Genomic DNA, 72,089 nt, shown 5'->3' with positions numbered 1-72,089 from the left:
GGACCGTGGTCCTTAAGCTTGCCAAGGACCGCCCCGCACTATTATAGGCCTATCACTCACAACGGATCATTGAGATAAGATTTAGAAAATTGACCTTTCCGCTTTCTATCCTTTAGAGAATCTTGATAACTCAGTGGTTGGTAGAGAGCTCACTTCACAAGCAAAGGGACTGGTGTCGATCCCAAGTCACCACCTACTCGTCAAGATTTTTTTTTCTGTCACCCCCGCCCCGCCCCTTCCCTGTCCACACAGTAGAAATGATTGGGTAGTCTAAATGCGCAAGCATGTTGTCTTATCTGTTCTGTAAAAGAAAAAGGACTGTGAACATGGCCCACTTTAGTTACGTCATGGCTGGGAGTCAAATATTTTCCCCCCGCTCAGCCCATGTTCAGCAGATGATAATTCTTTGTCAACAAGCACAAAATTACTGACAAATCTAAAAATTATAAAACATTTTTTTTTACAGATTGATATACAAGTAAATTGCAAACCTTTCTCGAATTAGGGGTATTTCTTTTGTCGTTGACTCAAATGATTATTTATAATATAAATAGGCAATTGCGTGGAATGCATTTACAAATTGCTAACACGCCTTGCGAGTTGTAGTGTGTCTGTATGTAACTGTGTGTTTGTGTGTGTATGTTATTGTCGTAAAGAGTAATTAATGAGAGAGCGGTAACAACACAAGGTCAGCCCATAGGAGACCGAAGTTTTACACCCTACCTATTATCACCGCAATGTTATCGTGTCGAGAGATTTATGGATACAATTGTATTATTACATCGTGACCGGCTATAGACAGTATGCGCTTGGCTAAGAAGCTCCTAACATTGCCATCCGGGAGTATAACGGACCAACACACAAAACTATGTGTAACCATGAACGTTTGTAGTCTGTTTAATACAGTTTAGTGAGAATTACTCATGAACGTGGATGGCAAAAAGCAATAACAAAGACCAGAGTGACGTCATCTTCGTTCTATCTATAGAGATAAGCTGTAAGATCTTACTATAGACCTAAATTATGCGGCTATGTGGTCTTGTGGTATGACACTCGCTTTCGGATCGGAAGGTGCTGGGTTCGAGCCTTGCTTGGCGCATAGTTGAGTCCTTGGAAAAGGCTCTTTACTCACATTATCTCACCGTACTCATGTGTAAAATGAATAAATGGCCGTTAACAACGTTGTCTCTGTCAGAAAAATTGTAATATCGCCTAACAGGCGTCATGTCTCTTCTACTTTTTACGTGTTGCTATTGGTCAGGGACCCTTTGTAATGCGCTTTTTGTACGTTGAGTGGATATTGCTCTATAAAAGCTCAATTTAATTTAATTTTAATTTAGATTCGACCAATCGTCTTACAACAATTAATATTATGTCGAGGTGAATCTAATTACTAAACATGAATTTTACACGCTTAACATATGAAATCTGCCTTACTATTGGAATGTAGCTGCTACATATGCAGATCTGACATCCGAACACACTTATGGGCCTAGTTTCACATTGTTGTACTGAACAATATTTTGCATCATTTTTTGAGATTACCATAAGAACAATAAGCCCACAAGGTTATCAGACTTGCAAATAAGTGTATGTCTGTTAAAATAGAGGGGTTTTGTTTCTTAAACTTAGATAAAATATAAAAAAATAAATCATAAAGAAATAGAAAAACCCCTGAAATTTCAAAATTTCGATCATTGAAGTTTTCAGTATAATAATATACCTATTAGTTAGACGTCGCGGGTTACATTTCATGTGGACACTGTTAATCTGGATGATACGTCTACTTTTAGACGTTACTATACATCATTACATCCTTTTAGAGTCATAGAACTCATAAAACCGGCGTTAAGCAGACAGCAAAAATTGCTTTTTATCATTTGGATAAGATGTTAGTTGTAACAGAGCCAGCTACCGAATATCTGCTCGATGGACAGAGTGGTCAGAAAAAAATAAATCTCGACTGCTCCTCAGATCGATAAGGTCACTTTGAGTCCGAGGCGTGTACTCTACTAGCTGAGTAATTGGGGGGTGTGTGTGTGTGTGCGTGGGGGGGGGGGGGGGGGGGGGGGGGGCAACATCATTAAGAATTGGATAAAAAATTTTATAGATCGAACGAAATAGACGTCATTCGGTTCTTTGTTGTTGTTTTTAGCCAGCCATTTTTAATTAGAAGTTCTAATTAAATTGTATTCATCAGACTTTAAACTTATAAAGGCTACACATAGTTTTGTGTGTTGGTACGTTATATCAGGCTGTGAGTTTGTTTTATTTACTAAACGAATTGCATCAATAGTCTTCTAGTCGGTTTTGATCTAAAGAAGGGGGAGAAAGGGAGAAAGAGTAGGAAAAGCCGGATGAAGAAGAAGAAGAAGAAGAAGAAGAAGAAGAAGAAGAAGAAGAAGAAGAAGAAGAAGAAGAAGAAGAAGAAGAAGAAGAAGAAGAAGGAGGAGAGAGAAGAGAGAAGAAGAAGAAGAAGAAGAAGAAGAAGAAGAAGAAGAAGAAGAAGAAGAAGAAGAAGAAGAAAAGAAGAAGAAGAAGAAGAAGAAGAAGAAAGAAAGAAGAAGAAGAAGAAGAAGAAGAAGAAGAAGAAGGAGAAGGAGAAGAAGAAGAAGAAGAAGGAGAAGAAGGAGAAGAAGGAGAAGAAGGAGAAGAAGAAGAAGAAGAAGAAGAAGAAGAAGAAGAAGAAGAAGAAGAGGAAGGATGGAAGAATATATTATTATTCTACTCGGTCCGCGCTTTCGCTCACAACTACTTTTACAGCCATCTTTGTCTGGATTTGTAAGCTGACCAGTGTTTTATCAGTAGTAATCGGTAGGTCTATTACAACTAGCACAACAGGATCGTATTCTGGCAAAACTTTCTTTTATATATAAATATTGGCCAGAAAACTGTTAAATTAAAAATCGATCAATCAGTTGATTCTCAACTAGTCTCACGTTTCAAATATGAGACGTTTGTAGAATCGGGTTTAAACGTTTTTGACAATTTAAAGGTCATTTAAATCATCGTTATTCGAAGTAAAAGTTTTCTGGCCAAAATGAAAATATGCGTTTAGTCATAGAAGGCAAAACATGTCATGACTTGGGCTATTCATTATCATTACACAGGTCATCTCGAGGGCAGAATGCGGCTTTTTCACAGTAAAGGCGTGTTTGTAACCATTTTGTGCTTTGAATCATAAACTTTCTCTATTGTGGTTTTCAAGCTAGATGCTGAGTATGAAGGCAGGAGAAAAATCATAATATTATTCTACAAACCTAAATAAAAAATCTGAAAGCTGAGCATACGACCCTAAAAAAAAGTATAAACTAACAACTTTGTGTTCGTGGATAGCTCACACGGTAGAGCCACGCTCTCACCTGCCAGGCGGAGTTGTCGTACCAATAAGGTCGCAGGTTCAAACCCCACCACCGCCGCGAAAAATTTTTATTCTCTATTGTCTTCTGGCACTTTTCTACTCACTTCATATCTTGTTGTTACCAACATAAGTGCCTGCTCCACTCACTTTTCTGAATTAAAAATTCACCCATACACCGGAGCATACTCAATGTCTCAATCGTTTCTATGTTATATGTTTGTGTTGAGAATATTGGCTATTAAGCTTAACTGCTGGTCAAAATACTTCGCGATGGTGGTGGGCGAACGAATCGGCGGTCCCAGAAGTGGGTGAGAGAGGGATCTAGAAATGACTTGGGTTTGAAACGAATATTTTTGTGTTCGTGGATAGCTCACACGGTAGAGCCACGCTCTCACCTGCCAGGCGGAGTTGTCGTACCAATAAGGTCGCAGGTTCAAACCCCACCACCGCCGCGAAAAATTTTTATTCTCTATTGTCTTCTGGCACTTTTCTACTCACTTCATATCTTGTTGTTACCAACATAAGTGCCTGCTCCACTCACTTTTCTGAATTAAAAATTCACCCCATACACCGGAGCATACTCAATGTCTCAATCGTTTCTATGTTATATGTTTGTGTTGAGAATATTGGCTATTAAGCTTAACTGCTGGTCAAAATACTTCGCGATGGTGGTGGGCGAACGAATCGGCGGTCCAGAAGTGGGTGAGAGAGGGATCTAGAAATGACTTGGGTTTGAAACGAATATTTTTGTGTTCGTGGATAGCTCACACGGTAGAGCCACGCTCTCACCTGCCAGGCGGAGTTGTCGTACCAATAAGGTCGCAGGTTCAAACCCCACCACCGCCGCGAAAAATTTTTATTCTCTATTGTCTTCTGGCACTTTTCTACTCACTTCATATCTTGTTGTATAAACTAACAGAACTGTAATACTTCATCGCCCTCAGGGTTGCCAGTTTGGCATTTTAAATGCCAGATTCCAAAAATCTGGCATTTTTGAAAACCGTTTGGCATTAGAAAAATCATTTGGCATTTGGCATTTTCATTTGGCATTTTCTTTTCTTGTATATTATACTTCAAATGACACCTTTTCTTAATTATTTCATTACCCCAACAGGAAATTTAGTATAATTCAAAAAAAAAAAAAAAAAGAAAAGAAAACACGCAAGCCACCAGGATATGACAGTAAATTGTCTATCAAAAGTGAGTAGTTTTCTTAGTGGGGGTGGGAGTCAACAGACTTTGGCATTTTTTTTGAGTGTTTTGGCATTTTTGAGTCTTCCCCTGGCATTTTGTTGAAAAATAATCTGGCAACCCTGATCGCCCTTGGTTTTCGAGATTGGTACCACTGACGACTGCTAACGACCGGTGAAAAGTCGAAAATTTATAAGATCTACTAGGGATTTTATTGATTAAGAATTTAGTATTTTATCAAGTGCCTACGTATATTTCAATCATAACCTACAAAATGGCAAATGCAGTTGTAAGTGATGCTTTCGGAAAGACAAAAGATGGACTTGATGTGACCAGGTAAGTAAACTAACCGGTAACAGTATCAGTGACAGTATGAGTAACATTGAAATTGAAATGTCGGCACACTGTACTACTGTGCCTGTAGCAGCAGCCTCTTCTTATGTTATGGTTCTCACACTACTATGTTATGACGATCGACCCAATCAGCAAAGTCCTGTCCGCATTCGTGCACCGTCGCGAACCCGCCCGGTAGATTCGTCACAAGACACCGTTCAACTAGATAGATGCTCTGCCGTTTCGGGTTCTTGCCCACATCGGGAACATGTGGGACAGGTGGAAAGTCCCCACTGATGAAGCGCACTTGCTGTGAGGCAGCTCCTCGACCGAAGCCGATGCGCAGCCACCCAGTGTCTCCTCTTACTGGTATCAAAGCCTAGCAACTTCTCACCAAGCTTAGAGGAGTGTACGTCCCCGCCCCCATGAGGGAGTGATTCATCCAAACCGACTTCCATCTGTAGCAGTTAGCAGGACACAGGTGTCTTCATTTACAAACAAAAGCGTATTAGTAAGGAGCTGTTCTTCTTAAAATTACTTTTCAAAAAGAAAACAACAAAAAAGTGAGATTTTATATAGCACGATACCCAACAAATGTGCTCATAGTGCTTTACAAACAAGGGGTCCTGACCAACAGCAACATGTAACAGTAACATGCAGAACGACACATGGCGCCTGTTAGTGTTAGGCGATATTACAATTTTTTTTCTGACAGATACTCATTTTACACCCGAGTACAACAGAGACAATGCTGTTGTCAGCAAGTTACTCATTTTACTCATTAATTCCCTGAGAAAATATGAGTATAATGAAGAGGCTTTTCCAATGACTCAACTTTATGACTCATTTAGTCGAAATTTTTCTATTTAAGAGCTCACTTTTAAAAATAAAAAACTCACATTTATTTCTTTATTCAGGTACACACTGAAGAATAGCAATGGCATGACAGTCAAATTGATAGATTTTGGAGCCATTATCACAGAGATCAACGTACCAGACAATGATGGAAAATTTGATGATGTAAACCTTGGTTTTGATACGGTGGGCGGTAAGAAAGCAGTTGTGTCAGATTGCTTGTCATAAATGTCTTATTGATATTTTTAAAATTAGTTAATTTAAAATATCAAAACAATGAATTTAGCGATATTCTGCCATACAAGGCAGACATTCATGATATTATTATTATTATTATTATTATTATTATTATTATTATTGTTATTATTATTCTCATTATCATTGTTATCATTATAATAATAATAATAATAATAATAATATTATATTATTATTATTATTATTATTATTATTATTATTATTATTATTATTATTATTATTATTATTATTATTGTTATTATTATTAATATTATAATAATAACAATATTAATAATAATAATGATAATGGATAAATATATAAATAAACGTGATTGTAGATAGATATATACATATGAATATTATTCCATTGCATAGGGATTGGGGTTTTCAAATGTGAATTACAAGAATAAATAAGTGTTGTGAATTATCATATTTACATACTTTTCTAAAGCAGTATAGTCAACGGGATAAAAATAAAAATTAAAATAATGATAGTAAACTTTCTGGGGTTTTGTGGACCAATTGTGTAGACCCTCCAATAAACAAGCATCAACCAAAGAGCTTTGATTCAATGCTTTAAAAAGTAGGTTAAGTCTGCCAACTCTCTTTTCGCCTTTCATTTCAACTCACTAGTAATTTCCTAAAATCTGGAAAGGTGTGTATGAAACAGTTACAGACAAGGCAGAAATAAATTCTTTATAACGCATAATGTTTATTTATTCATTCTTGTATATCTTGCACAGTTTTAACACACACCTTTTCCGGATTTTTATCTTACCCTAGTTAGTGCCTGTTTCCCAATTTATTGCAAGTAATTTAGTAACCGAGTCCATTTAAGATCTGATGTAATGCATTTAAAACAGGTTCTTTTTTTCTTCCAGAGAATAGTGAAATAATTCCTTAGTTTTTGAATAAATTAAAGACTTAATAAGTCTAATGGAGATCTTTTCATCAGTCAGATTATGAAACGAAGAGTACGATTTTGCTCGATGTATTCTATTAAGTGTTGACTTTTAAACAAGAAGAAAAATTAGAAGTAAAAATAAGATCTAATGTAATGCACTTTAGACAGGTTCTTATTTCATTCCAGAGAATAGCGAAATAATTCCTTAGTTTTTTAATAAATTAAAGGCTTAAAAAGTCTAATGGAGATCTTTTCATCTTTCAGATTATGAAACAAAGAGTCTGTTCTTTGGCGCAATCATTGGACGGGTGGCAAACAGAATAAACCTAGGGCAGTTTACTCTTGATGGAGAGAAGTACCAGCTTGCCATCAACAACGGACCCAATGCCTCTCACGGAGGGTTGATAGGATTTCATGAGGTCTCTTTCTTGATTAAAATAATTACCTAGTTTACATGCCCAATAAGTGAAAATTTCTAATTATTCATTTAGCCTACTCAGAAAAATAAATCTCAAATCTTCATTGGTTTGACCTGTCATCTCAGTCCGGTATTATGTCTGGATGTACCAGATGCCAAAAAGTCCATTTAAAGGTAAATTTATCAAAAATATGAAATCTTGACTCGTCACACTTTCAAATAATATATAATGAAAAATAATGATAATTCCCTTTATTCCTCCCATAGGGGAAATTTATCTTTAGGGTCTATTCCAAGGGAAGACTGGAATAACCCAAGCGTGACAGCCACTGTTCAGCGCCGCAAACTGAGCTAGTGCGAGATGACTTGCTCAAGACCACATAACGCAGCGGGTACTCGAACTCTGTACCTTTTGGGTATGAAGCAAAGACTGTACGGCTGAACCATCCTTCTCAATAGAACATTGATTTTTTTGGCTATAGATATAATTTTCAAATCTAAATCATCTCAACAGGGATCCTGATTGCTCAGTTGGTAGAGCACTTGCTTCACATGCAAAGGAACTGGCATTGATCACGGGTGAAGTTGAGATATTTTGGACCCCCCCCCCCTCCTGTCCACCCAGCAGTGATTTGGTAGCTGGGTCTGTTAGATCTGGTATAAAGTATTTTGTGATAGACTAGTGACCTATTCAAAGAGTAACAAGCAATTGCTGCTGTCCGGTTAACATTTGGAAACTGGAATTAACTCCGGCTCCTTGGACTTATTGGCTCTGGTTGACTACTTAAAAAAAAAATCATCCTAACATAATACTGTTTTGAGATGATGAATTACATTGATGTTATCTAAAAATGTTACAAAATATTATGGTTTATGAATTTCATGAAATAACTCTGTCCGTTATCAAGCTGTTTTAAACAGCTGATTGCAAATGTGTCAGATGCATCCAGATTGAACTCAGCGACACGGTGAGTTGTGTAGTCAGTGACCAGATGGATGACAATGATTCTAAAACTCTAGTGCTGGTATTGTGTCCTTATGCGATGCATTTTACACATACATTAACCTATTCGACTGAGTTGTGACATATTGTAAGAGTGCCAGTACAGAAAGGAATGTCTAACAGATGACTTGTACTTTATGAAATGGAAATTAAAAAAAAAAATTCCCTTTGAATTGCCAATGTCTGTATTTGTGTCTTTCTTCTTGTTCATAGTGTGGGCAGCCAATGCCATTGTGCTGGCGACAAACATTGTGCAATGTTGGGTGCACTCAGAACGGCCATGACATGGTGCTGACCCTATTTCTTTAGCCATTGGGCTCTAAAATGGTCTTAAAATGTTATCACTTTTTTCGATTTGAATAAATTTTTGGGTAGAAAACAAATTTAATTTCCAACATTCTATCATTTCAGAGAATGTGGAAGGCAGAAATAAAGGGGAATAGTGTTGCTATGACCTATGTCAGCCCAGACATGGAGGAAGGCTATCCAGGGGAACTTACTCTGACAGTCACATTCACCGTCGATGAGGATAACTCTTTACGATTTGATTATAATGCCTCGGTCACCAAGAAAGCAACACCTGTCAATTTTACCACCCACCCTTACTTCAATCTCGGAGGACATGTAAGTGTTGCTGTGTTTTAAAAAAACTTTAATTGTCAATTTATACATGGACAGTATCAAGGACCCCCACATTTCATTATGCTTGGCAACAACTATTTTTTTGCAACAGCCATAGTGGGCAGGGAGGCACTTAATGTGTCTTTTATCCTCCTATATCTGTGGAACAAGCTTTCTGTCTTTGTCTTGGGATGAGATTACTTGGTTTTGTCCTAGCCCTGGTCAGATACCCATGCTGGGAGGGAACGGTCAAATGTATAGAGTTTTGGGAGATGATACTTTTTGTCTTGTAAATCATCTCTCTGTTATGCACTGTATTATGTTTTGTTTACATATTATTTATGATTTGTATATATTTGAGTGTATTCCTCTTAGTGGGGACTGTGTGCTTGTGTCTGGATAAGACTTTTAGGTGATCTCAAGCTAAGTACTTTGATAGTGTGCTCTTGGAATCTTCATCTGTTTCCTATTTAAATCAATTCCCCTTTGTCTTACCTTTTCTTGGGTGCTTTAATTATAATTCTAGAACGTTTTACTATCCCATTTTCTTCCTTTTTACTGGCGCTGATATGACCTTAATGTGTTGCAGGCGCCGTAAATCCTTTAAAACAAAAACAAAAAAACAGTTTTTACAATAGAAAAGCTGCTTCCCTAATTTTTATCCAATTTTTATTGGAAATTTATAAACAAATTGTGCAGTAGATTCAGGCATCAATAGAGAATTTCTTTCCAACACCAGTATAAAAGTGAATCTTATTGAATGTTTTCCAGGGAACTGGCCATTTGGATGATCATGTTCTAACGCTACATGCAGATCGATATTTGCCACAAAATGAAATAGCCATTCCTACAGGTTAGTATCCATTTTTTTTTTTTTTTTTGGGGGGGGGGGGGGGGGGGGTGGTGCAATTTTTATACTCATTCATATATTTTCCCTAATGACCAGCTATTTTCCTGATTTGTATAAATTTATTATTCCAGAGAAATAATTATAATCATCATTAGTTATCATTATCATCATCATCATCATCATATTCATCATCATTATAATTGTATCACATCTTCATGTCCTAGATTTGTTGGATAAATTAACCTAATTTTGTCTCTGAACTGTTAACAAATGGCCCTCTCCCATGTATTTATTCTAACAGTTGTATTTTGATGATTTAGTGAAACCATCTAATATGATGTCAAAAAACGGGTTCCAATCTCTTTGGACGTGTAAAACCACTCTTCCAGAGGACTGGATACATACCTTGTGTAATTGATCTTTTGGTATCATAGAGATGACATCTTAATTTCTAGTCTAAAGATATGCTGGTTGTCAATAAAGATCATCCATCCTCACTTTTTTACGTCCCGTAATCTTAAGAATCTGCCTATACATAATGTTCTTAAAATTGTCATGCCACCTTATGATTATGTAACCTATTTATTATTAGTCCTCAAAAGGACTGGGTGCATAACATTTCCAAGGATTTTGGAACTAGAAGAATGAATGGTTTGACATCACGATTTCTCTGCCCTGTTGACTTACTTGACTTAGGAGCAGACCTGCTACGGTACTTGAAAATTTAAAAATTCGTAATTTTTCAGAGATATAAATTGTTGTCACTATAATTAACTTTTAGAATGAATAATTAACCCTCACAAGGATTAAATACCACTTCAAAATTCATAAAATGATGTAGTCTGGCATCAACTTTCGTTTTCAATAAATTTTCATGACTTATGCTTATGAAGTTCTGAAGTTGGAGCCACAATTTCGTAATTCTACGATTTTTTTGTACTAGTAGGCAAGTCTGCTTAGGAGCCTCTTGCTTCACAATCAGCCAAACTGATACAGCAGAGTTGCTTTAACTAATTCTGCAGTGAAGTCCGCTAAATGTAGATGATCTTTTGCCAATGTTCGTAAAAATTCCAGGTCATAGGTGGTTTTCAATTTTATGTACATATTTTCCAAGTATGGAAAATGTAATCGGCAGTTTTGTTAGTGGTCTTAGAAATGTTTCTCCATATTTAATAAAAGATATACTGATACGGCTTTCATTGCTGGAATATATTTGCTTCATCTTAATATATGCCTGAATAGGTGCCATCCATTTACAACAAATTTTATAGATAAAGGATTTTCATTACATTTTTGGTAAAGTGATTTTAGACTGATATTGGTTGTTGAGAATTGTTTCCATCTTATAATTAACCTGGTCCCGATAGCTCAGTTGGTAGAGCACTCGCTTCACATACAAAGGGACCGTGATCTGACCCTCCCCCCCCTGTGTCCACCCAGCATTGAATGAGTAGCTGAGTCTGTCAGATTTGGCGGAAAGTACTTTGTTATATACTAGCAATTGTTATTTTCCATTTCACGCTATAGAAACAGGGATAAACTCCAACTCCATGGGCTGAATGCCTCTGAAGGACGACTTTGTTTTGTTTTGTTTTTTTTGTTTTTTTGTTTTTTTTAATAAATAACCTGTTGTTGACATGGACATTCAACTCCAACTTAAAATCTATTTTACCAGGAGAATTAGCACCAGTTGATGGCACCCCTTATGATGTCAGACAGCCCAAGAATTTGAAGGAGCACATGCCACTGATTCCCGGAGGTGCTGGATTTGACAGCTGTTTCTGTTTGGAAGATAGTCCTAAGATGAAGCTTGCTGCCAGGTTGGTTATTAAAATCAGATGGCAGGTACTCCCGGAAAACAATCAAATTTAATTCTTTAAATACATATATATATATATATATATATATATATATATATATATATATATATATATATATATATATATATTTATTTTTTATTTTCATTAGATTTATTACTTTTAATTTTTTTATTATTTCCTTTTTAATTTAGATTTATTATTAATGTGTTACTTTTTCGAATTTATTATTATCATTATTATTATTATTATTATTATTATTATTATTATTATTATTATTATTATTGTTATTATTATTATTGTTATTATTATTATTTAGTATGTTAATTAACATGATAGAGCAGCCATGGCCTATCTAGGCAGATAAAAAAATTGATAAAAGCTAGAAACGGGCGCTTAAATGACCTAAATAGTGTTGAAAGTCGCCGTTAAACACCTAAAAACAAGACAAATAAAAGTTTAAATGACCAGAAATTGTGAAATGTTAGTTTTTATCAGTTTAAGAAATCGCATTCATTCTCCTCAATTAAACACAAATTACTTAATTCAATTCTTATATTTTGACCATGAATTCAATGTTTAACATCTAAACCATCCTGACATAATACCATTATGATGTTGTGGATCATATATGAGTTTTGAACAATTATGGGATAGCTCACTTGTCCTTGATACTACTCTTTCAGCGCCATTGGCCGCACTGTGCGGCCAGAGCAGAATCTGTTCTACTGGCCAATGGCCGCACAGTGCAGCCAGTCTTGAAAGGCAAAAATAATCATCTATCCAATCCAACTTTCTACAAAAGTACTATCGATTGAACCAATGGTATCATTTCTTACATCAGAACATTCATTTGGCCCGAAGAGGTATTTTAATTGAGATTTTGCACCGAATTCGAATATTGTTTTGTCTTAGCTTGTTATTCTCATGCTGCCTCAATCAGATGTCAGCAATTTTGTGACGGAAATGCAAATAAATATAACCTCAGAGCTCAAAGAGTTAATCTTCGATTCCTTTCGACAGGCTAGAACACCCTGTGAGCGGGCGCTTCTTGGAGTGCCACACAACTGAACCAGGTTTGAATGTGTATTCATCTAAGTATGTCACCCCTAGGACTGGCAAGGGTGGTGCCAACTACAAAGAGTATTGTGCTATCTGTTTGGAGGCACAGCACTACCCGGACAGTGTTAATCATGTAAGTCTTTAAAATGAAAATACTCAAATTTTTAAAAGTGTGAGCTTTTTATAGTGCATTATAATAGTAATAATAATAATAATGATAATAATAATAATAATTATAATAATAAATGTACATTTATATAGCGCTTATGCCAAAGCTTCGAAGCGCTTCACATTGATCATCAGTAAAAAAAAAAAATTTTTTTATTCCTCCCCTTTATCCACTTATTGTGCTAAAAAAAGAAATAGGTCCAGGGTTTGAGTCTCGCTCTGAGCGGGGCATAGTTGATTCCTTGGAAAAGGCTCTTTATCCACATTATTTCAACATACTCAGGGGTAAAATGAGTACCTTGCCATTAACACCGTTATTTCTTTCTGGAAAAATACTCTTAATAATATCGCCCAACAAGCGTCGTGTCTTGTCCTAAATGTTAAGTGTTGCTGTTGTCTAGCCACCCCTTGTAAAGCACTTTGAGCACTTTTTGCTTCATTTAAAAGCTCGCCCAAAATACTGCCATACTCTGAAAAAAAAAGAAAAAAAAACATTTAAAAAATTTGGTCAGAAAACTCATCCTTCAAATATGGATCAATTTGTATATGACCCTCATCTGCTCAGAAACGCTCAAACCTGGGGAGATGTTTTGACGAGATGAGGACCATTCTAATCAATCTGTATTTGAAGGAGTTTTCTGGTCAAAATTTAAGAAATATATATTTTTAGAGTACCCCGAGGTAGATAGACTTTTGTCTCTAAAATATGAAACTCAGCTTGTGACCTTTTGGTCCTGGGTTCGAGCTCTGTCATGCCAAACTTGAGTTCTTGAGAAAAGCTTTTTACTTGCATATTTTCTCAACATATTCCATTGTAAAATAAGTACTTGGTCTGTAATGTTGTCTTTGTCAAAAGCAAATGTAATAGTGCTTTTCAAAAAGCATGTTTTATTCTACATGTTAAGTGTTGCTGTTGGATTGGGGCCCCTTGTAAAGCACTTTGAGCATACTAAATGGATATTGCACTATGAAAGAGCTCAGGTTTTTATGTTCCTAATAGGGGTGCTCAATTAAGTACACTTTAGAAAAACATGGGAATAGTCCATATGTAAAAATTTGATTGATACATTACTTTTTATTTACACAGTCTTTTGGGTTGTTCATTTAATTAACCCTTGGAATGTATTGATTCATTTATTCTCCTTCATTCTGCAGTCTTGAGATAGTTCATTGAATGATTTATTCTCATTTATTCTACAGTCTTTAGATTGTTCATTGAATCATTTATTCCCCTTTATTCTATAATCTTTAGATTATTCATCGAATCATTAATTCCCCTTTATTCTAGTCTTTAGATTGTTCATCAAATAATTTATTTCCCTTTATTCTACACCCTTGAAATTATTCATTGAATCATTCATCCCCTTGTATTCTGAATTGTAGTCTTTACATTATTAATTATCTTCACCTATTCTGAATTGTAGTCTTTACATTATTAATTATATTCATCTATTTCCTTTTATTTTACAGCCTCATTTCCCCAACACCATTCTGCGTCCTGGAGAGACTTACACGCAGACCACAGTCTACAAATTTGGTCTTCTGTAATTATGAAATAAAAAAATTTTGGGAGCAGGCAGCGGTGCAAGATAAAAATATGTGAAATCTGTGAATGTTATATGCCAGACAAAAGTAAACAAGAAAATAAAACAAAAAAAACTCCAAGCCTCCCAATTGTGGTAATCAACAGGTCTGAGGTTCGATCCCAGGTTATGGGAAGTTGATTTTTTTTTTTTGGATGATTTTTCTCGTGTTTTCTTTTTTACTCCTTTGTCTAGCACCATACCGTACATCCTTTTCACATATATTTGGATAAGTAGACTTGCAACGACAGTGGTTTGCACTGAATGTGGAATTAAAGGGATTACTCTTAAATCGATGCGTATTTAGCATAGGATATTGCTTTTCAACAGAATAATACAAAATTTTACAAATATATGATTCTTACCCTGCATATTTGGAACAGTAATATGTGGTGTCCATGTTTTATTCTTTAGGCAAATCTATCTTCTCCAATTTTAATACGCATACTCGTTTTCATTAAAGTTCATTGCCATGGGCAACAGTTGTGCCTGAAATTTCAAATTTTTTACCCCCTATCTACCCCATCTGTCCCCCAATCCTATTCAGACAAGCTAGCTGTACCCATGACACATGGATTGATTCTCTTATTCTATTTCAGTCTCTTGGTTTGCACATCCCCTTCTGCCCAGTTTTCCCACCTGTCTACCTTTTCACTGTCCAAACTGTCCCTTTCTCATCTTCTCCAGCTCAAGTACACCCTCGCTTACAAAATTAATCAACAAATTACAAAACATGATGTATAGTTTAATGTTTCTATATCATACTGAATCTGCAGTTCTTGACACTGTACATCATAAATTGTTTTTTTATATGGATATATTTATCATACATTGTTTTGTTTTTTTAAGAAGAGATATTCCACAAATTTCTTAAAAAGTGACAATTATCATCAGCCCCAGGTGTCAAAAAGATCGTGATCCATAGAGATACAATGAAATGAATGAAAGATCATATTTTCATCTTTATAAAAACTTTATAATAAAGCTTGGCATGAGCAGGGTGTTCTCATTTGACCTTCACAAAAATCGGGGTGTCTATTATTTTTTCAATAATTTATACAAATGAAATAAACCTGCTATGAGGAAATCTATTATTTTTTTTTTTGGCTATTCCAAGGATAGGCTGAAATAACTCAACAGTTGCAATGCATAAATTGCTGCACATTGAGCAAGGGTTCGGTGACTCGCTCAAGGTCACACAATGTGGATGGGGAATGGAACTTGGCACCTTCTTACAAAATCAACAAAGACCATACTGCTCTTGCCACAGTGTTTTCCAGACATTTATTTCTGAAGTGTAACTTTCATTTTATAACATTTATTTTAAAGCTTTTTTCGTCTAAATGCTCAATTTTCCCCATCTCCTGTCTGTCTCTCTTTTAATTGATCACATTTCTTTTATTATTATTATTGTCATGTGCATTATTGTTGTTTATGTTCAACACAATCATTCAATTCATAATTTGTTTTACAAACTTGTACATCCAAATGTGACCCATTGTCACAAAAAGGTATTAGTATTATGTTGGGTGGTATCGGACCCTGAAAGACGAATTTACAACTAGAATTATCAGAATTAGTTAGGAATTTAAGATCGTTTGCAATGTAATAATAAATTGTATTTTTTCTCAACCGTAAAGTTCTTGAAAAATCATTTTATTATTTATTTATGGATTTTCAAAATTTAAAGTGTTTTATGACTATCAGAATACTTTATGAATATAGTAAGAAAAACCCATTTTAAATATATATAAATTGCCTCTTGTGGTACTTACTGTAAATTCAATTTCCGGCACCGAGTCCATCCCGACATAATACTATTTTGATATGGTGGGTCATAAATGGAAAAATGTTTTAATATGTCAGGATTTATGTATATTTATTGCAAATCTACAGTATTTAATTTGTATTTTATTTTACGATGTTTAACAATCACAGTGGACTTTGCATTCAGTGAGGACATCAAGACTGAACTCATTTTTGAATTCTATATATTACTATATATTACAAAATGAGTGGGATCTTTGAATGGGGATTTTGCTTCTTTTTTTTTTCCTCAGTGGGAAAGGAGTGAGATGGGAGGGTGGAAGGAGAAGTTTGACTATTGCATTACTCTACGATCGTAATCATGACATGCTATTTTGGAACAATGTACGGGCCGGGTAAGTGGGGTTCCTACCTCCCATAGTGGACAGGGAGGTGTCTTCTATCCCCCTATATCTGTTTTCCAACATGCTTTCTGTCTTTGTCTTGGAATGAGATTACTTGGTTATGTCCTGTCCCTGGCTGGGAGGGAAACAGTCAAATGCATAGTTATTGTTTTGGGAGATGATATTTTTTCCCTTGTAAAGCATCTCTCTGTCATGTATTATTATATTTGTTATTTTGAATATATAATGTAAGCATTTGAGTGTATTCCTCTTTGTTGGATTTTGTGCTTGTGTCCGGATGAGACTTGTAGGTGATCTCAAACTAAGTACATTGGTGGTATGCTCTTGGAATCTACATCTAATCCCTATTTGTTCCCAGTTCCCCTTTGTCTTACTTTCTCTTGGGTGATTTAATTGTTATTCTAGAACTTTTTACTATCCCATTTTCTTCCTTTTTACTGGTGCTGATATAACCTAAATGTGTTGCAAGCGCTGTAAAACCCTTAAAAACAAACAACAAACTGGCCGGGTGCACCTTGCTGATTTTTAATTTTTTTTTTTACAAAATAAATCCCTGCTTGTTTAATTCCAGTAGACTGTAACCATCTTGTCCTTGTGACGTTGGCTTACACATCAAGATTCCACCATTTATCATTTTTACTCATCGGATCAATGTGATTGTCAAGCAATGCCAAACCTCTTGCATTTTCATTATGAATGAAAATTAAATAAATATGTTTGATTGCCTATTAGTGTGAATACAAGGGAGTTGATATATTTGTGTTTTTTGTTTTGTCTTTGGTTTGTTGTTTTTTTTGCCGAATATGGTCAAATTCTGGTTGGGATTTTATGATTATTGCATGTGGCAGGATTGACTTTAATGTTCATCTGTAGCTTTCATTGATATTATATAGTTACTTTTTTTAAAAAACCAATTTTGGGTTTTTGAATTGATATTTAGATTCTATATGATCAAGCAGAACAATCAATTTATTGGAAATAACAACTTAAAACATTGTGTGCCTTGGAAAGTTTAATGGTTTTTTTTACAAGCCCTATAATCTTACTTTACTTTATTATACGTTTACCTTTAAAAAATTTACATAAGAAAAGACTGGGTGGGGATCCTGACCTCCCATAGCGGGCAGGGAGGTACATACTGTGTCTTCTATCCCCTTATATCTGTTTTCCAACATGCTTTCTGTCTTTGTCTCGGAATGAGATTACTTGGTTTTGTCCTGGCACTGGCCGGAATCCTAGCTGGGAGGGAAACAGTCAAATGCATAGTTATTGTTTTGGGAGATGATATTTTTTTCCTTGTAAATCATCTCTCTGTTATGTATTATTATTTTTATTTTGAATGTATTATGTAAGCATTTGAGTGTGTTCCTCTTTGTTGGATTTTGTGCTTGTGTCTGGATGAGACTTGTAGGTGATTTCAAACTAAGTACATTGGTGGTATGCTCTTGGAATCTACATCTGATCTCTATTTGTTCTCAGTTCCCTTTGTCTTACTTTTTCTTGGGTGCTTTAATTGTAATTCTAGAACTTTTTACTATCCCATTTTCTTCCTTTTTACTGGCGCTGATATAACCTAAATGTGTTGCAAGCGCCGTAAAACCCTTAAAAACAAAACAAAAACAAAACATAAGAAAAGAAATATTTTAAACGAAATAATTGGGAAGGGGGGGGGGGGGGGGGGGGGGGGGGGGGGGGAGAGATAATGAGGGGAAAACATAATGAAGATTTAAGGTTTTAAAAAAAAACAAATATGACCTTGGTTTTTTTTTTTTATTTTTTTTTTTTTTCAGCCAAAACAATTTGTTTTTTTAATCGAAAAAAAAAAAAAAATAGATAAATAAATAAATTGAGTGATTTGATTGAATTTTACAATTACTATTTTCCCATGAGTGAGGTAATCCATCTCCCGCTTATTGATAAATTAAGTCTGTCAATACTCGGAATTTAAATGGAGAATAGATATCTGTACTACGCATGTAAATGTACAATAGGTAATGTCTACTAGAAATGAATTCTACATTCAATGTTTCTCTTTTTTAAATATATTTCCCGTTTCTATAATCATACCTCAAAATGCATTCAATAACAAATTATTGTTAAATAAAGTGGGCCGAATATACTGTTTATATCATATACATGTTAGTGTCTGTTTTTTTATTGGTTTTATTTTTCCATGGATGGTGTTCCTTACCTCCCACAGTGGGCAGGGAGGCACTTACTGTGTCTTCTATTCCCCTGTATACATATCTGTTTTCCAACATGCTTTCTGATGTCTTTGTCTTGGAATGAGATTACTTAGTTTTGGCCGGGCCCTGGCCGGATACCCTAGCTGGAAGGGAAACAGTGAAATGTATAGTTATAGTTTTGGGAAATTATATTTTTTTCCTTGTAAATCATCTCTTGTACTGTTATTGTTTTTATTTTTAACTTTTGAGTGTACTCCTCTTAGTGGGGTCTTGTGCTGGTGTGTGATTGAGACTTTTAGGTGATCTCAAACTAAGTTCACTGATAGCGTACTCTTAGAATCTACATCTATTTGAACCATTACCCTTTGTCTTACCTTTTCCTCAAGTCCTTTTAAGTGTACATCAAGAATGTCTTTACTAATCAATTTTCTTCATTTTTACTGGCAATGATATGACCTAAATGTGTTGCAAGCGCCGTAAAACCCTTAAAAACAAAACAAAAATATTTTTATCTTGTAAATCATCTCTCCGTTATGCACTGTACTGTATTATATTTGGTTTACACATTATATATGATTTGTAAACATTTGAGTGTATCCCTCTTAGTTGGGACCTGTGCTTGTGTCTGGATGAGACTTTTAGGTGATTTAAAACTACTTTGATAGTGTGGTCTTGGAAATCTACGTCTGTTTCCTATTTGAACAAATTCCCCTTTGTTCTACGTTTTCTTGGGTGCTTTAATTAATTCAAGAACTTTTTACTATCCCATCTTCTTCCTTTTTACTGGCGCTGGTATGGCCTTAATGGCAAGCGCCATAAAACCCTTAAAAACAAAGAAAACAAATTCCCCCCCCCCCCCCCTGATTTCGGTCAATATTCAGGTTGACAACCATCAATCTCATCTGTATTATTCATGCAGATTTATCTAACAAGTACAGCCTCTGAGGGGATGGGTGTTGTGGCCTCCCATAGTGGGCGGAGAGGTCACTCTTTATGTCTTCTATTCCCCTAATATCTCTTTTCCTTTTCCAAACTGCTTTCTGTCTTTGTCTTGGAATTAGATTACTTGGTTTAAACCTGGCCCTGGCTGGAGTCCTTGCTTGTGTCTGGATGAGACTTTTAGGTGATCTCAAACTAAGTCACCGATCGTGTGTTCTTGGAATCTACATCTGTCCCCTATTTGAACTACTGGGTGGGGATCCTGGCCTCCCATAGTGGGCAGGGTGGCACTTACTGTGTCTTCTATCCCCCTATATCTGTTTTCCAATTTGCTTTCTGTCTTTGTCTCGGAATGAGATTACTTGTTTTTTTTCCTAGCCCTGGCCTGAGTCCTAGCTGGGAGGGAAACAGTCAAATGCATAGTTATTGTTTTGGGAGATGATATTTTTTTCCTTGTAAATCATCTCTCTGTTATGTATTATTATGTTTGTTATTTTAAATGTATACTGTAAGCATTTGAGTGTACTCCTCTTTGTTGGATTTTGTGCTTGTGTCCGGATGAGACTTGTAGGTGATTTCAAACTAAGTACATTGGTGGTATGCTCTTGGAATCTACATCTGATCCCTATTTGTTCTCAGTTCCCCTTTGTCTTACTTTTTCTTGGGTTCTTTAATTGTAATTCTAGAACTTTTTACTATCCCATTTTCTTCCTTTTTACTGGCGCTGATATAACCTAAATGTGTTGCAAGCGCCGTACAACCCTTAAAAACAAAAAAAAAAAACAAAACAAACTATCCCATTTTCTTCCTTTTTAATGGCGCTGATATTATGACCTAAATGTATTGCAAGCGCTGTAAAACCCTTAAAACAAAACAAACAGGAGAACTCATAGCTTACTTTTTAGGCTGCCTCTATTCTCATCCCCCCTCGGCCGATTGGATTACCGAAAAAAACGTCGCCGGCTTTTTGCGATTTGGATTTGATTGATTTTTTTTTTTTAATTGTGCAACTTGTGACAAGAAACTTAAAATTACTGCATTACAACCTTTGGATTAAACATACAACAATTGTGGACTACTATTATGAAGACTAGCATCCTAGACTAGGGGGGTGAGAATAGTCACTTCGTACTTTTTAATTGTTATGGGTCCCTTGTTGCAATGAAAATACTCTTAAACCAACGCAAAAGAATAATGCCCAATACAACAATATTAAATCAAGCCCATAATAGGATTCAGTAGTCTGATGTCACGCCGCCAGGCAACGGCGGCCATCTTGGTTCTAAACAAAGAAAATCATTACTTTTTATTCTTCATGCTGGCTAGAACTTTTCATTCCCTTTTCATATGCCTTTTGACCAGAATGTGTAAAAGTCAAAACATGATCAAATTTATGTGTTTTTTTTTCCTCTGGAAGCGTTTTTATGCTTGCCGGAAAAATATTTCATACGGGCGTCCGCCATTGTTCCGATAGTTTAGAGCCAGTGTTACTAAGTTACCATGCGTCATTAGGAAGGAAGTGACGATAGGACTGTTGAATCCTATTGCGTTGGGTTATCAAACGAAGAAAGAGGAAGACATAGGCCAAGTTATATAAAAAAAAAACACCCTAGAATGGACAGAGATGAATGGAAGAGAATTGTATGATATAGTCAACAGACGAAGGGAATGGGCAGACTTTTGTCAGCACAAAGTGAGGGCAGCAACGTCAATGAGGTCGACGCTGGATGGTATTATATCAAACCCAATAATGTATGTACTTAGGCTGAGAGTAATAAAAAATGCTTCGAATCAAAAGAAGTAACTTTAATTTGACGGTACTCATCGCTGTAATCATCTGCATTACTCTGACACAATACCATTTTGAGGCGATGGTCACATATTATATGGAGCCGCGGAAGAGCTATCTATATTATCGGACTTTGGATGAAGAAGTATTAAAGCTAATAATTATTTCACGTTATCATTATTGCGAATTAATTTGGAAATCATGTAAAAAGGAAACGGAAGTGAGATATGATCCAGCTGTTGTCAGACGAAGATGATAGTGACTTATTGACAAAATAACAACATAAACATGACTTCTCACTCATTGTTTTATTTGCTTATATTGAATTTTTTTCTTATTCACATTGTCTCTCCAAGAATACATAATCTCAAACTCGAAGTGAGTATTTTTTTTCTCTCTCTCTCTCTCTTTTCTCTTCATACTTCATTTTGATTAAAATTAAGTCTTAGGTACTTTGGTAAACGTCCATTTGGCCCTCCAGCAGGAGGGACCAAACGATAGAGTAATGGACCAAACGATAGAGTAATTTCTCCTGAAGAAAATAAGACATCAATCATTAAAATCCATCCATAAACAAAAAATCTATGGAACTTTTTCTGAGACCCATCACTCAAAAGTCCAAAAAATCGGGTCACAGCCACTAGCCCATTTATCGGCTCCCTGCTGGAGGGCCAAATGGACGTTTATGGTGTAGTTTATTTTAAAATCAATGACAATTTAGTATAACTTTTGATTATAGATAAAATAGGGTATAATTTAACTTTGGATAATTAAAAGATTAGAACTTGGTAAATCAAAATTTCATGCTGGCTCGTCTATTTAACATCTTAACTTTTATATAAAATTAAATTCAGGGGAAAGTTGTATACCGCATCCATGAAATTCGTTCCAGCAAAATCCTTACTCAAATATTAGCGGCCATTTTAGACCAGTTTTGAAATCCAAATGGTGGTTACTACCGGAAATGCAACACTTTTCAGGTCACAAAGTCCGTCAGTAAATAACAAAGGCAAATAGAAGACCATTTTTCAGCCTTTAAACTAACATAACTTTTCTTCTGCTTATCTGATTTTCACAATTTTGGTATCATTAGAATCGTGTTGAAAAGCACTTTAAAATGATATAGGTTTCATTGAGCTCAATCCAATTTGAATTTTTTACCAAAGTACCTACTTAAGTACAACAAGATATGAAGTGAGTAGAAAAGTGCCAGAAGACAATAGAGAATAAAAAATTTTTTCGCGGCTGTGGTGGGGTTTGAACCTGCGACCTTATTGGTACGACAACTCCGCCTGGCAGGTGAGAGCGTGGCTCTACCGTGTGAGCTATCCACGAACACAAAAATATTCGTTTCAAACTCAAAGTCATTTCTAGATCCCTCTCTCACCCACTTCTTGAGATCGCCGATTCGTTCACCACCATCGCGAAATAATTTTGACCAGCAGTTAAGCTTAATAGCCAATATTCTCATCACAAACATATAACATAGAAACGATTGAGACATTGAGTATGCTCCGGTGTATGGGGTGAATTTTTAATTCAGAAAAGTGAGTGGAGCAGGCACTTATGTTGGTAACAACAAGATATGAAGTGAGTAGAAAAGTGCCAGAAGACAATAGAGAATAAAAAATTTTTTCGCGGCGGTGGTGGGATTTGAACCTGCGACCTTATTGGTACGACAACTCCGCCTGGCAGGTGAGAGCGTGGCTCTACCGTGTGAGCTATCCACGAACACAAAAATATTCGTTTCAAACTCAAAGTCATTTCTAGATCCCTCTCTCACCCACTTCTTGAGATCGCCGATTCGTTCACCACCATCGCGAAATAATTTTGACCAGCAGTTAAGCTTAATAGCCAATATTCTCATCACAAACATATAACATAGAAACGATTGAGACATTGACTTAAGTACAACAAGATGTTTTGTTGTGTAGTGATGTCAGTGTTGTAGAGATGTGGGCCTTTGGCCTACCAACCTCCGCTGAACGTCCAACTCGCCTTGAGCATGCATTGACGTAAAATATAAAGATTTTTTTGAAAAACCTACCTCTGTTTAAAAAATTAGCACCTTTCAACTTTAATAAGAAACATTTTGATTTTTCAGAACTTTAGTTCGTTAAAAAATACCGGTCAATTTGACCCGTTGAGTCGAATGAAAACGAAATTTTGTTGTTTACACGGTTCAAAGGAAATGCCGTAAATAAGCTTTCATGGACTTCCTGTGTTGTTTTTACAGTGTCACTGGTCACGTGACCGTTTTGAGAAATTTGTTGTCTGCTACAAATAATTAGACCGGTGGGGGGTAGATATTTTCGTTGGAGCAGAAAAAGTAAGTATTATTTCTTGTACTTGTAGAGAGGACTAGGGTCCAACAGCAGTCAAGTTGATTGAATGAAAGAAAAAAGGCCTTTTTTTATCCGCCGCCACCGTGAGAGTGGAGGGTGGGGGTGGGGTGGTTTGCATGAAGACGAAAGGGAGACGTGTCGCTTGGTGACCTAGGTGAGGTAGAGCATAAGGATGCTGGCATGTGTTCTTAACCCCTTAACAGCGAAGCTAATTTTTTGCTTTCACTTTCAGATAATAGTTTGCTTTTATCTTTATTATTGTTAACGGAGAATACAACGTTTCCACCAAGAGAGCAGTCAGACTATCGCAACTTGGACTTCAATTGTCTATAATTGTTTTGCCGTTGTCTTTTGATGAAAGAAGATTTGGTGTTAGGTCAAAGATCGAATTTCGCCAAAAGGTTGCATTGCTACTGGGTTTGCTCTCCCCCACCCTCCTTTTTTTTCTTTTTTTTTTTTTTTTCAACTTAGTATTGTTGATTGCTATTTCCTTTTTTATGATTAGCAAGTGCCGTAGGAGTCTCACAGGATGCAGGAGTACTGCAATTAACCCTTTGCCAGTGACACTGATTTTTTTTGTTTTCAAATAATAGTCTTCATTTATATTATTTTTTAACGCATTAAAAAAAAAACGTTTCCACCATAAGAGCAGTAAGAATATTGATAAAAAGCGCTGTGAGCGCGTTGGGTGGATATTGCCCTCTATATAAAAGCTCAAATTTTAAAATTGTAATTTGTTTTTAGTCTTTTGATGAAAACGGTAAGATTTTATTTTTGGTCCAAGTAAGATTGATATTCGCCTTTAAAAGGTTAAGTTGTTTTGTTTTTTTCAGGTTTTTTTGTTTTGTTTTTCAAATGCGGATACGCTGCTGCTTCCTTTTTTTTCCTCAACTGGCAAGCTATCGCTGTACTTACCCGCATGGCTTGCACACACAAAAGGATACATCTAGGTCACAAAACCTTACATCCAGGTCACAAAATCAGACAACTAGGTCACACATGAAGACATCTCTGTTTCGTTTGTTCCAAGATAGCAAAACAAACCAGACGTCTTGGAGTTCGAAAGAGCTTTCCATAAAATATTTGGTATTTGCAAGACCCCAGAAACCAATTCCCTATACAGCTCTTGTGCACGGTTACTTATGACCTTGATTTCTTTCGTACCCACCCCCAAAATCCCACTTATTGTGTGTTATAGACAGAACATAATAAATAGCTGGGCTGCCACATGCGTGACTAAATTGGCCCAAGAGAGAATCTATACTTTGGCATTAGACACCCATTACCTGATGTCTTGGTTTTTAATCCTAGCCTAGTGAGAGAGAGAAAACAAAACAATCATACATGTATCTGCAAACAACAGAACGTTTTCATTTTACATTGAGATGGGAAGGGGAAGGGATAACATTAAGACAAGAGAGAGAGAGAGAGAGAGGAGAGAGAGAGAGAGAGAGAGAGAGAGAGAGAGAGACATGGGCGGGGGGGATGGGGGGAGGATAGTAAGGGGGAATGGGAAAAGATGAAAGAAACAATGGGTTGCCTGATGACGTAGATCAAAGGATTGTTACAGCGGTGTTCACGGAGCGTACTTCGTGAAATTTTAACCTTTTACAGTGACACTGATTTTTTTCTCCAGATTGCTTATGCAGAATAAATCGTTTCCACCAAGAGAGCAGTAGTAAGAGTATATTTCGACTCGGGCTTCAATTAAACTATAAATCGCAAAGCTTGTCTTTGATAACATTAAGACTAAGATCTGGAGTTTGGGGAGTGTAAGATGGAATCTCGCCATTAATGGTTAAAATTGTTTTGATTTTTAAAAGAATAACACACACACACACACACGCTTGTGTTGCAATGGTAAACCAGTTTACGTGTACGTAGATCCTGAGGCTAGATGCCCCGTTACCGTGTAAGTAGGCACTCCCAAAAAAAAAAAAAGAAAGAGACACACACACACACTCATACACACACACACACACACACACAGAGTCTCGCATCCGCTACGAACTAATTTTGCGCACCAATTTTTACTGCACTAATGCACCAAATTGCATACCTATCTAGGGACACTTTTTTCCGTATCTTTTTCTCAATAAACTTTTTAAAAAACCTTTGTTTGTTTTGCGCGGCACCAACCATTGGACAGACGTAAAAAACACATGATTTAGCGAGGAATGAATCATGAAAATATTTAGGATATAATTTCAAACACAACTTTTGAAATTCATCAAGGATTGTCTAGTATCGAATGTTTTTGGATAGAAAACAAATGCATCTTCAAATCTAAACTGCTTTTGACGGTAAGCGGTAAGTTTTTTATTTGTTTTTCGGTCCAAACGAATGATTGTCCTGGTATGGAAGCTAAGTATTGGTAACACTGGCGCACCTCTCTAGTTGTGGACAGACTATGAATCATGAAACTCATTTTTACTACTTCTCAGTTTAGTGAGCAGCAGCAGTGTCATTGAGAGTCAATTGTGACCCAACTCGCCCATAAGAATAAGAAAGTTGTGACTGGAAATTGCCGTCCGCGTTAAGGGGTTTTCAATGAAAGATGCATAACTTCTTTATAATTATAAGTATAAGGCAGTGTCTCTACGTACAAGTACAGGCACAGGGTAACTGGGCACCTAGCCTCAGGATCTACGTACACGGTAGCTCCGGTAACTGGTTTGCCGCTACAATACAAGCAGTGGATGGACCTCGCTCTATATGTGTGTGTGTGTGTGTGTGTGTGCGTGCGTGTGTTATTTAAAAAAATCAAACAATACAATTTAACCCGAGATTCAAGGTTACAGTGTAATGTTACCGTGTATGTAGATCCTGAAGTTAGGTGCCCGGGTTAGTAATGAAAATAATGATACCAAAATATCTGCGATATTCCTCTTTATAACGAAGTTATGTATCTTTTATTGACCCCCCTAAAACATTTAGTAAAAGCAAACGGCAATTTCCAGTCACAACTTTCTTATGGGCGAGTTGGGTCACAATTTTGACTCCCATTGCTGCTTCTCACTAAACTGCCTAAAGTTACTGTGTACGTAGACACTCCGTAATTATAAATAGGAATATCGTTATAAATAAATAGGAATATCGCAGATATTTTGGTATCTTTATTTTCAGCTTTCAGTTTCCTTACTTTTACTTTTACTTTTGACAACAACATCATTAGCGCTCTGCAACTCTCCTGTTTGGTCAAGATCAAGCCATGCCAAAAATGTTGACCCCGAACTTAACATAGACCTGTGAATTCTCAGTCAATTTGTCAAATTCAAATATTTTAAAAAAGGAAAGAAAGAAAGAATTCATGAATCGTCGAATGACCGTAAAGTAATTAGGAATGTTCCACAGCGCTATGTATAGCTCATGGGCCGTTTATATTAACGATAGATATATTGCCAAGGCTAAGCGATGCTTCCCAGTGTATTTTCACACAGCCTTTGTTAAATTATTTTTTCACTTTCCAAACCTGTCTTGATCCCAATAGTAGCCAATTTTAACTGAGCCGCCGAGCGATAAGCTTCACTGTTTCGTCTAAGCCAAAATTGACCACATTTATCTGGTGGAACGTAAAAGTATGAAAAAGTAAAATGCGAAAGCCGGAAGTGCGTTATGTAGACACCTTCAAATCGAAAGTTATACCAATGATTGTTACAAGCACTAAGCACATCTCGATTGCCTCACGTTGTAAACAAACTGGTTGACCGTTTCTTCACTGATTGGGTACCTAATTATAAAAAACAATGGTAAGTGGCCTAATTAATTCCCACGCAAATTAGTTTTGCTCAAGCGAGCTTGCTGTTTACTATGAATTTCGATTCTTTGGATTTTTCCGATACGAAGAGTTTCAGTTTCAGTAAATTTTTATAGAGCTCATTTACAGGTCTATTAACAATATACCTCAGACATGCTGTATAGTAAGAGACACTGAAACCAACACCCTTACCAGCAGTTTATAGGCTTTCAGGAATAGCACCACCACATTTCAGGAGTGAGCACACACTAAAATACAAAAATACAAACAAGAAAGTGACACCAGACATCCTCTCTACTCTATGACCATACCATCCCAATCAAAAGACTAAAATCAGGAAGTAGTTTTATGTTATCCGAGTCTTGAGAGTATTCATCCCGACCATGCAGCCACATACAGAGTACATCCTGGATAGAATGGGACAACTACAATAATGACGCAATTCACAGCACGATGGAAAACCTCCCATGTGGAACAAAGCCATCCAGAAGAGAGTGGGTGACAATCAACCGGGCAAGAACTAAAGTGGGGAAGACTGAGCTTAAGTGGCGACTTTCGACGGACATTCCATGGAACGCATTCTCTCGGAATGTAACTTGGGACCAACGTGCACTGACACAGCCCAGAGGCTATGAAATGGATCCAGCACTGGTGTAACATGTATTGAAATAGATTGGAGTTGTTCGGCTGTTTTTGATTACGTTAGGGTTCTTTGTAGCGGTACGCATCTTGTGTTGTGCATGTTTTGCATGTGAGTGTGAATGTTGACTGCATGAACGGATTAGCACTTTTTTTGTCCCTAGAAACATAGTAAGACGTTGTTCGTGTATTGAGTTAGTTAAAAAATAAATCCGTCCAGGACTGTCGTAATATGTATTTGTTGTCAATTTTCCAAATTATTAATTAAAATTTAGTTGAATTAATTTCGTCTAACCCCGAGTCGTTACAACTGGTACTGTTGTCCTTGGAGTTTTTGTGTCCGCATCCCATTTGGTCTTAGCAAGTTTTCCCCGTAGGTTCTTCCTTGGGGCTACTTTTGCTTTCACTTTCACCTTTTTTGCATGTTGGGCGAAGGATAGGGTACTACTATCCAGTGTAACACTAAGATAGACTGGGAAAGTGTTATTTTCCAGTATCATTCCATTCCAAGAAACCTTTAGTTTCCAGTTTGCTTTTTTTGTTATTTAGATGGAAAGCACACACTTGCGGTTTTCGTGGGTTCGCATTTAGAGAGTTTTCTTTCTTTATAGTACTCTGTGAGTTTATTCAGGAATGCAGAGAGTCTGACTTCGATGGTTTTGAAGTCTCTGGACTGGATTGTCAGACACAAGTGATCTGCATACAGAAATCTTATATTGTGATATTCAGGCTGGTCAGTTGTATAGATGTTAAATAGAGTTGGAGCCAGAACAGATCCTTGTGGGAGGCCATTCTTCTGAAAGCGCCATCTCCTTTTTCTCTGTCTATTTCTACAAAGAATCTTCCGTTGGACCAGGGATTTTATAATCTTTACAATCTTCATGTTATGTGTTATTCTTGCCACTTTGAGGAGGAGCTTTCTAAGGTTGACTGTGTCAAATGCTGCTGTCAGATCTACAAACACCATGCCAGTGATTTGTTTGTTTTCAAATCCATCTTCAATGAATTGGGTCAGGTTTTAACTTAATAAAATGCAAGTTTTTATCAAATGAGTCTGAATCAGAAGTCTGAAAGCTAAAACAAAAAAAATTCAAACTTGTTTTCAAAACTCACAGAACAGCAGTGGAAAACTTATAAACTATTAGTTATTAGAATTGGGGAAGTAAGAGGGCTGTCAAGTTGAAGGAAAGACAAACTCACTCTTGACTCTTACTCTTATTCGTAATCTTACTCAACAGTTTTCAACTTTCTATAAATGTATAAATTCTTAATTTATCTGACTAAATGTGGTGGCATCAAAATTTATAGAATAGCAGTCTCTCCTTACTGAAAATGAAAAAAAAAAAAAAAAAACATTTGAGAAAAGTCGCTTTGACTTTGTTGACAAAAGAAATTTTAGCCAAAGATCATACAACTCTTCCCCAACAATCAGGATGTGATGTGACTGGTTGTTTTGCTGAGATCATAATAATCATACTATCTTATCTTGTTTGGAGTCACCAAGAGAAAAGTTTATTTGCCCATTTCATCGAAACTATAAAACTATTTTGGGGGATTATCCAGATGGATGTTAAACAAAAATTATGAATTACGCCCTTTCATGAAGGAATGTAGGATAATCCATCCAACAAATGCCTGATGTCAATAGGAATCACCCATTTTGTCTTGAGATATAGGGTATCATGACTAACAGTCAGAAAGTCTAAAAAATGACAGTTATTTTATCTCTGCTGATTGTCTTCCTACAAAATTTTTTATTCTTAATGAGAATTCTTTAAACATAGTAATAATAATCAATGAAAGCTACACTTCTCAGTTTCATGTTCTATCTATTTTTCATATAGACAAATGGATGCACATCAACTCTTAATGCTCAGTCTGCGGATTAGTCAGTTGCATGAAGAAGAATTGAAAAAAAAACTATTAGAAACCATTAGGCTCATGGATATGAGATGAGCAGGCGGTTGACCCATAAAGCATTCCCTTTTATCTACAATAAATTTGGTCTGCTTCGGTCACCTTAAAGAAAAAAAAGGTTTAATCTTAATCTTAAACTTTCCCTCATTTTCAATTTTAGAATGATAACAGACATCGGATGACCCTCAGTACATTTGGATTTCTCAAAGGAGGGACTCTTGCTGTCAACATCAGCTTGTTTACTTTCAAGGCCACTAGAGCTGATGCCATTAATAACAAAGTAAGTTTAATCCATTTCACGATTGCCACTTCCTTTTATTGACTATTGACTGGCTATGTGGTCTAGTGGTATGACACTCGCTTTCGGACCGGAAGGTCCTGGGTTCGAGCCTCGCTCGGTGCATAGTTGAGCCCTTGGAAAAGTCTCATTACTCACTTTCTCTTACCGTACTCAGGTGTAAAATGAGTAGCTGATCGTTAACAGCGTTGTCTCTGTCCGAAAAAAATATTAATATCGCCTAACAAGCTTCTTGTCCCGTCCTACATGTTAAGTGTTGCTGTTGGCCAGGGACCCTTTGTAAAGCGCTTTGAGCATGTTTAGTGAAAATTGCGCTATATAATCTAAATGTTCTATTTATTTTTTTTATTAAAAAAAAAAATTAAAAATTTCAGACCCATTATTATACTAATGTGAATGTAACAGCATGAAAAAAAAAAAAAGAACAAAATACTAATACAAAAATGGCTAAAGACAGGTTTTGTTGAGACTATTACGTTGCGTTTTTTAAGATTTTGTTCTTTTTAAGGCTGTGATATTCACCTTTGTAAATAACTTTTTACACGGTTTCTAGCAGCTTCGGAGTCAGTATAGAGTCATTAGGATGGTAGCCACCAAATTTCTCTCTTTTCAATACACTTCTAATAAATGAAATGTTGTCTCTTTATTTCTCTTCAGGCTTGTGCTCTTTGTATCTATCTTTCTATGTTGGATCTGTCTATCTGATTAATAGTTATTGGATGATTCTATTGGTGCAAGAAAGATATAAACCTCCATTTCATAGGATTAACCAGATGCTGAATATTAATCCTAAGCTTAGAGGAAGCTGTCAAATGTATAGTTTTTTTAGTTTTTTTTTTTTTAAGATAATATTTTTTCCCCCTTTATTTTCTTATTTTATAATAACTGGCAACATTATCATTTTCTTTCTCTAATGATACAGATATTTGGTTTCACCCTAGACAAGAGTAACAGTCCTGGATTGAGTAACTATGTGGTAAGTTCTCCATTACATATACATCTTCAACTTATAGTATTCAAGTCCAATTACAGAAGATAAAATGGGTAGCTAGCTGACTGATATCTTACAGGTTGTCTCTTTCGGAGGAAAAAATTATAATATTGCCTTGCACCGTACTACATGCACTGTATAAAATTTCACTATTATTATTATTATTATTATTATTATTGTTATTATTATTATTATTAAAGATGCTCTTTGTGCGGCTATGTGGTCTTGGCACTTGCTTTCGGATCGGAAGGTCCTGGGTTTGAGCCTCACTCCGTGCATAGTTGAGTCCTTGGAAAAGACTCTTTACTCACATTCTCTCACCCTACTCGGGTGTAAAATGAGTACATGGCCATTAACACCGTTGTCTCTGTCTGAAAAACTTTTAATTCGCCTAACAAGCATCATGTCACGTCCTACATGTTAAATGTTTCTGTTGACCAGGGATCCTTTGTAAAGTGCTTTGAGCACGTTTAGTGGATATTGCACTGTATAAGAGCTCAATTTAATTTTACATGTAGTGTTACCTTTGGTCAACAACCCCTTGTAAAACTCTTTGAGCACATTTCATTCAGTGGATGTTGCGCTTTTTAAAAGCTTGAGTCTTATAATGAGAGAAAGCATGAGACAAAGTGATAAGTTACTCAAATTTGGACTTGGAGCGTCTGGATTTGAAACCAGGTGTGACTCTTGGATTTTGTCTTGTTGCCTCAGAATACCAATTGCTATGTCATGTCTATTGCAGAAGAAAAAAAAATCAACTTAAAAACGGATGGGACACATTTATAGTAATTAACTTATGATGCCATTTTTTGTGTGCTAATTTAGGAATTTATTGCTTTTTTATTAAGATTTTTTTTTTTTTTGGTTGAATACAGGAGGGCATTGCGGAATGTATTTGGAATGAGCCAGAAGACACCCTTGTCTCAGTTTTTTTCAAGTTTGATTTGGAAAACAAACGGTTAGTTTCTCCATAATGTATCTTTGTTTTTTTTTGTTTTTTTTTTCTGGCTTTGAATTATTTATTTATTAATTTTTTTTTTTAAATCAGCATAGTAAATTATTGGATCAACGATCAAGAAATTTAAATTGTCATAATATGCCTCATAAAAAGACAAGTTTAAACTGAAATTGCATGGAGGTTGCTTATGTGGACAAGCGGAGCAGAGGGGACCCAAGGGGAAGGTGGTCTCAGGATATAGAAGAGACTTAATGAGGAGAATAACCACAGGGGTGGGATGTGTCCACTGTTGAAAATTAGGAAGGTCATCCGTCGGGCTGTTTGGTAAGCTAGGTCCAACAATCATCCGCCTTTAAGAATGAAGAAGATAGTAGATTATAAAATACTTTGAGCACATAAAAGGGATGTCGCACTGTATAAAATTTCTCTATTGTTAAAGATTTACTCTGTATCTATTAATTTGTTAGATTATTTTTTATTAAAATTCTTTTGTATTCTGAAAATGTTTTAATTGATAGCATGTAAAATAGTCATCATTTCTCCAGATCAATTGCACCAACACACAAAGCTATGTGTAACCTTATACATTAATAGTCTGATTGAGAGAATTTAGTGGGAATGAATCACCCAGCTGGCGGTCTGAAAGAAATAACAAAGAGCTGAGTGACTTTATACATTTCATATGAAACAAGATAATTACAGAGGCATGCTTTCTGCATAAATTAGTCCAGTTAACTCTTCTCTTCAGAATCAACATTGAGCGCAAGGGCAAAGCATTACAACACTTGAAAATAGTTGGTGAGCCAAGAAAACAATACCTTTTTGACAACTACTTGGAGCATGGGGAAAACTTAGCTGCACTAAAACAAGGTGAGAGAATTTACGAGTCTGTGGTTTCGTCAAAACGTGCCAAGAAGTCCCATTTTCATCATTCAAAGAAAGCCGCAATTTTTTTGTCATTTATTTATTGACTAAAAGAGGAAAAGACCTGTCTTGTGTGCCTCATAGAACAATATACTGGGTATTTTGAAACTCAAATTTTCTCTGGTGTTTCTATGGAGTCCAAAGGATAGCTTGAGATTGTTAACCCATTTTCTATCAGGATGTGACTACGGGGTTTTGAAATTCAACTATTCATATGTTATTTATCATATGCTGCATATTTTGTTTTTCTTTTGTGTTTTTTATTTTTTTGTTTGGTTTTATTTTTTGTTTGATTTTTTTGGGTTTTTTTGTTGTTGTTGGTGTTTTGGTGTTTGTTTTTTTTTTGGGGGGGGGGTGTATATTTGAAATTAAATGACATTACATCAATTTTAAAGTGATGGATCATGGTCCCTTTGCATTTGAAGTTAATAGTCTACCAACGGGGCTATTGCGACCCCCTCAAAATTGAGTGGTTGAAGTCATACATTTTATATTGATACAATTTTTTCCCCCCTTAAATTGAAAACGTCTGACAATGAACTGCCAGATTTGCATGCAAAAACTACAAACAACTTGTACATTCTCAAGAACTTGTAAAAAGCCTGCTGGGCTGGCGCACATTAGCTCAACGACACAGAAACAACAAGCTGGTTGTGTTCCACAAATCTCTCATTGGGCAAATGCATATCCCCACACAGTACCTTCGAAATAAACAACAAATCTCTCTTTTCGGCTTCCAGTTTCTAGAATATACACATGTTTGCACTCTTTTTTCCCCTTCACATTTCACCTATGGAATAAACTCTACATGATAACTAGGCAAGCACCGAGGCAGCGAGAGCTTCAAACGGTCTCTTCTCCTCTACACCAGTGGAGACTTAAACGAACGACAAGCCTCTCGACGACCATACCCGTCTTCAGTCAGATGAAGTTTTGGCCTGAAAGAAAGAATAAGAAGAAAAGATAACTCTTTAGATCTAAAGATTTATTTTTTTTTGTTTTGTTTTTTTTGTTCAGCATTTGTGGCAGTTCTAGTCTACCAAGAAAATGCTTTGCTGACAGGGCTATTCCAAACATGATTCAAACATGGGATAGGTTAAATGGGAGCTGTCTTTTTTTTATTCTTTATTCTTTGGGTTTTTTGTTGTCCTTGTCATCATAATTGCTGTTATTCTTTTTTTTTTTTTTTCAATTAAAAATTATTTTTTTTTTATGTCACCTTTCGATCTTGCCAGGTAAAAAAGCCACAACCTCCAAGCCTGTTCAATCTGGTGACCAGAAGAAAGAGGAGAAGACGACAAAGACTCCAGTGTAAGAAATATCATTTTTTAAATGAATTAATAATTTTTTATTTTTTTAAAAATTATCTTCTTATTAATTTATCTATCTGTTTAATTATTTAGATTTTGACAAAATTGTTTTTATGGATTGTCTCGACCTTTTATGAATTATTAAACAGTGGGCTTTAATTTCAGTCCTAAAGTTTTATTGAAATGATTTTTTTTTTTTTTAATTTTCAAAATTATACTTGGTATAAAGTATTTCTTCTTCTTCTTCTTCTTCTTCTTCTTCTTCTTCTTCTTCTTCTTCTTCTTCTTCTTCTTCTTCTTCTTCTTCTTCTTCTTCTTCTTCTTCTTCTTCTTCTTCTTCTTCTTCTTCTTATTATTATTATTATTATTATTATTATTATTATTATTATTATTATTATTAATATTATTATCATTATTATTATTATTAGTATTATTATTATTATTATCAGCATCTATTATTTTTTTAAAATAGGGCTGGAGATCAGTAATGTTGAATTTTTATCATCGAACACAGAATTACTGGCAAATCCAAAAATTATAAAATTATTTTTTACCAACTAATATACGCTTAACTTGCAAACATTTTAAAATTTCAGGCTAATTCTATTGCCCATTGATTCAAATGTTTTTTTAGAATAACCGCTAGGATGTAATCATGAGTCCTTTGGCCTTCAGGTTTGTCATAATTTAGCCGCCGTAATGCTCCATCCTAACTTTGACCTTGACCTTGGAAATTGCATAAAAAGCTAAGGATGGTGACTCCCTTATTTAATAATTTACAAAAAGAAATATTTTGTAAGTTATGAACTACAAAAATGTAGTGATTTAGCAGTTAAAATTTTGTCTTTATTTTATAAATATTAAAATTAAATCTTTTTAAAAATATTTTTTATTTGTCAATTTAATTAGCATTCTTTAAATTATTTACTAATGTTCAAAATTTTGACACTTTCTTCATACATGATATTAATAAGGTATACATTTTGTTTTGTTTTTGTTTTTTTATTTAAAGGTAACATTTGCAACACTCTTCATAAACAGCGTGTCTGGTTTATTTTTAAAAAAGCATCCATCCCTTTATGATCAGTCATTTGACGTTGCGAATCACCATCTGGCCAGCTTCCCTTTTGCCAAATTAATTTGTGCGCATCTACACACTTTATGCCTAACTGATTTTGATCATTGATGGCTCAAAAGATTCCTCTTGATCTATGATAATTTCATACCTGCAAACCCTTCCGCTTTTTTTAATTCCTATTTTCACTCTTCCTTTTCCACAATTCCGCCATTGTCTCTCCGATTTTCAATAATGATGGTAACGTTAAGAACAAAAAAAAATTGGGGGCGGGGTAAAAAAGGTGATGGGAGATAGTTCTAAAAATGGGGGGGGGGGGGGGAAAATTGAAAAGATTGCTCACCTATTTTACGCAAGGTATTACGTTTGAGAGACAAGGATTGATTGTGTCATTGCGATTAAATGATAATGGTATTAGTATTCCTAGATTGATAACATCATTTATGATAGTAATTATTGTTTATTTTGTGCAAGAAACCTTTAAATTGTTGTAGAATTGTCTTAGATCTTCATTATCGTCTGTTGAATAACACGTTACTAATTAAAAGGAAATTTAAACTTTTATCTATCTAGTCGAAAAGCCAGACAGGCTGTACCAGAAAATGTTACCAAACAAATGACCAACCCTCCAACAAAATCGGCAACAGAGGGTAAACTAAAAACCACAGCTGCTGCTAAAACCTCAGTGACACCCAGTGGTAAAAAGGTAATATTAGCGATGTGGTTCAGTGCGTGTTTCTGTGTATGTGTGGACTTGCTTTCATGTTCTTTTGTGTATGTGCTTTGTTCTATCTTCCTGAATTGCTTACTCCCTTCTCTTATCTAGTATTCATGAAGCTATTACTTGATTCAAATTTGGGCTCGAATACTCTTGATTTACAGGAGGTATTTACTGGTATTGAGTATTCTTTTCAACGTCTTCTTTAGCTGTAGCTGTTGCGAAAACACCTGTGAAGTCTGTTAATAAAAAAAATGATTTTGAAATGTGTGTGTGTCTGTCTTCTCTCACACTATACTTATTTAGTCCTTACTTCCATCTGGTATTCATGAATCTTTTGCTTTAACTCATTCTTGGATTCAAACACTAGTATTTACTGTATTGAGTACTCTCTTTAATTTCTCATTCAGTTTGGGCCGTTGCAAAAACATCTGTGAAGTCTGATGATAAAGAGATAATGTTATTAGTTTGTGTGTGTGTGTGTGTGCATGTGTTTGTATGTTTTATATATGTCAGGATGCTAGACGGTGCATGCAATTAACCCTTTGCCAGTGACACTGATTTTTTACAAAATCAGGATGAATGAAACACTACAGGCGAATGAGATAATCATTCATCTGTAGTGTTTCATTCATCCTGTTTTGTTGGTAAAGGGGAAACCTGAAACGTCCATTTTATCTGGGGGTTTTTTAACATTAAATTGAACCTTACATTCAATTTCACATTGTTATTTATTTCTTCGAACTTCGAGCAACAACATTTACATTATCTTTTTACTGGAGTTCAGTACTCAAATAGAGTCCATGTGATGTCTTTGCACAAAAGTTCAATAAAGTTCATGTTTCTTGTACAATAAAATGCAGACACTGATGATTAGGTACTGTTTATTGTTTTTTTTTAAGTCATTCTTGAACTATTATTATCAGTGACCCTTCATGATTTTGCTTAAGTTTTAACGATTTCAAATCACTCTTCATACAGGCTTCGTCGACACAGAAAGCATTACCGGACGTGGTACCCGTGATAACAGATGACGATTCCAAAGATTTGGTCACCAGTCTCCCTATGACTATGACCTTCAAAGATTCCATGGCTGTCTATCAATCTTATGTAAGTGAAACTATTATTGTTATTATTATTATTATTATTATTATTATTATTATTATTATTATTATTATTATTAAAATTATATGGGGGAATAGTCTAGTAGTATACAAGACTTACCCGAAGATTAGTCTAATGAGTCACTTCAAAAAAAATTCTTTTAAGAGTACTAATGAGCAGAATGAGGAAATCTCTAAAACCAGAGATATCAAGAACTCAGTTTGGCTTTGTCCCTGACAAGAAATGCTATTTTCACCTTATCAATGTTGATGGAAAGATGTATTGAAGTCCAGAAAGACCTATTTATCTGTTTTATTGATTACTCAAAGGCATTTGATAAAGTTAGACATGGTGAATTATTTAATATCCTAGGACTAGACTTAGATGGAAAAAAATCAAAGAATTATTAGAAACCTATATTGGAATCAAAGTGCAACTGTCGGGATTGAAGGAGAAATTCAGTGAATATAAACAAATTAAAAGAGGTGTTAGACAAGGATGTGTTTTGTCACCAGACCGTTCAGACCTTTTTAATATTTACAGCGAAACAATTATTAGTACTTTAGGAGATAGTCCAGGCATTAAGATCAGTGGTGAGAATATCAATAATAATAATAATAATAATAATGCTGAAAATTTATATAGATTAATATCAAAACCAACTCTAAGCGCTAATAGGTTTACAGATACAATATGCATAATCTCAGTGCTGAAATGAAAATTACAAATATCTTAGAAGAAAGTAGTTACAGAGAGTGATGTTTTGGGTTTATATTTGAATGAAAAAAACAAATGCATGTGTATAGAGAAAGAACGAAATCAATGTTACTTATGGCAAAGGATAAACGATAAAACAAGTTAAGACGTTTAAATATCTTGGATACATAATAACTTCAGATGGCAGTAGCACAGAAATAAAATGAAGAATTGCAATAGCTAAAGATAGTTTTAATAAAATGAGTCTAATTATCAAAACCACAATATCTCACTGACAACAAAACATAGGGTTTTGAACGCCAATGTATGGTCAGTATTATTATGTGGCTGTGAAAGTTGGATAATTACAGAAAACATTAGAAAGAAACTAGAGGCAGCAGAGATGTGGTTTTTTGGAAGGATGTTAAGAATCTCATGAACAGAGAAGAAAACTAATGAAGAAGTATTAGAGCAAGCTGAAACTAAAAGGTTACTTATTCGTGCAATAAGAAAAAGACAAATGCAATTTTTAGGGCACCTAAATTGACATAAATATATTGAACATCTTGCTCTCACAGGAAAGATAAAAGGTAAAAAGAGTAAAGGTAGACCAAGAAAAACATTTATTATATTTCTCTCTCTCTCTCTCTCTCTCTCTCTCTCTCTCTCTCTCTCTCTCTCTCTCTCTCTCTCTCTCTCTCTCTCTCTCTCTCTCTCTCTCTTTTTCTCTCTCTCTCTCTCTCTCTCTCTCTCTCTCTCTCTCTATCTCTCTCTCTCTCTCTCTCTGTTCCCCCCCCCCCCCCAGCTCGCTTTTTAAAAATCCTATTTCTTTTCTTTACAGTTTTTGGTCCATGTTCAGACATCTGAAGAGGAAGGTCTATACAACCTGTTTTTCCACAACTGTCTACGCATTGACTCACTCATCAATTTAACGGTGGGTAGTGTTTCTTACTATTTTATTATTTTTTATTTTCTAAATGTTGATGTCACTCTCTCTCTCTCTCTCTTTGTGTTGTCTGTCTGTCTGTCACTCTCTCTCTCTCTCTCTCTCTCTCTCTCTCTCTCTCTCTCTCTCTCTCTCTCTCTCTCTCTCTCTCTCTCTCTTTCTCACACACATACACATTTCTCTCTTTCCCTCATTCTCAAACCCCCCCCCTTTTTTTTTTTTTCTTTTCCCCCTTAAAATTTAAGATACTTGATTGGTAAATTTTGTTGGTCTAGAATTTTTTTATCACCTTTTGTATATAAAAGATATCTAAATCACCTCTCATTTAAGTAATCCTCGCTCTCTTCCTCAATAAAAAAAAAATTATTATTTATTTTTTTTGGTTTTTTGTTTTCCTCTGTCTTGGTCTAAAATTTTTAGCAGTGGACCTAATCACATTGAATCAGACAATCATGCATGATGAATAATTTCTTGTCAATACAGCCCATTTCTTCTTTTGTTCCTATTAAACTGTCAGATAAAAAAGTGATATCTGAACAGTTGTCGATGATGTGCGAACAAACAATTTATGGCATTCTATTCCATAATTTTACCATTTTGTATGCTAAATTTTCTTACAGATATGAAAATCAGGTGTTTGAGTTGGAATTTTTAAAAACCAAAATTTGTAACTTATTAGCCTGGAGTAAAGACCTCGTATTCCTTGATCAATACAATTTCTGATATCAATCAAAAATTGTATAATTATATATGTACATCTTTATCACACATTTTTCAAACTCAGGTTTATCCTCGAATCAGAGTGGTTTTCTTTGTTTTGTTTTTTTATGAAAAAGGAGTTTTGTTCCTTTTCATTTTCTTCTCTTTAAAAAAAAAAGATGTTATATCAGGGGACAAAGTTTTTGGTTTAAAATAAAAATTTTTTAAAAAGCTCTGAAAATTCAAAAAGTGCAATATTCCTTAAACATGCTCACATCACTTTACACGGGATCTCAAACCATCAGTAATACTTAATATGTAGGGCGAGGCATGATGCCCGTTAGGCGATATTACAAACAGGGACATAGCTGTTAATGACCGGGTACTCGTTTTACACCTGATTATGATGAGAGAATGTGAGTTAAGAGCCTTGTCCAAGGACTCCATTATGCGTCACTCAAAGCGGAACTCGAAGCCTGGACTTTTCTGTCAGAAACGGAGTGTCATACCACAAGATCACATAGCCAGACTTATTATCGAGATTACCAACATGGTAGTATGCATTGTCATGATTTTCCAATTTGGTAGTAAACAGTAAAAATTGTATTGTCATGATTTTCCAATTTGGTAGTAACCAGTAAAAATGGTATTGTCATGATTTTCCAATTTGGTATTAATGAGAATAAATACATTGTCAAGGTTTTCCTATGCGTTAGGGAAACTGTAAAAACATTAAAGATTTTCCAATTTAGTGGTAGAAAGTTTTGGGGTTTTTCTTTCTTTCTTTGCTTCATCTTCAACATCTTTTTTTGATAAAACTGTTAGAACTGTTTTAAATTGGCAGCTTTTAATCTTACTCCTCATCCCTTTCTGCCTCCACAGCTGAAGATCATTGAAGACAACAATGGAAATTATTTATCTGCGGATGAGATGCCCATCCCTGTCCTGTACTTTGTGTTCTGTGTAGTTTTTATGACCCTCACATGCGTTTGGTTCTCTGTGTTGAGAAAAGCAGAGTGAGTTAATACATGTAGGATTTAATCGTGACTTATTGTATTTGCCTTCACCAGACAAGTTTAGTTTAGGGAGTGCAAAACTCAGTTATCCATGTTTTAGATATCGGGATAGGTATAATGATTTCAGCATAAAACTTGTGATTTTTTTAGCGAGTCCTTCACTCCTTTTTTGATGGAATTTTTTTTTTTCTTTAGGGTCTGTTCTAAGGGAAGACTGGAATAACCAGCAACAAAAGTGAACTAGGGCATAGGGGGTTTTGAATGTGGTGGCATCTTGTGGGTAAGAAACAAAGATCATACCACCAAGGAATAATATGGTAATTGTAAATTTTATAGAGATTATGTTTATATACTGTCTAAATAAAGAAATGTCTCATTTATTATTATATTTCTTTTTTTTTCAATTTTCTTCAATACTTTAACTGAACTTTTTTTTAAAGATGAAGAGATTAAATTGACTTTTTATTTTTTAAAAACTGTTCTCCTTTTCAGAGAAGGTGTTTACAAGCTCCATTACCTCATGTTGGTGGTGGTGTTTGTGAAGAGTGTGTCTTGTCTATTCCATGGAATCAACATGTACATGATACAAAAGAATGGAATACACGTGGATGCTTGGGCCATTCTGTGGTACATCGTGTACTTGTAAGTAATAGATTGTTATTTTTTATACATTTGCCTTTATTATCTTCGACACTGTCACCATTATTGTCATTAACATCATAGTCACCAGCATCAATGATTTCGTTATCATTATTATTATCATCATCATCATCATCATCACCAATAACATCATCGTCAGCATGAATAACATCATCGTCATCTTTGCCTTTGTCGTGTCATCATCATAGTATCAGCTGACCACATGTAGTGCTCTTCCACAGCATTCAAAGCAATTTAATATCCTCCCTCTCTTGCTTTAGTGTGTCGCTGTGTTGTAGTGGTATGACCTTCTACATGACCTATTGAGGTCCCTTAGTCTGAGTTGGTTTCATGGTACCGTATACCCTAAGAAATGGCAATTTGCACAGTTTTCTCTATCCACACAGAGGTGATTGAGTAGCTGGGTTTGTTTGATCTGTTGGATATAATTTTGGGATAAACTTGCATCCTTTGAAAAGGGTAGCAAGCAACTGGTTACTGTCGGTTTAACATAACAGAAACTTGGAAGAACTCTGGCCTTATTTGCCAAAAAGATGACTCCAAAGAACGTCTTTTTAAATAATTGTACCGTTGATAGTTTTCTCTTGGAATCTACTTCTGTTCCCTATTTGAACTAGTCTCTTATGCCTTATTTTTCATCAGGTGCTTTTATTTGTAAATCTAGAATTTATTTTACAATCCCATCTTCTTCCTTTTTACTGGTGCTTGAATGACCTAAAATCTACCCTTGTTTCAGGACTAGAGGAGCCTTGATGTTTGTGACAGTTCTTCTCATAGGAGCTGGATGGGCCTTCATCAAGCACGTCTTTTCCGACAAGGAAAAGAAACTCTTCCTCGTTGTCATGCCTCTTCAAGTGTGTTAACGTTGCAGCTGATAAAGCTATTACTAATAAGCTTTTTTTTTTTTTTTTTTTAAATTTGAGTTGTTTTGTTTTTTTTGGTGGTGTATGTTAAAATTTGGCAGGTGAATGTATCGTCAATTGTAGGTAATTGAGTCTTTTAAAAGTATTACTTTTGTGTTCTGTGTTTTTGGTATTAATTGTTACTTACAATCATCTTCTCCTCCTCCTTTTACTCATCTTCCGCTTCCTTTATTCCTTTGCCCTTTCTTCCTCTCCCTTTTCCTTTCCATCCTTCCACTCTTGTTCCTCTTTATTTTCATTATCATTCACCGCATCATTATTATTATTATTATTATTATTATTATTATTATTATTATTATTATTATTATTATTATCATCATCATTATCATCACCATTATTATCATCATGCAAAAATTTATATTCCTTGCCTTTGTTCCATGTAAACCACAGATCCTTGCTAATGTAGCCTGGGTGATAGTGGAAGAAAGCGAAGAAGGGACGTCGTCCTACACGTTGTGGAACAGAATTTTCATGGTAGTCGATCTGCTGTGTTGCTTTGCCATCCTTTTCCCTGTCATATGGTTAGTTTCAGATATATGTGACCCATTTTTCCCTGTCATATATGTGACCCCAACTGTGTATTCTGTAAGGATGAGCAGATGTTCAAAATGAGATTTTGAACTTATTATGACCAGAAATTTTAGATTTTTGTTTTTGTCACTTTTAACCAAACCTACCTAGTTAAACATTTAGAATAATAAGAATAATAATAATAATAACAATAATAATAATGATAATAATAATAATAATAATAATAATAATAAAATAATAATAATAATAATAATAATAATAATAACAATAATAATAATAATAATAATATATTAATAATAATAATAACAATAATAATAATAATAATAATAGATCTTTATTGTCCATAAATATGGCAATTTGTCATTTGGTTACACTTATATATAGGTTATATATGATAACTATAATATTCCACAGATATTTCACTTCTTCCTACTCTTTCTTCCTCTCTTTCTCTCACGCGCGCATGCACATACATAATAGAACTTTATTATGTAAAATTTCATAGTTGAGAGGAAATAAGAACAGAAGTCTCTATAGTTAACTTTATAGATCAACAATTTACCTTCGTAAGGATTAAGATAACACTTCCAAGTCCTTAAAATTATGCACTCTGGCATCAACTTTCATTTTCAATAAGTTTTCATATCATAGAGATGCTCATGAACCTCTGAAATCGGAGGCAAAATTCTGTAATTCTACAAATATTTCATAGTTGTTGGCAGGTCTGTTTTAATCAATTATATTTTCAAGCAGACTTAAACCGCTCTCTCTCTCTCTCTCTCTCTCTCTCTCTTCAGAAGCAGGAGTGAAGGGCAATGGGGTTGATCTATATTACTTTTACCTAGATTTGGTGGAAAGTAATTTGCGATAGACTAGCATCCTATCCAAAGGATGGCAAACCATTGCTATTGTCCATTTCATGCTATAGAAATTGGGATAAACTCCGGCTCCGTGGGCCCAGTGGCTCTGAAGGACCACCAAAAAAATATATATGTAGACTATATACATAATTACACATAATTTTGTTTCAGCACGATTTACCAAGAACTTAAATGTAACCATCGATTGTAATACCCGTGTAGTTTGATTAGTTTATCAATCACAGCCATTGTTTACTGACAATGACTATTCAGGTCAAGAGGCATGATTATGTTCCCTTTCTTCATTACAAGTTAATCGGAGACCATTGCCTAAAAATGGTAATGCCTGTCATTTAATAATAGATATACAATGTTTATATTGTGTGTGCTTTTTGCTTCAGGTCTATACGCCACCTACAGGAAGCTTCACAGACTGACGGGAAGGCTGCCATCAATTTGAACAAGCTGAAGCTGTTTAGATTTTTTTATATTCAGGTAATGGAGCAAAGGTGGTTGAAGGTTGCAGAAGGGGGGGGGGGGGGTAATATTTTGTTTGTTTGGTTGTTGCCTTTGGTAGGTCAGCTGTCTGTTCAAGACCTTAGAAACCAAGGCAAAGCCCTACTGCTTGGGACAGTGGTATGGTCTTAACATTGAGCCCAAAAGGTACAAACTCACCCTAGCTCCATATACAGTGATTGCATTGCGGCGGATGCCTGGGTTATATCTTGGAATTTTTCCCCGAAGTGAATTTTTATTTTCAATCCCCTGCTGCTTGGGCTATGTGGCAATAGTTGCAATTTCTTTCATGGCGTAGAAAACAAATGAAGATCTGGTTTCATTTTATGTGTATAATGGTTCCTTTCAAGCATAGAACTATTTTTGTAAAAATTAAAAACAAAAATTCATTACAATTTTTTTCTAATATTAAGTATGGGATTAAACAAATATAAACGAAATTTCTTTTTTTGTTGAATGTGATAGAATAGATATGAATATTTATATGACACGTTTCCATGGATTTCTATACTCAGTGTGCTTCTCAACGCTTTCATTCCTTCTTTCCAGCAGAACCAAATTTCCATTTCATACATGCCTTTAAGGCATCCTTGTTTGTATTAGCGGTTTTATATCCCGATAGCTCAGTTGGTAGAATCCTCGCTTCACAAGCAAAGGACCCAGATCGAGCCCATGTGAAGCCGAGATTTTATTTTTTGGACTTCCCTATCCACCAAGCCATGACTGGGTAGCTGGGTCTTTTAGATCTGGCAAAATGTACTTTACAATAGACTAGCCTCCTATTCAAAGGGTGGCAAGCAATTGCTATTGTCCGTTCCCCGCTATAGAAACTGGGATAAACCCTGGCTCTGTGGACCAAATGGCTCCGAAGGACTACTTTTACATTACGTTAATGCCTGTAGGCAGGTTCTTAATTTACACCTGAGTCAAGTAGGGAATAATGTGTGTAAACTTCCTCACCCAAGGACACAACATTGGTGCCAGGGGTTTATGATCGTTGTCAACCATCCAGTTACTGACCGTGGTAAATGGTCTTATGATTTTGTTACAAAATAAGACTTTGTTATGCAGAGTCATCGAAACCACTGTGTGTTTAGTCAATGTTTGTTTCATTTAATTTATTTATGTACTTTTTTGATATTCACATTTCTTCTTTTCCCATGTAGGTTGTTTGTTATATCTACTTCACGAGAATTATTGTCTACCTCCTAAAGGTAAGTTATAGTTTTGTTATCTGTTCATGCATTCTTCTCTGCTCTGTTTCTTTTCGATTGATGAGTTATACATTCAAGGGTCAAGTGTGGATGTTGTGTGCATGTGGATGTGTTATATGCACTCACTTTACTATCATTATATTTTATTTTTGCATCATTGTGAACCAAATTGAATTTCCATTTCCTTGGACGAAGTGGCCAAGTGATTAAGACATTGCATTGTCAGGGCTGAGAATCTTCCGCCTAAAGGCGGATTTACGCCTAAATGGTAGTTTATCTCCGCCCATCCCATCACATTTCCTCCTTTTTCAAATTTGCCGTGTCAAACATTTTCCTCAAAACCACAAAATCACCATTATGTCATATGTCATATTTTGACACCTGTGCTCAGTCTCGTGAAATTTAGTGACGGTCCCGTTTTTATGACGTTGGGCCAGACAGTTTGGCACCAGATGTCACAATAGACACAGAAGACCAGTAGGTAGTGTTCTTTGATTAGTTAGTTGATGGTTGAAGGGGAGGGACAAATGGGTCTGGATTTTTTCCCCTTGTTGTAGGTACCTATTGCTTTTTAAATCTCTCTTCTCTCTCTCTCTCTCTCCTCTCTCTCTCTCTCTCTCTCTCTCTCTCTCTCTCTCTCTCTCTCTCTCTCTCTCTCTCTCTCTCTCTCTCTCTCTCTTCCTCTCTCTCTCCCCCCCCCCCCTTTGCCTTTCTTTCTATTTCTCATTTCTTCGTCTTCATTTTTTTTTTGGATATAGAATTCAAAAGGTCAATACATAAGTTATTCTGGTAAAGAAGTCTCTCCTCCTCCCCCCCCCCCTCTCTCTCTCTCTCTTTCTCTCTCTCTCTCTCTCTCTTTCTTTTTTTCGCAACCACATTAAATCATCTGGTATATAGAGATGATATATTAGAACAAAGCAATGGTGGTTGGCTTAGTTTAATCTTTTTCCTTTTTACCTTTTGACTATGGCTTTAAATTTGAGAGATTCTTGGGTTGTATTTATAAGCTGAATAACTACTAGGTTTCTTTGCTTGTGTTTGATCGATAGACTGAGAAAGGTTCCTCCTTTTTGACAATTGCTATTATCATCACTGAATAAAAAAACACTCACCAAAACCACTACATCAGCATCTCTACCAACACTACTATTACAATCACCACCACAACATCATCCCTACCACCACTACTACTACAACTACCACCACATCATCAACCCTACTACCACTACTACAACCACCATCATATCATCATCCCCACCACCACTACTACTACAAATAGCACCACATCATCCCTACCACCACCACTACTATTACAACCATCATCCCTACCACCACCACATTTCAACGTCACCTACCACAACATTACAACCATCATCCCTACCACCACTACTCCTACAACTACTACCACTACTACAACCACCATCATATCATCATCCCTACCACCACTACTACTACAACCACCACCACATCATCCCTACCACCACTACTATTACAACCATCATCCCTACCACCACTACTATTACAACCATCATCCCTACCACCACATCTACTACAACTACCACCACATCATCAACCCTACTACCACTACTACAACCACCATCATATCATCATCCTACCACCACTACTACTACAACCACCACCAAACCATCATCCCTACCACCACTACTACTATAACCACCACAACACCATCATCCCTATCACCACTACTACTACAACCACCACAACATCATCATCCCTACCACCACTACTACTACAACCACCACCACAACACCATCATCCCTACCACCACAACTACTATAACCACCACAACATAATCCCTACCACCACTACTACTACAACCACCACCAAACCATCATCCCTACCACCACTACTATTACAACCACCACAACATCATCCCTACCACCACTACTACTACAACCACCACCAAACCATCATCCCTACCACCACTACTTTACAACCACCACAACATCATCCCTACCACCACCACTACTACAACCACCACCAAACCATCATCCCTACCACCACTACTATTACAACCACCACAACATCATCCCTACCACCACTACTACTACAACTACCACCACATCATCATTCCTACCACAGCTACTACAACCACCACCACATAATCATCCATACTACTACTAGAATCACTACTACATCATCCCTACCACTGCTATTACTACACAACCACCATCATCCCTGCTACAACCACCAAATGTTGTAATTACACTTTCAACTTTTGAAATTCCACCGAGTCGTGTTAGAAATTGCTGCGAGACAAATTTTGGATCGCATCTCAGTAAATTTTAGTGAAATTCAAATTTATAGATTATGGTCGCATGGATGGGTCATGATCTTCACGATGAAAAATTTCCTCCTTTTTTGTGACCAGTCATTCTCACCCCTGATTGTGATCCAGAAGGTTTCAAGTTTGAGCCCTGCTTCAGGCACTTTTTTTTTTCTTCCTTGGGCAAGATAACTAACCACCAGTTTGCTTCAATTTGGACAACATGGGTGATTCCTTTTGACATCAGACATCCTGTTTGGTGGATTATCTATTTTCCTTCATGGAATGCCTAAGCAATGGGGTGTACTGGTGCTGTTGTGAAAGGGCATAATTGAAAAAAAAAATTTTTTGGGGACATTAAAGTTTTACCATCATTATCATTATTAAATTGTGCGTTTATATGTGCATTATCCACTTAACGTGCTTCAAGTGCTTTACAAGATGTCTTCAGAGCTGTCAACTATATGCCAAAAAGGCGTATTATTACGCTGTTAAAATCAAATTACGTGTTTATGCTTTTTTGTTCCACATTACGCCTTTGTTTCGTCATCAAGGTCATGTGGGTGGTTTAAGCAATTTTTTTCTTCGTCCCGAATCTTGTCTCACTGAAAACGGAAGAAAGCTGCATTTTCATGATCCACTTCCAGCTTATCTTGTCTTCAGAAGCCTAAACCAGAAGCTTTATTTGGGCATAGTAGCCCTTACCAAATTAATTTGGAGAGGAGTCTTCCTTTTGCAATTGCAGATGATTGTGGTGATATATGTTTATTAAAAATGCCTTTCTTTTGCACAATTACACCTTTTCCTTCAAATTACACCCTTTTTCCATTCAAAATTACACCTTTTCTTCAGTTAGGGTTGCCAGCGCTGGGTCTTAGACCAATATCAACACTGAATTAATGTGAAGCTGCGATGCCGAAAGTCATTTCATCAGAAAAAAATCCAGTCTGAAGCAAAAAATTGCCACAACTCACACCTCCATCATCATCATCATTACCTCTATAACGACCACCACATCATCACTACTACATCTACTACAACCACAAGCACCTCATTATCACTACCATTACTCTGCTAACAACCACCACCTCTACATCATCATCACTACTACCACTATTACAACCATTTGGTTTTGGAGTTTTACTTAATTTGAAAAAATGGACTTTGGGATGGTATTTGAATTGTGTTTACATATCGTATTGTTCTAAATAGATAGAGATTTTGTATGAAGAAATTCCTGTTTCAGCATTGAAATTCCTCGGCGTGGTGTCTGTGAGCCAAATTTTAAGTTGGCTTCTCTGCTTGAAGGATGAGACAGGACTCCTTTAAGGCAATTTAACATTATAAAAAAAAAATTTGGATGGAGACAACCCTGTTAATTAATGGCCATGTAATCATTTACTTTTGATTTTGGTGAGAAAATGAGGACCAGCGGGTGGTTGGATGGGAGCATCACCCTTGAATCATATACCTATGATGTTCGCATGGGTGTACGATCCGATAGTGATGTCGTTTCTTCTTCTCTTTACTAGCCTATCCTGCTTCTTTGGTTTGTGATTGTATTTTTGACAGGGGATATTTTTTTTTCTGTAAATCTTCTGCCTGTTTGTTCTTGGTTATTTATAATTTAGCTTATGATATCTTTAGGTTATGATTTTGATTTACATTTGTACTATTTTTGTTAGATTGCTTGTTTTTTTGTTTCAGCGGTCTCTCATATAACCTCATTTGTGTTGGAAGAGACCTAAAGCAACAAACAAACAAACAAAAAACAAAAAACAAAATGAGGACCCATTATAATCAGGTGTAGCTTTAAGTGCGACTTGTTTCATTCAATAATAGGTAGAGTAATGCTCCCCCTTGACGTGTAGTATATATTAAGAAGACAAAGCCAGCACGTCCCATTGTGGATTACACACTTAGCATGCCTTGTCTTTAACCTAAGAATCCATTCCTACCACTCCTCAATTAACATTCTCATGCCTCTATACTCACCCCATTTTCCCCACCTATAATCACTTCTTTGATTTTAATACAATTACAGTAACAGTCTCATGTCATCATTGCCTCGCTGGTACTGGTACATATTAGCGTGAGGCGTCACATGCATCAGACACTGATCAAATATACAGTAGAACATGAAAGTAACGTACTCGGAAATAGCGAGTAAAATCTAAATCCCCGTTTTTTTCTCTTATTTGGGTCAATAAAATTAGCATGCAAGTAGCGAGTATGAAAAAGAGGTCAACTCGGAAATAACGAGCATTTCCTGCCCCAGCCTAGGACTTCGAACGAAGTAAAGCAAAACAACAGACAAGGGCGATTTAAATATTTTAAGCCTAGCTTCTTTTCTTTTCTTATTTTTCGTTACGAGTAATATTACATAGTTGCCTAGTCGAGAGTACATAGTAGGCGAAACAAATTTGGGTGGGGGTTGGGTGTGTGTGTTTGTGCGCGAGGTAAGCACTGGCAGCCAACATGTCAACATGCCTCACTTCGCAGCATCGGTCCGCGAGTCGCATTCGTTAACGAACGACACGATCAGCGAGAGAGGGGAGCATGGAACCATCATTTCAGTGGGTCAGTGATTGAGTGATGCGTTTGCTTACCTCATCAAACATGCCTAGTGCATACAAACACTCGCACACACATACACGAAATCTTGATGGAAATGGAAGTGGTGGATCAACTTCAACCTGTGGCCATCATTACGTAGTTAACGAAGGCCGTTCAACCCCGCCCTCACCCCACTTTATCCACACACAGTCATTTGCATGCATGCGCGGCACACACGCACAAACAAACACACACACACACACACACACTGTCTTTCCATATTTTTGTACGGCCGAGTGACCTTTCCTGGCAACTCAGGAATAGCGAGAACTCGGAAATAGCGAGTAATCAGGAGTGGACCCGTCGAACTCGCTATTTCCGAGTTCTACTGTATTTCGCACACATCCTCTATACACACACACACACACACACACACTCTCATACTCCACACATGCATGCTTAACACATTAACTAATACATTTAAGGCCTCATATCAGAGAGAGCATCAGAGGTTTTGTTTTCCGTTCAATACAAACGTAAGGCAAAACAATTTTATCAACAAATGTGAGAGTTAATGTCCATTTGATTCAAAATTTCCGTGTTAGCCTCTGATAGAGTTCGATATTTTCGTGTTGCTAGTACAGTTAAAATAAAGGGATTAAAACTGGGAATTTATATGCATTCGAGATTTACGTGATTGAGATTCTTGTGCTGCACTGTAATTTTTCATTATAGGTGAATATGAAAATAATAGTTTGTTTTTTGTTTTTTTCCTTTTATTTCTCTAGATTACTCTCCCGTTCCACTACGGCTGGATGCGTAATCTGTTTGCAGAGGTTTTCCTCCTCTGCTTCTTCACACTGACAGGATACAAATTCAGACCTACCAGTGATAATCCTTACCTACAGGTCCCTGTGGATAGCGACGATGAGGAGATTGAGATGGAAGAAGTGTAAGTTGATGGCATCGAGTGTTGGTAGTTTATAAATTTATTTATTTATTTATCTACTCATTTGTTTATTTTTTATTTATTTATCTATTTATCTATCTGTTTTTTTATTTTAGAAAAAAAAATTTATTTATTTATTTGATTATTTATCTATTGTGTATCTTCAGGTTGACGAAAACCGGCAACACAGAGTCTTTGATTCGAGTCAATCAAGGCAGAGGAGATGATGACATGGGAAGGGGGTCTACAGCTACCACAGTCAAACAGAGGGAGAGTAGTCATGAATTTGATTAAAGGATTGATGAAATCGATTGATGAATTGGCGGATGAATTGATTGAAAGATCTGATGGAGTGATTGGTTGATGGATTGACTGATTGTATGACAGGTTGTATGAATTGGTTGAAATAATCGGTGGAATTGATCAAAAGATTGATGGATGATTTATTGATTGATTGCTTGATTGAATGATAGATTAATAGGGGCAGCGTGGCTCAGCGGTACAGTCTTTGCTTCGTACCCAGAAGTTACCGAGTTCGATCACCCGCCGCTGCACTGTGTGGCCTTGAGCAAGTCACCTCGCCCTAGCTCAGTTTGCGGTGCTGCACTGCGGCTGATGCCTGGGTTATTCCAGTCTTCCCTTGGAATAGACCCTAGAGAAAAATTTCCCGCTGTGGGATGAATAAAGGGAATACTATTTATTTTATTATTGATTAATTGTATGACAGATTGTATAAATTGGTTAATTCGTCAGTAAGTATTGGGTAAAATTGATCTTTAAGATTGATGGATTGGTTAATTGAATGGTACATTTACTGATTGTATCGCATGTTGTGAGGATTGGTTGAATTATCAGTGAGTATTTGGTTGAATTGAACTAAAGATTGGTGGATTGATTGATAGAAGGATAGGTTGATTGAGTGGAATGAATATAAGAAAGAATTGATTAAAATACTGGTGGATCGATTGTTCAAATGATATTCTGATCGTGAGATTGACAGTTGTGTGAATTGGTGAAAATATGGAGTTTGATATATTGGTTGAAAGAATTGTTTAAAATGTTGATGGTTTTTAGGAATAATTGATCAAAATATAAAAAGGATTATTTATTTAATGGTGGCATGAGTTAGTTTACCAATTGATAGATGGATGGCTGTGTGGGGTTCCTGACCTCCCATAGTGGGCAGGGAGGCACTTACTGTGTCTTCTGTCCCTCTTTATCTATTTTCCAACACGCTTTCTGTCTTTGTCTTGGAATGAGATTACTTGGTTTTGTCTGACCCTGACCTGGGTACCCTAGCTCGGAGGGAAACAGTCAAATGTACAGTTAGTTTTGGGAGATGATATTTTTTTTCTTTGTAAATCATCTCTGGTTATGCACTGTATTATATTTTGTTTACATATTAAATATAATTTGTAAACTTTTGAGTGTATTCCTCTTAGTGGGGACCTGTGCTTGTTTCTGGATGAGACTTTTAGGTGATCTCAAGTTAAGCACTTTGACTATCAAATGGCTCTTGGAATCTACATCTGTTTCCTATTTGAACCAATTCCCCTTTGTCTTATCTTTTCTTGAGTGCTTTAATTGTAATTCTAGAACTTTTTACTATCCTTTTTACTGTCACGGATATGACCTTAATATGTTGCAAGCGCCGTAAAACCCTTAAAAACAAACTAACAAAATATAGATGGATGGATGGATTGAAAGATTGATTGATTGATTGCAGGATAAATGTGTACGAGTAGCTGATTCTACACAACAGGACAGTTGTCAAATATGTACACAAATGTAAGACTTCTGACTGTAATTGAGGATGTGGATAGAAAAGGCCATATTATTATTGTTGTAATTTGCAAATTTACCGTTTTTTTAGGACAAGAATATTTGCCATACTTTTAGGAGTGGATGGATGGATGAGTGGATAACTTTATGGAGTAGTAATTGAGTGACTCCTTGTAGGGATGCTGGGTCAGGTTTTCTGGGGACTGAATGAATGTGAGCTTCACACCCCCCCCCCCCCCCCCCCCCCCCCCCTAAAATAGTATCTCCAAAATCACTGTACCTACTCATCTGAGGACTCTTCGATTATTGTTTTGATTCAATGGATGACAGGATAAAAATAACTTGTAAACGTATTTGATGTGGACACAGGATTTAATATTTGGAGAGGTTGTTTTTTATTAGTATAATTTTTTTTTAATTATTTTTTTTTAAATCGGGAATAAGGTTTGTTTGTTTGTTTTTCCATCATTCTGTAATATTTTTTTATTGTTGTGCTATAATGGTTTTCCATATTATGTCATGCTGAGTATGTTGATATTTATTTCAAGAAGCTGTTTTTCCACGACTTACATTTGATTGTAGATTGGTTATTGAATGACAATATTATCCCTTTTAAACCAGACCTTTGGCTTCCTTCTGGCACTAAGATATCTAAGTTAAGTATCCCAATGTGCTTAGAAAATTGAGTCAAAAGTTGGCCTATTTGTTACAGACACAGTGAAGAAAATATGGGCTATGAACTAGGACTAGATTAGCCTATGATCCTGACCCTTTAGATATTGGGAGGTGGGATGGAAAGAGGAAATTTTATTTTAAAAATAAATAAAAATAGGCATCTGACATTTTTGGTAAGTAAACTTAATGGCACGGATGCACACATATTTTATTGATGGATCACACAGGCTAATCTGAGTCTTGACACAGACAATAATAATGCTGTTTCACCAAACACACCAAACTATGTGTGTGTATGGGGGGGGGGGGGGGGGGGATAGGTGTGCTTAATAGGGATTAAACAGCTGTTGTTCTATTTTCACTTGATTTTCATCTGAGAGCAGCATGAAGATGATCTGTTCCACAGTTTGTCTGAATCGCTCTCAAAGTTCAATTGATCATGTTGGGTAGGGTTCCTGACCTTCCATTGTGGGCAGGGAGGTACATACTGTGTCCTCTATCCCCCTGTATCTGTTTTCCAACATGCTTTCTGTCATTGTCTTGGAATGAGATTTCTTTGTTTTGTCCTGGTCCTGGCCAGATACCCTGGCTGAGAGGGAATCAGTCAAATGTATAGTTAGTTTTGGGAGATGATATTTTTTTCCTTGTAAATCATCTCTCTGTTATGCACTGTATTATGTTTTGTATACGTATTATATATGATTTTTAAGCATTTGAATGTGTTCCTCTTAGACGGGACCTGTGCTTGTGTCTGGATGAGACTTTTAGGTGTTCGCAAAATAAGTACTTTGATAGTGTGCTCTTGGAATCTAAATCTGTTTCCTATCTGAACCAGTTCCCCTTTTGTCTTCCCTTTTTTTGGGTGCTTTAATTGTAATTCGATAACTTTTTACTATCCCATTTTCTTCCTTTTTACTTGCGCTGATATGACCTTAATGTGTTGGAAGCGCCGTAAAACCCTTAAAAACAAAAACAAACATAAACTGTGTTATGTTGGGGTGAGTAGGTGCTGAAAATGGATTTGATAGATAGATAACCCTCAAATAGACGGCCCCTCAAAAAAAAAAAAGTAATGGACTGCGTCCGATTATTTTCACTTTCACTATGATGATATTTTGAAAGAGGATGTTTTGTTTTTTTCATCATTCAATCCGTTCAAAATTGAGGTAAAGTCTTCTAATTTTCTTTTAAAATTGAATTATATATATATATATGTGTGATAGACTCGTTTGTTCAAAGGGCCATGAAAGGGAATGGACAACAATGGCGATTAACAATCGGAATCAGATGCGGTCTTGAAGCAAAACGTGCCTGAAGTCGAAGTTACCATACTTAAAGACGTATAGTATCTATAGCAAATATTCGGTAAGAGGCAATTAGCATGCTATAGTCCAAAGCTTGCTTTATGACGACATGCTTAAAGATAGCATGGTCTATTATATTGGGGTGACACTTAATATTCAATTTAAATTCCTAAATTTTGGAATTTCAGACACCTTGATATGTTGTTTTGTTTTTTTTTATTAAGAAGGATTGTAGTCAATTTAAAACTACAGGAAATTTATTTTCTTACCCTGATAAAACTTTGACATTAAATTCAAAAAAATATTTTTTATTTTTACTATTCTTATTATTTTTTGTTTGTTTTTGCATCTGGCTGACCCTGAGATAATACCAGTTTACAAGTCACAAATATATTCTCCATCATGACACTCAATCTCGTTCAGTATTTATTTGATCTGTTGTTTCTTTGTAAAGCGCTTTTTATAGTGGAAATTGTGCTATATAAATGTTCATGTTTTTAATATTAAAATTGTTAAAAAATTTTTTAACATAAGAAAGCTAAAATTCAACCATTGTCCTTTCTTCTACTGGTGCTGCTCACTGGTATGACCTAAAAGTTTTTCGAGGGACATAAATTTCAGTTGTTCTCTTTTCTTTTTTTTTTCTTTTTTAAAATCTTTAAACAGAACAAAACTTTGATTTCTAATCTTTCAGGATGTCACCTGCCTAATTTTATTTCTATATCTATGTGACCTTTCACCTGAAATAAATTGGTATTACATATTTTGGGATGAACCAGGTGCCGGATTGACTGGAAACATAAACTTATTTTTGTTTTTTGGGGGGGGGGGGGGGGGTGACTTTGAAGAAATTACCATGGTTGCCAATCTTCCCTGTTTTTACTGAATTCAGTCTGTTGAAAAGCCTTCGGTATATTTTCCAATCCTGCTGAATGACAAATTGTACGTATTAAATGTCTTTTTTACTGGATTTCAACGGTCAGATAGTGGTCAGTTAATATCGGATGTATTCGCTTAACAGTTATGTAAAGTTTTACCTCCTGAATTGGCAACCCCGAATTACTATATTCATTCTTCTTGATAATACATAAACCTCATTCCAACTCTCTCTTTTTTTCTTTTTTTTTCCTCAACTCTTTCAGTGCCATTGGCCGCACTGTGCAGCCAGAGCAGAATCTGTTCTTTTGGCCAATGGCCGCACAGTGCGGCCAGTCTTGAAAGGCAAAGACAATAATGTAATCCAATCCTACTTTATACAAAAGTACTATAAATTGAACCTATGGTATCAATTCTTTCATCAGAACATTCAATTGGCCTTAGGGGGGTATTTTAATTGAGATTTTGCACCGAATTCGAATGTTGCTTTGGTATTTTAATTGAGATTTTGCACCAAATTCGAATGTTGCTTTGTCTTAGCTTGTCATTCTCATGCTGCCACAATCAGGTGTCAGCTATTTTGTGACGGAAATGTGAATATAGCCTAAGCGCTGAAAGAGTTAATACACATATCATTTTTAGCATCTAAATCACCTGGACAAAACAATGATTTGAGTCAGTTGGTCACTTATTTTCATTAATATTATGAAATGAATCATGTTTGTAAGAAATTGTGATTGTAATATTAAATGGACGCGTGTTTTATGTTTATTAGTCATGATGTTTTCGATCATCACATACAGTGCCGGTAAATGAAGTCAATTCAGTAATTTATATTGAGTGGAAATTCCCCCCGCCCCTCTTATGGTGGGAAAATGTATGCCCCGGAATTTTCAATGCCAGACAGAGGAGAAAGAAAAATACAAGTAAAAAAAAACTTTCTGGGGATCAAATCTCAGAACTCCTGATTTCACTCAGACGTGCTATCAGTACAGTGAAACCACACGGGTTATCTGATAGATGGGATGACTTAATGCTTATATTATTCACAAAGGTCAGAATTTCTGCTGTGATTCCTCCTTTTGCATCATAATCATATTAAACAAACATTGAATGTGAAAGGATGAGAACAAAGACACGATGCGAAGCAAGCGTTGTATAGAATATAAGTACAGTACAACCCCTGAATAACGACATCGCCCGGGACTGGAAAATTATGTCGTTTCTCCAGGGTTTTCAAGATGATGAAAAAAAATGGGGTATGGTGAGACCAGTGATTACATTAACAGTGCCATGCACGGACGAGTGTCTAAGAGAAGGCACGTCTCAACAACGTTAGACTGTGATTTCTCCTGTTTACAAAGGGTATACCAGTTACACTTTCACACTCCATGTGTATTGTCATTGTTTTGATTGTAAACAGTGCTCGAACGCCAATATGATAGCACCAAATCCATGCAATACTGCTGATGAGTGTCTAAGAGAAGGCACGTCTCAACAACGTTAGACTGTGATTTCTCCTGTTTACAAAGGGTATACCAGTTACACTTTCACACTCCATGTGTATTGTCATTGTTTTGATTGTAAACAGTGCTCGAACGCCAATATGATAGCACCAAATCCATGCAATACTGCTGATGAGTTTTGAATACCGAAATTTTTATTTAAGTGCACCAAAATTTAGAAGCACTTAAAAATTAGTAGATCTACATCTTGCGATATTAGAAGAAAAAAAAAATTGAGAGTTCCATCCACTGATGAACGTCTTTTGCTGTGGTTCCATATTAGCAAGTGCTGATTCCACGCAGTTTAGTAAACATGGGGCAACATGGCTCAGCTGTACGGCCTTTGCTTCGTACCCGAAAGGTATTGAGTTCAATCATCCGCAATTATGCTGTGTGGCCTTGAGCAAGTCACCTCGCCATAGCTCATTTTATGGTGCTGAACTGCAGCTGACTGGGTGGGGTTCCTGACCTCCCATAGTGGGCAGGGGGGTACATACTGTGTCTTCTATCCCCTTATATCTGTTTTCCAACATGCTTTCTGTCTTTGTCTTGGAATGAGATTACTTGGGTTTTGTCCTGGTCCTGGCCGGATGCCCTGGCTGAGAGGGAAACAGTTGAATGTATAGTTAGTTTTTGGAGATGATATTCTTTTCATTGTAAATCATCTCTCTGTTATGCACTGTATTATGCTTTCTTTATATTATATATGATTTGTAAAACATTTGAGTGTGTTCCTCTTAGCGGGGACCTGTGCTTGGTCTGGATGAGACTTTTAGTGATCTCAAACTAAGTACTTTGATAGAGTGCTTTTGGAATCTACACCTGTTTCTTATTTGAACCAATTCCCCTTTGTCTTCCCTTTTCTTGGATGCTTTATTGTAATTCTAGAACTTTTTACTATCCCATTTTCTTCCTTTTTACTGGCGCTGATATGACCTTAATGTGTTGCAAGCGCCGTAAAACCCTTAAAAACCAAAAAAACAAACTGCAGCTGATGCCTGGGTTATTCCAGCCTTGCCTTGGAATAGAACCCAGAGGCAAATGCCCCGATGGGATGAATAAAGGGAATTTTTTTTTTTTTTAATGTGTTCTGATTGGTCGGTAACAAAGCATCTCATTGGGAGGGGAAAATGCAGGTTTTTTTTAGTTGAGTATGAGATGTCGATGACAGGTATCAATTGCCTATTATTGCGATAACGATGTCGCTAAACAGGGGTTTTACTCAAATGTATGTCGTTATTTGTGTCGGCGAGCATGACATAATCAGTCTCATGGAGAAAAGGTTTGAACTGAGATATTGCCAAGTTTAGTTAGAAGGTCATTTTTTTATCAAAAATGAATTCTTGTCATAATTGATTAATTCAGCCCTTTTTGTTCATCTTCAGGAAATATCAAAGCTTAATTTCACTACTAAATATTTTTTTACAGCTAGTCAAGTTGAAAAAGTATGAAATTTGAGAAAAGTTGCTGGATACCTTTCCCATACATCTGACCATAACTTCATGAAAAATCACCCAATTTACTTCATATAAAGATTAAAATGCTCTGGCGAGCGTATTCTTTCAGAAAATGCTAATCCAAAATTTTCACCTTCCGACTGATTATGTCATGCACTGACACATTTGGGTTTTTTATTACTAATAACATATAGCAAAAAAATCAGGACCAATGGTCAATGACGCTATACAGGGGTTGACGTTATCCAGAGGTTGCACTGTATTAAGTCATTCCAACTGTCGGGTAAACTCTGGGGTGTAAGTGTAACACACCTGACCAATAACCAGGAGGTCTTAGGTTCGATCCCTAGTCGAGGCAGGATTATTTAACAAAAATTTTTTTTTTTTTTTTTTTTTTTTGTATTTTTCATTCTGCTTTGTCTGGCACTTTTTTTTTTTTATTTACACCTTTTTATATTATCATCTGGTACCAGTGCCTGCTCCTTAATTTGTTACCTTGAATTTTCAGTAAGTTAGAGTATGGTCCCAATGAAATATGACTTTCAGTCATTTAGATTCACAGTCAATGTAAGATCGACCTTAACAAATGAATGAATAAGTTTATTTCATTTGTATTCATTTTCTAGTTCGTTTTTGTTTTGTTTTGTTTTGGTCAGATTTTTCACCTAAATCTTTTAACTTCTTTCATTATTTTTTTCCCCCTACACTGCCGTTGCTTTTAAAAAACACAGTATATGCAATGTTAATCAAATAGCACAAACTGTGTTCTTTAATATAACGGCAGTACTGGTGGCACATCAACCACCTGTAAGTGTCACAAGCACTGAAATCAGATCATTAGTAAAGGAAAGAGCAACGGCACATCTTAACCCCCTCCTTACCACCCATAGGAAAATCGTCACATTCATCTTAACCCCTTCCTTACCACCCATAGGAAAATCATCACATTCATCTTCACCCCCTCCTTACCACCCATAGGAAAATCATCACATTCATCTTCACCCCCTCCTTACCACCCATAGGAAAATCATCACATTCATCTTCACCCCCTCCTTACCACCCATAGGAAAATCGTCACATTCGTTACGATGCAACTGCACCCGACAATTGTCTCATTCTGATTTCTCTTGTACATGACAACATGTAAAAGAAATGCTTTGATTACAGCTATAAATACTAAACACTGTGTTGTAGAGCTCTCTTGTTACTTTTGTGTTTGAGTAAGAAAAGTCTATTTTTGTGTTGGGTGGGAGTGAATTTTCAGGCGAAATTCTAAAAATAGCTGGTAAGGAGAGAGTTAAGGGAGTTAATTGCCTACAGTCTAGTTTTTATTTTTAGTCAGTGATGTGACAAACTGGTCACCATTCCAACTCTACACTTTTTTTATAATCATTTATTTAACCATTTTTCATTTTAAGTTTTTGAAAATATTAGAATCACCTTGTAGCTAAAGTAAAAGTACACTCATCACAATTATACATATAAAATGATTGATGAAATTAGAACATTATTTATTCATTGGTGTGTATGTGTCTGTGTGTGTGTGTTTTGTGTATATATCAAAGTAATACACTTCAGCTTCTAAATATATTCAGCTTGATCATCATCACCACCCTCACTACTATCATCATCATCATTGTTATTATTATTATTATTATTTTCTTTGATATCGTCATCATCATCATTTATTCAACTGTTCATTTTTGCATTTAAAAAAAAAGGTTCCTGTACAGAGTAAATATTCCATGAAAGAAGACGATACTCATAGTTATAATATTGATTCTTTTGATTTTTCTCGTTTAAAACAGTAAAGTAATTGAATTATAATATTTCACATGTCACAAGATTATCTCCCTCTTCTTCATTTTAAACTTTAGATATGCTTTGTTATTATTAAATTACTATTATTATTGTTATTATTATTATTAACTCCCTTTACCTTTTACCTCAAGTAATGAAGCGCAGTCTTCCCATGGTGGCTGGGTGGGGTCCCTGACCTCCCATAGTGGGCAGGGAGGTACATACTGTGTCTTCTATCCCCCTATATCTGTTTTCCAACATGCTTTCTGCCATTGTCTTGGATTGAGATTACTTGGTTTTGTCCTGACCCTGGCTGAGAGGGAAACAGTCGAATGTTAGTTTTTGTAGATATTTTTTTCCTTGTAAATCATCTCTCTGTTGTGCACTGTATTTTCTTTTGTTTATGTCTTATATATGATTTGTAAGCATTTGAGTGTATTCCTCTTAGTAGGGCCATGTGCTTGTGTCTGGATGAGACTTTTAAGATATGAAGTGAGTAGAAAAGTGCCAGAAGACAATAGAGAATAAAAAATTTTTTCGCGGCGGTGGTGGGGTTTGAACCTGCGACCTTATTGGTACGACAACTCCGCCTGGCAGGTGAGAGCGTGGCTCTACCGTGTGAGCTATCCACGAACACAAAAATATTCGTTTCAAACCCAAAGTCATTTCTAGATCCCTCTCTCACCCACTTCTTGAGATCGCCGATTCGTTCACCACCATCGCGAAGTAATTTTGACCAGCAGTTAAGCTTAATAGCCAATATTCTCATCACAAACATATAACATAGAAACGATTGAGACATTGAGTATGCTCCGGTGTATGGGGTGAATTTTTAATTCAGAAAAGTGAGTGGAGCAGGCACTTATGTTGGTAACAACAAGATATGAAGTGAGTAGAAAAGTGCCAGAAGACAATAGAGAATAAAAAATTTTTTTGGGTTTGAAACGAATATTTTTGTGTTCGTGGATAGCTCACACGGTAGAGCCACGCTCTCACCTGCCAGGCGGAGTTGTCGTACCAATAAGGTCGCAGGTTCAAACCCCACCACCGCCGCGAAAAATTTTTTTATTCTCTATTGTCTTCTGGCACTTTTCTACTCACTTCATATCTTGTTGTTACCAACATAAGTGCCTGCTCCACTCACTTTTCTGATGAGACTTTTAGTGATCTCAAACTAAGTACATTGATGGTATGCTTTTGAAATCTACACCAATTTCCTATTTGTTCCCAGTTCCCCTTTGTCTTACCTTTTCTTGGTACTTTAATTGTAATTCTACAAAAAAAATTTTTTACAACTTTTTACAATCCCATTTTCTTCCTTTTTACTGGCGCTGATATGACCTTAATGTGTTGCGAGCGCCATAAAAATCCATAAAAACAAACACCTACAAAACTTCTTTTTTTTTTCTCATATTCTCTTCAGAAAACTTTTAACTTCAAATATTGGCTGATTAAAATGACCCACAAATTGTCAAAATGTTTTGAATCTGAGATTTTTTTCTTAACATCATGTTTCACTTCAGTGTAATTTTTATGCTGAGCATTCAAACTGAATTCCATGGTGCTATTTGATATGAGGGGAATTTTACTTGACTGGCTGTAAAAAAAAATATTAGAAGTGAAATTAAGCTTTGATATTTCCCAAAGATGTACAAAAAACGGGTTGATTTAATCATTTATGATAAGAACTCATTTTTGATAAAAAATTGACCTTCTAACTAATATTGGCAATATCTCAGTTCAAACCTTTTCACCATCCGACTGATTATGTCATTCACTGTAACATATATATGTACATTTATATTACGTATTTCCTAGGATTTGCCATACTCAGTGCGTTTCACAATGTATCATTTATTTCCCCATCAGGCCATGTGATGTGAATCCTTATTTCCATTTCATACAGTATCAGTCGCTTGTTAGGCATCCTTTTTGTACGAACACCCTTACATAATATACCTGTCACTGCCTTTAGTCAGGTGCTCATTCATACTTGAGTCCAGGGGGTTAATGTGTCTAAAACGCCTTACCACAAGACACATCAGGACCAGAATTTCCAACACAATGAGACACTGTACCTTGTGTGCGAAGAGGGTTTTTTTTTCTGTGTTTTCTGTCCCATATATCTGTTTTCTCTTTCCATGTTGCTCTCTATTGAGTTCAGTTTTTCCCATGTCCTGATGGGGTTCTTTAGCTGAGAGGCTGGCTCAGGTTCCCGACCTCCCATAGTGGGCAGGGAGGTACTTGTTCTGTCTTCTATCCTCCTGTATCGAATATAGTTATAGTTTTGGGAGATGATATTTTTTTCCTTGTAAATCATCTTAGTTATGTACTTTTTTTTGGTTTAATTTTTAACATATTTGTAAACATTTGAGTGTATTCCTCTTAGTGGGATCTTGTGCTGGTGTCTGGGTGAGACTTTCAGGTAATCTCAAATTAAATACCCAGATAGTGTGCTTTTGGAAAGTGTATCTGTTCCCTATTTGAACCATTTCCCTTATGTCTTACTTTTTCCTCAAGGCCTTTTAACTATACATCTAGAATGTTTTTTTTTTCTATCCAATTTTCTTCCTTTTTACTGGCGCTGATATAACCTAAATGTGTTGCAAGTGCCGTAAAACCCTTAAAATCAAACAAAACAAATTAACTGAGAGGGAAGCAGTCAAATGTATAGTTTCTATTTTTGAGAGATGATAGTTTTATTCTTTGTTCAGGATCTCCCTGTTTATCCTATTATAGTTTTTGGTTTTAAATTTATCTGTAATCATTTTAGTGTATCCTTCATATTCATAGTGATATCTTTACTTGTGCCCGGATTTCCGAAATGTCAAAAGGGACACCTTAGATGGATTGCTTGTGGAATTGTCCATTCTCTATTTGAACCCTGGTTGGGGTCTTTTGACCTCCCATGACGGGCAGGAAGTCACTTGCTGTATATTATATCCCATCTCTCTCAAGTAAGTCAAAGGGGAATGGTAGGGAATGTCTCATTCTACATGTTAAGTGTTGCTGTTGGCTACGGAACTTTTGTAAAGCTCTTTGAACACATTTAGTGGATATTGCGCTATAGAAAAGCTCAAGGAGAGAGGAGAATTCCAAGAGCAAACTATCAGTTTGTTTTTAAGGGTTTTACGGCGCTGCAACACATTTAGGTCATATCAAGCGCCAGTAAAAAGAAGAAATGGGAATAGTAAAAAAAAAAGATCTAGATTTACAATTAAAGCACCTTAGAAAAAGTAAGACAAAGGGGAATTGGTTCAAATAGGAAACAGATGTAGATTCGAAGAACACATCATAGATGTGCTTAGCTTGAGATCACCCAAAAGTCTCATCCAGACATAAGCAACAGATCTCACTAAGAGGAATACACTCAAACTCAAACCTTTACAGGATATATCCAAAACAGAATAACATAACTAACAGTTCTTTTTTTTTTTCTTCCTTGAGCAAGAAACTAAGCCTCTAATGCGCACTTTGTGTTGCTGTATTGTAGCTGACGCTTGGGTTATCTCACTCTTTTCTCGGAAACACTTTTGTTGCAGAAAGTAAACTTTATTAATTATTATTTAATAATTTTTTTAAAGTCAGCTGCCGAAATAAATTCGATAATAAATAAAAATGATAACACAAAAGCTTTTATCGAAATTGTAAAATGAAAATTTTATTTAAATATTCTAGTTCTAGGATTATCCTGAAACCGTAAATTGAAAATAAATTATTACATTCTAATTCTAGACTAATGTTTAATGCATTTAAGAAAAAAAATTAATTTAAAAATGTCAGTGGTGCTAGATGAACTATAAAAAGGGGATAATAATAATAATAATAATAATAATAATAATAATAATAATAAAAAAATAATAGAAGAAGAATTAATAATAAAAGGAATAGTTTAGTTCATGCAACAATTTGGCTGGTACATAACACGTTATTGCATTGGATATTGAATTGTGTATTCTTTTCAGGGTTTAAATGAGTATCTGCTTAAAATTTAAGTTATTGGGTGATTATTATTTCAACAATGCCAGAACTCTTGAATATAATACGCTTGTAAAGAAATGTATTTAAAGAAAGAGGGCAAAATAATAGCACGAGCATGCCTAAAAGATCATGAAAAAGAGCATTTTAATTACTTTTAGACAGAAAATTGACGTCTGAAACAAGATATCATTTAATATCAGGAAAGGGTAATGTTTGTTTTTAATTTAAGGCGCGCTTGTGACACATTTAGTAGGTCATATCAGCGCTCGTAAAACAGATGTAGATTCCAAGAGCACACCATCAATGTACTAAGTTGAGATAACCTATAAGTCTCATCCATACAGCAAGAGGGACACAATCAAATACAAGACGTGTTTAAAACAAAAAATATAATCATCAGTAACATATCACCTACCCAAAATAACAGTTTCCCTCTCAGCCAAGGACCCCTACAAGGGCCAGGACAAAACCAAGCAATCCCATCCCAAGACAAAGACAATCTCAAAAAAACATAAATAGGAGATGTCATTTTATTCATCAATCCTTTCCTCTAATCATATAAATATAGAAAAATTGTCACATTCGTTACGATACAATCATCTTTCTTACACAGATTTCTTCTGTTTATCTAAAAATAAGAGGATCACTTTTCGACTTTATAGTCTGTTGTCAGATTATTTTTCCGAACAACCATTACCTATTACTTTGAAGATTCATTCTAGTTTGTTTTTAAGAGTTTTACAGTGCTTGCAACACAATTATGTTTTGTTTTTGTTTTTAAGGGTTTTACGGCGCTTGCAACACATTTAGGTTATATCAGCGCCAGTAAAAAGGAAGAAAATGGGATAGTAAAAAGTTCTAGAATTACAATTAAAGCACAAAAGAAAAGGTTAGACAAAGGGGAATTGGTTCAAATAGGGAACAGATGTAGATTCCAAGAGCACACCGTCAAAGTACTTAGTTTGAGATCACCTAAAAGTCTCATCCAGACACAAGCGCAGACCCCAACTAAGAGGAATACACTCAAATGTTTACCAATCTTATAATATAATATGTAAACTAAACATAATACAATGCATAACAGAGAGATGATTTACAAGGAAAAAAATATCATCTCCCAAAACAATAACTATACATTCGACTGTTTCCCTCCCAGCCAAGGAACTCCTGCAAGGATCAGGACAAAAAGTAATCTCATTCCAAGACAATGACAGGAAACAATTGGAATACGGGTATGGGGGGATAGAAGACACAGCATGTACCTCCCTGCCCACTATGGGAGGTCAAGATCCCCACCCAGGCAACACAATTAGGTCATATCAGCGCCAGTAAAAAGGAATTAAATAGGATAGTTTAAAAATTCTAGAATTACCATGAAAGCATCCAAGAGAAAGTGAAACAAGGGGGAATTTGTTCAAATAGGAAAAAGATGTAGATTCCAAGAGTTTGTTTGTTTTTAAGGGTTTTACGGCGCTTGCAACACGTCTAGGTTATATCAGCGCCAGTAAAAAGGAAGAAAATGGGATAGAAAGTTCTAGAATTACAATTAAAGCAGCCAAGAGAAAGCAAGACAAAGGGGAACTGAGAACAAATAGGGATCAGATGTAAATTCCAAGAGCATACCACCAATGTACTTAGTTTGAGATCACCTAAAAGTCTCATCCAGACACAGGCACAGTCCCCACTAAGAGGAATACACTCAAATGTTTACAAATAAAATACATATAATACATAATACAGTGCATAACAGAGAGATGATTTACAAGGAGAAAAAAAATATCATCTCCCAAAACTATACATTTGACTGTTTCCCTCCCAGCCAGGGTATCCGGCCAGGACCAGGACAAAACCAAGTAATCTCATTCCAAGACAAAGACAGAAAGCATGTTGGAAAACTGTTATAAGGGGATAGAAGACACAGTATGTACCCCCCTGCCCACTATGGGAGGTCAGGAACCCCACCCAGAGATTCCAAGAGCATACTATCACTGTTCTTAGTTTCAGATCACCTAAATGTCTTATCCTGGCACAAGCACAGGTCCCCACTAAGAGGAACACACTCAAATGTTTACAAATGTAAAACTAAAAATAATACAATGCACAACAGAGAGATGATTTACAAGACAAAAAATATCTCCCAAAACTATAACTATACATTTGACTGTTTCCCTCCCAGCCAGGACCAGAACAAAACCCAAGAAATCTCATTCCGAGACAAAGACAGAAAACATGTTGAAAAAAAGAGATAAAGGGGGATGGGGGACACAGTAAGTGCCTCCCTGCCCACTATGGGAGAGATTCATTCTATTTTGTCTTAATTGTGTATATGATATTTAAAGAAACATGAATAGTGACGAATAGCCACTTTTTTTTCGTGTTGGCACACACTGTACTGCTCAGAACAGTGGCATCATAGAGAGAAAAATATTGCAAGGACATAGTAGAAATGACAAAAGAAGACTGAGTGGGGTTTTTGGACCTCCCATAGTGAGTAAGGAAATCACTTTCTGTGTCTTCTCTCCCCATCTGTTTTCCAACTTGCTTTCTGTATCTGTCTTGGAATGAGATTACGTGGTTTTGTTCTGGCCCTGGCCGTAGTCCTTGGATGGGAGAGAAACAGTCAAATGTATAGTTTTCATTTTGGGAGATGATATTTTCTTATTCTTGTCAATCATCTCGCTGTCGTATACTGATTTTTTGGGATTGTTGTTGTTGTTGTTGAATATACAATGAATGATTTGTAAGCATTTGACTGCACTCTTCTTAGCGGGATATTGTTCATATGTCTGGATGAGACTTAGGTGATCTCAGACTTAAGTACACTGATAGTGTGCTCTTGGAATCTACATCTGTTCCATGTTTGAACTATTCCTCGTGTGTCTTACTTTTCCCTGTCTGCTTTTAATTGTAAATCAAGAATTATTTGACTATTCCATTTTATTTCTTTTTACTGTTTTTTGTTTTTTTGTTTTTAAGCGTGTTACGGCGCTTGCATTTAGGTCATATCAGCGCCACTAAACAGGAAGAAAATGGGATAGTGAAAAGATTCTAGATGTGCAATAAAAAGGACTTGAGGAAAAAAGTAAGATAAAGGGGAGTGGTTCAAATAGGGAATGGATGTAGATCCTAAGAGCACACCATCAATGTACTTAGTTTGAGATCACCTAAATGTCTCACCCACACACCAGCACAAGATCCCACTAATAGGAATACACTCAAATGCTTACATTATACTGTATTCAAAATAACAAACATAATACATAACAAGAGAGATGATTTACAAGGAAAAGAAATATCATCTCCCAAAATACCTATGCATTTGACTGTTTCCCTCCCAGCCAAGCACTACGGCCAGGACAAAACCAAGTCATTCCAAGACAAAGAAATAGGGGGAATAGAAGACACAGTAAGCACCTCCCTGCCCCCTATGGCAGGTCAGGAACCCCACCCAGTCTTCCGTTTTATTAGCGCTGAAATTACCTAAATGCGTTGCAAGTGCCGTAAAACCCTTAAAAACAAAAACAAACAATAGAAGACTAAAGAATCTCCTTTAGCCATAACGAAAATACCCTCTAGCCTAGAGGGGGACCCCCTACTGACTGACTGATTGCCAATCAAGAGTTCACCACTGAGATTATATTTCATAGCAGCAGAAGTCTCTCACTTGTCCTGCAGTGTATTACATTGTCCAATGTCAAAACCTGAGAGCAGACTAAACAGTGTGACAAGAATTACTTCGTTGCCTTGACTGAAAACTTTTAATTGGAAGCGGATTTGTTTTTGTTGGGGTATTTTTTAATAAGGGTTTTAGGGCGCTTGTGACACATTTAGTAGGTCATTTCAGCGCCGTTAATAAAGAAGAAAAAGGCCACTACAGGAGGTCAGAAACCCCCACCCAGAAGTGGATGTGAGTGTAACCATCAGACAAAAAATAAGATTAAGAGGAAGATGGTATTGCAGTTGAACAATTGCATTCAATTTTCATTTGGAAGTCAAGAATGTTTTGAATTCTGATACATAATTCATTCTAATACATAATTGCAACAAGACATATTGCGTATTGTACGTAAATGAACAAATTACAACTTAAAACATTCATTGATTAAAATTGAGATAATAAAACTTTTCCAATGACTTTTAAAAATTATGAACACGTGCCATATAAGGATTTGTAAAATTGTAGCTTATGTAAATCATGGTAGAAAGGCAAAAGATAATAAGTTCTTAGCACTTATGGCATTTTGACAATATTTTTAAATATCACAATTTTAAAATAATAAAAAAAAATACACAATAATTGTTTGTGCATCACAATTCCTTCAGACCAATAACCACCATATTTTCAGACACCTTAATCTTTTGAATAAAAGTTGTGAATGAGAAAATATAATCTCCCAATCTATTATCAACATTGACTTTAATCACATCTTAAAATTGATTCCTTTCAACATGAGTTCAATGTCAATGTGACCTTCTATATAGTGCAATACATATCCATTACGTATGCTTACAGCACTTTATCTAGTTTTCTCAGGCCAACCGAAAAACCGAACATTTGGGATTAGACACAGAAATACTGCTGCCGACTGGGTTCTCAATTCACACCTGAATATGGTGAGAAAATATAAGAGTGAAGAGTAATGTGGTTCACCCCAACATAATAGGTGACCCATCATCACAAGGGGGAGAAGGGGTAATCATGTCAGAGTGATATAGTATTTGGTGTGATAGATAAGGCACTGCATTGAATTGGCATTTAAGTATCAACTGCATTTCTCTCCCTTGTACCAATTAACCCTAACCATGTGTTCACACATAACATTCGTATATATACGTGTGTGTCATGAACAAACTGGCACCTGTTCACACTGCATACGTGCGTAATCGAGCATTTTATCAACAGGGGTGTCAAGACTAAAGTCACAGTTTTGATATGTGAAGAAAGAGGAACAAGAGATGTAAAAGAAGATTTCGGATCAATCCAAATTTGACAGAGACACATTTATTATATGGCGAATTTCACCATCTGCAACCCAGGATTTTGTGTGATGAAGATAAATGCATTGAATATTTTCCCAGATACATTTGGAAACCTCTTCAATTTGCTCACAACACGCATAGACAAATGAATTTCAGGAAAGTTGATGAACAACTGATCATAATCATGAGGTACTTTTATTGTGAAAAACTTTGAAATAAACACAACTCAGTACATAGTTGTTGATTGCATCACTCTGAATGTATCTAAATATAGCACTTTGCCTCGCTGTTTCTCGGACCGAGTGGAGACAGTCAGCCACCACACTAGAAAAATTTTACAGTAGCCATAAAACAATTTACATGCACGGAACACGAACCGAGACTCGCATACACAAACAAATTGTTGGTGTATACATAATAGGGGCTAAAATAAATTCTTTGATTCAGTTACATGCACAAAACGAACGAAAAACGAATGTTTTGTGTGAACATACGGTAATGCTTGTTATGTTTTTATGTTTTTAAGGGTTTTACTGCGCTTGCAACACATTAAGATCATATCAGCGCCAGTAAAAAGGAAGAAAATGGGATAGTAAAAAGTTCTAAAACTACAATTAAAGCACAAAAGAAAAGGTAAGACAAAGGGGAATTGGTTCAAATAGGCAACAGATGTAGATTCCAAGAGCACACCGTCAAAGTACTTAGTTTGAGATCACCTAAAAGTCTCATCCAGACACAAGCACAGGTCCCAACTAAAAGGAATACACTCAAATGTTTACCAATCATATAATATAATATGTAAACTAAACATAATACAATGCATAACAGAGAGATGATTTACAAGGAAAAAAATATCATCTCCCAAAACTATAACTATACATTCGACTGTTTCCCTCTCAGCCAAGGAACTCCGGCAAGGATCAGGACAAAACTATGTGATCTCATTCCAAGATAATGACAGGAAACAATTGGAAAACGGGTATGGGGGATAGAAGACGCAGCATGTACCTCCCTGCCCACTATGGGAGGTCAGGATCCCCACCCAGTACGGTAATGCATAAATTTTTTATGGCCTTGTGGTCTAATGATAAGACACTAGCTCCTGAGCACAAGGGATCAGTTCAAGGAATGGATTGACTGATTCCAACACACATACACACTCACATTTACATAAGGCTTTGTAGAACTTATATAAACGGCATATCATCAGGATGGCCATATATATACATATATATACATATATATACATATATATATATAGTATGTATGTATGTATGATATATAAAATATATATATATATATATATATATATATATATATATATATATATATATGTATATATATATATATATATATATATATATATATATATATATATATATATGTATAAAAATATATTTTAAAAAATCAACTCACTTGCATCCATCTTGCTATGTGGTAGAAAAATTGATTAAATGTAAAGCACTCTTCAATTTATCCATAAATAAAATTATCAGACAAAGACTCAGTCTATTGGAGTCCAAAACGGACTAAAAACTGATGTTTTCGAGGCATACAATAAAACTCTTTTATTTTCTTTTTTTGTTGGTTCTGTTCTTTGACGTTACGAATTTTATTTTTACTTTTAATTAATTTTTTTTTTTTTAAATATCACCACTTAATAGACTATATCGAGAAAAATCATACTGTCGGAAATCCGACAATTGTCGGAAGCTTTACAGGCCTGTCACATGCACATGTGTGCATAATCTATCCATTAAAAAAGCTATTGTATTCATCAACTGGTTATCAAAACAACAATGAAGCACCTGAATCAAGAAGTTATGAGGAGATACTAGAGTTTGTACATAATTTTGAAGATTCTTGCTCTAGGAAAAAAAAAGGGTAAAATTGGGGCTTAACTCTTGGTGCAATGCCTTATCCATTTTGATATATCCTCTCCCGCAACAAAACAATATTTGGCATTTGAAAACACATATTGGTAACACAAAAACTTGATAGATGGCCCATACACATCCATGTATGAGTATGAGAATGATGTAATATGCATGGCTTAAAAAGGACATTAATTTGTAAAGATAGAATCCAATCACCGGTTTTAGAAGCCTTTTTAAGAGATCATTTGAAAATAAATAGCCTTTTTAATTCTGCATTGCAATGCATCCTAGCCATGGTATGATAAATCACACTTAACCGTTTGAAATAATAATCATAAAAGAATGAACACCATATCAAGTATTTGAATTCTCAACATCATTTCAATGTTATGAGGAAAAACCCTCCGTTTCAATGTTATGAGGAAAAACCCTCTGTTTCAATGTTAGGAGGAAAAACCCTCTCAAAGTCATCATCATG

At 35.8% G+C, this 72,089-nt stretch overlaps 2 protein-coding genes across 5 annotated transcripts; both read left to right on the top strand.

Annotated features, from left to right (window-relative positions):
• The first annotated feature begins 4,632 nt into the window (after positions 1-4,632).
• On the top strand, positions 4,633-17,568 carry LOC144979881 (galactose mutarotase-like). The gene is made up of 8 exons (XM_078927122.1): positions 4,633-4,888; positions 5,803-5,933; positions 7,143-7,297; positions 8,711-8,923; positions 9,692-9,773; positions 11,446-11,590; positions 12,611-12,782; positions 14,288-17,568. Exons 1-8 carry the CDS (start codon positions 4,827-4,829, stop codon positions 14,363-14,365), a joined length of 1,038 nt encoding a protein of 345 aa, XP_078783248.1. The 5' UTR covers positions 4,633-4,826; the 3' UTR covers positions 14,366-17,568.
• A 4,106-nt stretch (positions 17,569-21,674) lies between these two features.
• Positions 21,675-62,250, top strand: LOC144979887 (protein GPR107-like). 4 transcript variants are annotated; one of them, XR_013646788.1, is made up of 18 exons: positions 21,675-21,863; positions 30,304-30,423; positions 31,364-31,417; positions 32,308-32,390; positions 33,139-33,260; positions 34,550-34,625; positions 36,273-36,405; positions 37,399-37,527; positions 39,059-39,151; positions 40,745-40,878; positions 41,371-41,520; positions 42,275-42,392; positions 42,852-42,982; positions 44,254-44,347; positions 45,535-45,582; positions 51,214-51,377; positions 51,542-53,027; positions 62,131-62,250. XR_013646788.1 is itself a non-coding variant. In XM_078927132.1 (17 exons), the coding sequence occupies exons 1-17, from the start codon at positions 21,774-21,776 to the stop codon at positions 51,666-51,668; spliced, it is 1,866 nt and encodes a 621-aa protein (XP_078783258.1). In that variant the 5' UTR covers positions 21,675-21,773; the 3' UTR covers positions 51,669-53,725. The 4 variants fall into 4 exon arrangements, 1 of the variants encoding a protein (XP_078783258.1); XR_013646789.1 differs by lacking the exon at positions 62,131-62,250 and adding an exon at positions 57,849-60,889 and having other exon boundaries at positions 51,542-52,664; XR_013646787.1 differs by lacking the exon at positions 62,131-62,250 and adding an exon at positions 54,152-56,776 and having other exon boundaries at positions 51,542-53,369.
• The last annotated feature ends 9,839 nt before the right edge of the window (positions 62,251-72,089 follow it).

Source organism: Berghia stephanieae, chromosome 9, assembly GCF_034508935.2.
Source record: "Berghia stephanieae isolate SIO BIC M18660-M18661 chromosome 9, UCSD_Bste_1.3, whole genome shotgun sequence".
In the NCBI taxonomy this organism is placed as follows: Eukaryota; Metazoa; Mollusca; class Gastropoda; order Nudibranchia; family Aeolidiidae; genus Berghia; species Berghia stephanieae.
This window is presented reverse-complemented; position numbering and strand designations above follow the sequence as displayed.

Excerpts from the sequence above, each read along its gene's own strand:
- LOC144979881 (XM_078927122.1), top strand. The coding sequence starts at position 4,827 with ATGGCAAATGCAGTTGTAAGTGATGCTTTCGGAAAGACAAAAGATGGA. Across the intron at positions 9,774-11,445 it reads TGAAATAGCCATTCCTACAG|GAGAATTAGCACCAGTTGAT; the intron begins GTTAGTATCCAT and ends CTATTTTACCAG. Across the intron at positions 12,783-14,287 it reads ACCCGGACAGTGTTAATCAT|CCTCATTTCCCCAACACCAT; the intron begins GTAAGTCTTTAA and ends TTTATTTTACAG.
- LOC144979887 (XM_078927132.1), top strand. The coding sequence starts at position 21,774 with ATGACTTCTCACTCATTGTTTTATTTGCTTATATTGAATTTTTTTCTT. Across the intron at positions 44,348-45,534 it reads TTAGATTTTTTTATATTCAG|GTTGTTTGTTATATCTACTT; the intron begins GTAATGGAGCAA and ends TTTCCCATGTAG. Across the intron at positions 45,583-51,213 it reads TTATTGTCTACCTCCTAAAG|ATTACTCTCCCGTTCCACTA; the intron begins GTAAGTTATAGT and ends TTATTTCTCTAG.